Below are 72,089 nucleotides of genomic sequence, written 5' to 3'. Positions count from 1 at the left end.
AATAAAATTAGATTTTTGATTTGAGCCTATTAGACACAAAAACTATATTTCAATTGAGAATTAGGCGGGTCTGCTCCTGAAAAAGAAAGGACATTCTTGCCAGCTTAATAATTACATTTTTTTATATTTTAGCAAAAAAAAGTTGTGTGTTGTTCCATTAATTAGCTACACCGCTACATGGCAAAACAAAGTTAACTACTAAAACACTACCAAGACTTTAGTTCAACTACCACCAAGCTACTGTAAAATGTACTTCAATTACTAGTTCAACTACATGTAGTACATACCACAAGAATTCCCCTAACTTCCTGTTGTTCATGGAATCCAAACTATGATATCAATCTGCAACACAGACAGACTGTAGAGTACTCTGCATGTAACCCTATCACCAACCCCTTTCCTTTATCCACTCCCCCCCCCCCCCCCCCCCTGCCTAGCTGAGATTCTGGGAATATCCACTCTACTTCCTGGAGGTCACATCAAAGCCATCTAATCAGATCTATTATCCTCATGTTGATCTTCACCCCTGGACATGCAGAGGAATCACAGGAAAACACGTGGAATGGTTACCACACAGACCACACTGTAATGCATCTACCCAGAGTAAACACAACATGTCATCTGGATCTTTTTGCTTTGTGCCAGTTGCCTATCCCTACCTGGGTACTCAGCGTGAAAGCTTTTTGATGTGAGTTTTTGTCTTCCATCTCTCATAAATATCCTTATTATGACCAAGAGGCAGACTATTCAATCAATTTACATTCTCCCATCATCACCGCTCTGAAGTACAAAGAGAAGGATGTGGAGACACAAACAGGTTGTTTCCCTATATATGCTTGCCAGGCTAGTCTGTTCCCCTACAGAGAAGACGTTGGTTCAATATTGAGTAATGAATATCTCTGTCCTCCAAACAAGATGGCAGGTGTTTGGCAGGAAATCAGCTCCTACTGTGTCTCCATTGGAGCATTCGCTCACTCCTTTTACACATATTTACTAGTCTCTCTAAGAGACAGACAGGTTGCCTCCCTCAATATTCCATTGTTCTGACCATTGCCTAGCTCACAATGCTCCGAGGTCTGGGACATCCGAGACTACATATTTACCAGTCCCTTAAACCCTTCCTCATCCAGCTTGCTCTGTACATTCAGAATCTGTATAGCTCTTATCTATGGCAGAATACAGGTGACTATCAGAGCATACAGTAAGTTATTGTAAAGTAGAACTTACTTCTGCTTTGCTGTGCCCATCCACTGTAGGTTAACAAACCCATTGAGATAGTAATAAGGCCATAGTCCATTTTGTGAGGATCAACGCACCCAGAGGGTTCGTGACTGAGCTAACGTCTCAGGGCAGCCAAGTTTACTTTTTGGCTCCTACTGCAATTTGAATGCTTCCTGTTTATTCCAGATGCTCAGTCAGTCACACAACCTGACTCAGTTCATTCCTACTGAACCTCCTCTCCTCTTTCACAATCCCACCAGCTGTCACTTCCTGTCTTGTCACAGAGACAGGGACTAACTGCAATCTGTCCCTGCATATCTGTGCGTACTGCACTGTACAGCTTGTATGGTGGAATAAACATCACATTAAAACAGGAAGAAAAATCATCCGCAGCCAATTTTCTTTGTTGATCTCCAGTTTGTAAATCTATGCTGCAGAGGCGAAAGACAAAGGATTAGACTTTGCCGTCATCATGTGTGTGTTGGGAAGACGGGCTTACATGTTTGAGGGAAGGAGTCGTTCTGTTTGACATCCTCGTCTTCTGTTAGCAAAGAGGATTTAATCCATTTGAGTGTTGCCTAGTAAGTAAACCATGACTTGCTGTGATGTTTGTGTGTCAGCAGCAATGCAAGACAGACAGCACTGTGTATAGAGGGCAATGTGTGTGTGTGTGTGTGTGTGTATGAGTTGCATTTCTGAATGAAATAATTAATGGATCACAATGAATAAATGCATGAAGGAATGATAAATCGCCATTTGGCAACCCATCCCTTATGGGATTAATTGACATAAAAAAAAAAACATTACAATAATTCAATGTGATAATACAGTGATAGTTCTTCTGGTGTTCTCTGCAGTGAGTTTTTGCATTAAAAAAATATTTGTATGTAATGTATGTGCACACACTCGTGTACGCGTGACTGCATAATTGCTTCACCTAACAATGCAATTCCATTTCAGAAATGTACAGCGAGACTCCTTTCTACTCATGTATATCTGTGAGTTGCAGCACACAGGGGTGGCAGCAGAAGCCCCACCTCAGTCAGCAGACTGAGCATCGAATATATTTGACTGAATGAAATGCCCCATTAGAGTTGGTGGAGAGTGTGTGAGGGTGTGTGTTTGTGAGAGAGAAGACTTTTGTCTTACTACTTACTCTTACTTCAAATGTTTCCACCTGATGAAACACCACATTTTAGTCTTGGTTGTCAACATGATCTAATCATTGGACCGATTATTAGTCGCCATCCAGTCCTGCAGCTTTCTTTTATTTGACAGGTGAACAAACAAACAATAGTCTCCCTTTTATTCACAGGAGCTTTTTTTCCTGGAATTTGTGTGCTGACAGACAACAATATGTCACTTACAAAGGGCTCTCTGAGAGACAGCGGGAGATGAGAAGGCATTATCATAGTAGTAGGGTTTAAAATAAATCTGGAGAAGTAGTGCAAAAGTAGGCTCACACACACACACACACACACACACAGCTCCCACCCACTAAACTAATGGGCGCGGAGAGCTTTCAGACTGCGATGGAGAGAGAATCTTCTCTTCCGCAGCCCTTGTTGTGGGTGAGAGACAGCTGGAGAGTACTGGGCACCATGTACTAAGCTCAGTTCTGACCCATTTGGAGGAGGACGGCTGGGCGCCCTGGAGGGACGGATGAATACGGGTCACAGGTAATTGGCAGAGTAGACTGGAGAGCTGAAGGGTGTAATTTTCTGCCTCCCAAAGCAAAGAAGAGATGGAAGGATGGCTCAGATGATGTGAGATTTTGTGTTCTGTTCCTCACATTCCTGCCTGATGTGAGAGTGGGAGTGAGAGTGAGTGAGTGAGTGTGAGAGAGAGAGAAGCTTAAAGAAGATGAAAGAGGAGAGAGAACGCTGCAGAGAGCAGAGCTACATGAAAATATGAAAATTGTTGGAGGGGGTAGATGAGGGATGATGACAGCTTACTACATGACACATTGGCAAGGTACACCCTCCTGAGTGAGGAATGGGCTCTGGATTCGGCCCACCAGCCAAACAGGAGGCTTATACATCTGATGACCATCCTTCAGAATCATTATGAAGGGTGGAAAGATTTCTCATATCTGAATGATACACGATGGGACCACTTCCGTTTAGACTTTCAAGCGCAAAACACACAAAAATAAAAACCAGTGCTGTCAACAATTCAAAATGTAATCGAGTTAATTGCAGGATTTGCTGACATTAATCGCAAATTCAGAATTTGCTCAAATTGAATTGTAATTTAAAAAGGGACAATCCGCATTTTCTACATCCATTTTAAGAATGATAAATGAATGATATGTACCCATTGCCTCATGAGCTTAGTTCAACTGTTGTAGCCCATCAGAACCCAAATTATAAGCGTATTTTTACTCCAATGTTTCGAAACAAGTACATTTAAACAAACACTGTATAGCCTCAAAACATGCTTATGGATCGTCAGTACTTGACTCCATAGCTCTGTCTATAATTTGATAGTGGTTACATTTCTCCAGGCTTTGCAGGAATATTGAAGTCTTGATTCTGTCCAAAGTAACAGTAAGCAAAATCTGGTAAATTGATAAAGCATACTTTCTATCATCTCAATGGCAACTTGTTTTGACAGCGCATTGTTGTATTTATGTATTTGGACGTTGTCAGTGTATTTTGAGAGCTTTCAGACAAGGCAAAAAAGTATAAAAACTCTGGCAGCACTAATAAAAGCACAATCAAGAATCTTCATAAAAGGCATCCAGTAGAAATAAATTGATCTACCGATATGAATATCATTTTATATTAACAGTATCAGTCAAAGGTTTGGACGTACCTACTCATTCAAGATTTGTTCTTTATTTTTGACTATTTTCTACATTGTAGAATAATAGCAAAGACATGAAATAACACATATGGATTCATGTAGTAACCACAAAAGTGTTAAACAAATCAAAATATATTTGAGATTCTTCAATGTAGCCACCCTTTGCACAATCTTGGCATTCTCTGAATGAGTTTCACCTGGAATGCTGTTCCAAAAGTCTGGAAGGAGTTCCCACATATGCTGAGCACTTGTTGGCTGCTTTTCCTTCACTCTGTGGGGCAACTCATCCCAAACCATCTTAATTGGGTTGTGGTCGGGTGATTGTGGAGGCCAGGTCATCTGATGCAGCACCTCATCATTCCCTTTCTTGGTCAAATAGCCGTTACACAGCCTGGAGGTGTGTTTTGGGTCATTGTTCTGTTGAAATACAAATGATTGTCCCACTAAGTGCGAACCAGATGGGATGGCGTATCACTGCAGAATGCTGTGGTATCCATGCTGGTTAAGTGTGCCTTGAACTCTAAATAAATCACGGACAAGTGTCACCAGCAAAGCACCCCTACACCATCACACCTCCTCCATGCTTCACGGTGGGAACCATACATGCAGAGATCATCCGTTCACCTACTCTGCTTCTCCTCAGTCCAATGGCTAGTCGGAGCGAGCCAATCAAGGTCTAGAGACGACTCTTCGCTGCCTCTTCACCAACCCCACCACCTGGAGCCAGCAACTTGTGTGGGTTGGATACGCACGCAACAAGCTCCCCTGCTCTGCCACCGGGCTCTCGCCTTTCGAGTGTTCCCTGGGTTATCAGCCCGCGCTCTTCCCGGAGCATAAGGAAGAGGACGGCATATCCAAGGCCCAGGTGTTTGTCCGCCGCTGTCGCTGTAACTGGAAGAGAGCCCAGTTGGCTCTTCTCAAGACTACCTCCAGGTGTCGGCGACAAGTGGACCGCCACCGGACCCCGGCTACCCGGGATCATCTCGGGCATAGGGTATGGTTGTCCATCTGAGATCTGCCCCTCTGGCCCCATCCCACTTATCATGTGTCAAGGATTAAACCTGTGTCTCACAGCCCTTTGTCTCCTGCCCCTGGGGAGGGGGAGGGGGGGGAGGTACTGTCACCCCCTGATGTTTCACCTGTCTTTGTGCTTGTCTCCACCCCCCTACAGGTGTTGCCCATCTTCCCCATTATCCCCAGTGTATTTATACCTGTGTTGTCTGTTGCCAGTTTGGTTTGTTTCGTCAAGCCTACCAGCGTTTTTCCTGTGCTCCTTTCTTTCCGTGGTTCCTGTTTTCCCGGTTTTGACCATCCTGCCTGCCATTCTGTACCTTTCGGACTCTGCTCTGGATTACTGACCTCTGTCTGCCCTTGACCTGTCATTTGCCTGGCCTCCTGTCTTTGTAATAAACTTTTGTTAGTTCGAAACTGTCTGCAGCTGGGTCTTCTCCTGAGTCTTGACAGTGGGAACTCCTTCAAGACTTTTGGAAAAGCATTCCAGGTGAAGCTGGTTAAGAGAATGCCAAGACTGCAAAGCTTTCATAGAGGCAAAGGGTAGCTAAAATGAAAAATATATTTTGATTTGTTTAACACTTTTTTGGTTACTACATGATTCCATATGTGTTACTTCATAGTTTTGATGTCTTCACTATTATTCTACAAAGTAGAAAATGGTACAAATAAAGAAACCCTTGAATGAGTAGGTGTGTTCAAACTTTTGACTGGAACTGTATATGTAAACAGGGCTGAAAAGTGTCTGGTAGCAGTAATATACACTTATATCAAACATTAGGAACACACACGCAATCCATGTCTCAATTGTCTCAAGGCTTAAAAATATTTCTTCAACCTGTCTCTTTCCCTTCATCTACATTGATTTGAAGTGGATTTAACAAATCAAATTGTATGCACCGAATAAACAAAAGGTGTAGACCTTACCGCGAAATGTTTACATACAAGCCCTTAACCAACAATGCAGTTAAGAAAAATAATAATTTTTTAAAAGTATTTACTAAAAATATAAAATAAACAATAAAAAAGTTACACAATAACAAGGCTATAAGGAGGGGGTACAGGTTAGTCAAAATAATTGAGGTAATATGTACATGTACTGTATACCCAGATCCTCTCCACATAAAAACAATCCATCTAGATCCTGACGGTAATGTCAAGGTGTAGGCGAAAACAGAAACAGCATGGCTGAGATAGACATGGGAAGCCAAACAACAGCTGTGGATGTTTCCTCTGTGCCTCTGAGATGATTCATAAAACCACATCCGAGAGAGGGGAGATAGAAAGATGAAAAATACAGAGATAGGGCCTGGTTCCTGCCTTATATCCAATCATTCTTTCTACTATTATTCTGACATTTCACATTCTTAAAATAAAGTGGTGATCCTAACTGACCCTAAAACAGGGAATTTCTACTGGGATTAAATGTCAGGAATTGTGAAAAACTGAGTTTAAATGTATTTGGCTAAGGTGTATGTAAACTTCCGACTTCAACTGTATGTAGGGGTAAAGTGACTATGCATAGATAAACAGCAGCATACAAATAAACAAAAGTGACATCAATAAGGGATCATAGCTTTCACCTGGTCAGTCTATGTCAGGGAAAGAGCAGGGGTTCTTAATGTTTTGTACACTCGGTATACAATGCTAATTTATTTAACTAGGCAAGTCAGTTAAGAACAAATTCTTATTTTCAATGACGGCCTAGGAACAGTGGGTTAACTGCCTTGTTCAGGGACAGAACTACAGATTTTTATCTTGTCAGCTCAGGGATTTGATCTTGCAACCTTTCGGTTACGCTCTAACCACTAGGCTACCAGTCCAATGCTCTAACCACTAGGTAGCCTAGTGAATAGAATAGAGTAAAGAGAAATAATAGTGACCAATAGCAGGATCAATAGATAAATACTAATGGTAAATGCAATCAATAATCAATTGACAGCAGTGCAATGGAGTAATAAATAGAATAAATGGAGTAGTGATTTTAGCAGCAGCGTAGGTTGTGTCTGACTGAGTAGAGACCTGTGGATAGGCATAGAGTCAGTGTGGATAGTCCGTGGGAGAGAGAGCAGTAGTTGTTAGCTATTTAACAGTCTTGTGGCCAGAGGACAGAAGCGGTTTAGTTTGTCTGAGCCTTGGCGCATGGCAATAATAAAGGAGCTAAGTTGGGTCGGAGCTCTCAAGGCGGCAGCCATACAGTACAGCGCCATCTTGTATCTTGAACGCAGCGTGTCAAAGTGATCCTGACTGAACTGTCTGACTCTGAGCCAGTCATCTCATCTCATTTCCAAGTTCTATATTTTGTGAACTGGGCGGCTGCTCTCTCCTCGCCTGCAAGCTGCTTGGCAAACACAAGTGTGCAGACTGTGCTTAGTTCCAAAGTGAATAGCATCGTTTTCCTCTCTTACCTCAACAAAGCTCCCTAATCCTTTCAAATCGCACATTGAAATGCCGTGCTCTGAAATTTGGATAAGACATATTCTAATGAGGCATTTCTCATTCAACTGATCCACATGAGGATGCAAGAGGAATTATATCACCCCATAGTGTCTTTCTCCTTGCATCTGTATTTCCTAGGTAACGCAATCTCCATACCTGGCCTAGAGTGTGTTCTTGCCTGGAGCTGTGAAACTGGTCATGTGACCACTAAACCATCTTGAGAGTTTAAAAACACATCCTACGGTTTATGATCCTATAATACTAGCCTACTATACTAGCCCACTATATCCTACTATTATACTCTAGCCTACTATACTAGCCCACTATATCCTACTATAATAATTGTGTCTACTATACTAGCCCACTATATCCTACTATAATATATATCCTACTATAATACTCTAGCCTACTATACTAGCCCACTATATCCTACTATAATATATATTCTACTATAATACTCTAGCCTACTATACTAGCCCACTATATCCTACTATAATATATATCCTACTATAATACTCTAGTCTACTATACTAGCGCACTATATCCTACTATAATATATATCCTACTATAATACTCTGGTCTACTATACTAGCGCACTATATCCTACTATAATAATCTAGCCTACTATACTAGTGCACTATATCCTATTATAACACTCTAGCCTACTATACTAGCGCACAATATCCTATTATAATATATATCATACTAAAATAATCTAGCCTACCATACTAGCCCACTATATCCTACTATAATATATATCCTACTATAATACTCTAGTCTACTATACTAGCGCACTATATCCTACAATAATACTCTAGCCTACTATACTAGCCCACTATATCATACTATAATAATGTAGCCTACTATACTAGTGCACTATATCCTACTATAATAATCTTGTCTACTATACTAGCCCACTATATCCTACTATAATATATATCCTACTATAATACTCTAGCCTACTATACTAGCTCACTATATCCTACTATAATATATATCCTATTATAATACTCTAGCATACTATACTAGCGCACTATATCCTACAATAATACTCTAGCCTACTATACTAGCCCACTATATCATACTATAATAATCTAGCCTACTATACTAGCGCACTATATCCTACCATAATAATTGTGTCTACTATACAAGCCCACTATATCCTACTATAATATATATCCTATTATAATACTCTAGCATACTATACTAGCGCACTATATCCTACAATAATACTCTAGCCTACTATACTAGCCCACTATATCATACTATAATAATCTAGCCTACTATACTAGCGCACTATATCCTACTATAATACTCTAGCCTACTATACTAGCCCACTATATCCTACTATAATATATATTCTACTATAATACTCTAGCCTACTATACTAGCCCACTATATCCTACTATAATATATATCCTACTATAATACTCTAGTCTACTATACTAGCGCACTATATCCTACTATAATATATATCCTACTATAATACTCTGGTCTAATATACTAGCGCACTATATCCTACTATAATAATCTAGCCTACTATACTAGTGCACTATATCCTATTATAACACTCTAGCCTACTATACTAGCCCACTATATCCTATTATAATATGTATCATACTATAATAATCTAGTCTACTATACTAGCCGACTATATCCTACCATAATACTCTAGCCTACTATACTAGCACACTCTATCCTACTATTATAATCTATTTTACTACACTAGCCCATTATGTCCTACTACAATAATCTAGCCTACTACACTAGCCCACTATATCCTACCATAATACTCTAGCCTACAATACTAGCACACTATATCCTACTATAATAATCTAGCCTACTCTACTAGCCCACTATATCCTACCATAATACTCTAGCCTACTATACTAGCCCACTATATCCTACCATAATACTCTAGCCTACTATACTAGCCCACTATATCCTACCATAATACTCTAGCCTACTATACTAGCACACTATATCCTACTATTATAACTCCACACTTACAAACTCCAAAATAACTAATTTTAACTAACCCATAGCCTTTGACAACCCTATTACTACCATTACTACTACTACAGTTACTACTGCTGTCACTACCACTACCACTACTACTACTATTTAACAACCATACAGTGGTGGAAAAAGTACCCGATTTTTACACTTGAGTAAAAGTACAGATTCCTTAAAAGAAAATTACTTAATGAATTAAAAAATGAATTAAAACTGAAGGTCACCCAGTAAAATACTACTTGAGTAAAAGTCTAAAAGTATTTGGTTTTAAATGTACTTAAGTATCAAAAGTAAAAGTATGAATAATTTAAAATGTCTTATTTTAAGCAAACCAGACCAAACGATTTTCTTGTTTTTTAAATTTACGGATAGCCAGGGGCACAGTTCAACACTCAGACAAAATTCACAACCTAAAGATTTGTGTTTAGTGAGTCTGCCAGATCAGATGCAGTAGGGACGACTAGGGATTTTCTCTTGATAAGTGTGTGAATTCGACAGTTTTCCTGTCCTACATACACCTTAGCCAAATACATTTAAAAATACATTATTATCCATTTGGAAGACCCATTTGCGACCAAGCTTTAACTTCCTGACTGATGTCTTTGAGATGTTGCTTCAATATATCCACATAACTTTCCTTCCCTCATGATGCCATATATTTTGTGAAGTGCACCAGTCCCTCCTGCAGGAAACACCCCCCACAACATGATGCTGCCACCCCTGTGCTTCACGGTTGGAATGGTGTTCTTTGGCTTGCAAGCCTTCCCGTTTTTCCTCCAAACATAACGATGGTCATTATGGCCAAACAGTTCTATTTTTGTTTCGTCAGACCAGAGGACATTTCTCCAAAAAGTACAATCTTTGTCCCCATGTGCTGTTGCAAACCGTATTCTTGCTTTTTTTATGACAGTTTTGGAGCAGTGGCTTCTTCCTTGCTACGTGGCCTTTCAGGTTATGTCGATATAGGACTCGTTTTACTGTGGATTTAGATACTTTTGTACCTGTTTCCTCCAGCATCTTCACAAAGGACTTTGCTGTTGTTCTGGGACTGATTTGCACTTTTCGCACTAAAGTACGTTCATCTCTAGGAGACAGAACGCGTCTCCTTCCTGAGCGGTATGATGGCTGCGTGGACCCATGGTGTTTATACTTGCGTACTATTGTTTGTACAGATAAACGTGGTACCTTCAGGCCTTTGGAAATTGCTCCCAAGGATGAACCAGACTTGTGGAGGTCTACAAGTTTATTCTTTGCTGATTTCTTTTGATTTCTCCATAATGTCAAGCAAAGAGGCACTGAGTTTGAAGGTAGGCCTTGAGATACATCCACAGGTACACCTCCAATTGACTCAAATGATGTCAATTAGCCCATCAGAAGCTTCAACATAGTCCACATAGTGTATGTAAACTTCTGTAAACTTCTGACCCATTGGAATTGTGATACAGTGAAATAATTTGTCTGTAAACAATTGTGGGAAAAATGACTTGTGTCCTGCACAAAGTAGATGTCCTAACCGACTTGCCAAAACTATAGTTTGTTAACAAGAAATTTGTGGAGTGGTTGAAAAACGAGTTTTAATGACTCCAACCTAGGTGTATGTAAACTTCCGACTTCAACTGTAAGTACTTTACAAGACTTGCAAGCACACATATTTTCTTTCGGAAATGTCTTGTTTTAGTTTTGTAAATGTTATTCTAAGAACGTCAGTGTGTATTTATTCCCCACTTTACAAAAAAAAAAATGAAATCACCTTGGCAGAAAACGCCATATCCTTGTCTGCCTGCTGCAACGCCCACCATAATGGCCTCCCTCACGGAGATGTTGTGTCCATTCTGTTGATTTGAGCCTACGGATGCATTAGATGGCTGCTAGGTGATGCCTAGGCTAGAAAATTGTAATTCAACCAAGACACATTCATATCCCCATGATGCCAATATCTGAAGGCTTTCATTTATATCATTGTTGCACAACAGAATACCACCTCCATACCTATGTACTAATCACTGTGGAAGTGGGACTCCATATCAGGCCGTATCATCTGGAACTGTAGGCTTACATGTTATTCTCCTCCAGCTTCATTCAATATAAATGCATCCTTCTCCAACTCCTCTCATATTTATGAGACACTTTCTAAGTCTGCCAAAAACAATCCCGCCGTTACCACTTTCATGAGGCTTGTTCGGAAAGGGGAAGGAGGATATACTGTAGCAGGCATGCTATCTGGTCATTCCAAACAATGATGGGCTTCATGAACACACGTCTCTAAAACAGAATGCATGTTGACGTTCTCGCTGGAGCTAAACAGGTAGACTCAATGTTGTTTTGACCTTATTTCTTTCATGCACAGAAACTTTGAAAAAAAACCACGATGCCATTTATCTAATACAGGATATGTAATGGCCCATCATGCACACACACGCACTCAGAAATACAATCATGTGCCACCAACGAATGTTGTATCACTGTTTAACATTAAAAACATGATATCTAATTAAGATTCCATTCATATATACAGTATGACGTCTCATGTGGTTTTTCCATAAGGGTTAGTATCGGCTTCTTAGCGGACGAAACCAAATGTGATATTTCAGAGGAGAGGAGCAGTAGAGCGCCTAGCACCCAGCCTTGAGGGTAAGAGTATTGCTGGTTACTGTACAGCAATCTCATTCAAATTCCAGGCAAGGAAATCAGCACATTGGGCCAGTGGACACACACACCCACTCATTACCAAAGTTGTCGTGGAAACAACCTAGTTCTGGCTGGCACTGGGCCCGTGTGGAAGGCCCCCAAAAATTGTGAAAGACTCCAGTTACCCAAGTCATAGACTGTTTTCTCTGCTACCGCACAGCAAGCTGCGCCAAGTCTAGGACGAAAAGAATCCTTAACAGCTTCTACCCCCAGGCCATAAGACTGCTGAACAATTAATCAAATGGCCACCAGGACTATTTACAGTTCGGGTGAAGTCCCTTTGTTTTTACAATGCCGCTACTCATTGTTTATTATCTGTACATAGTCACTTTACCCCTACCTATATGTACAAATTACCTCGACTAACCTGTCCCACCCCCGCACATTGACTCGGTACCGGTTATTTTATTGTTACTTTTTATTATTTTTTATTTTATTTTATTTTTTACTTTATTTTGTAAGTATTTTCTTAACTCTATTTCTTGAACTGCATTGTTGGTTAAGGGCTTGTAAGTAAGCATTTCACGGTATCTGTTGTATTCGGCGCAAGTGACAAATACATTTTGATTTGATTTGGCACATAGGGGTTTGAACTAAAGAAAGCATTGGGGTTCTGTCTGGGGACTGTACTAGCACATGAATTGTCCCCTAGCTCCCCCGAGACAGCAACAGCTAGTTATGTCAACCCAAAACATTGTTAGGAAGTCTGGCATGTACAGATATTAGATCATATTCTTCTGGATCCAACCATACAGCATGCAGTGGAAAAAATAGTACATAACACCTGTTCACATGCTGATCCAGAACCATCAACCAAGGGAAATAGCAGGTTGTCAGTGCTGTTATTTTGACTGATGGGGAAGAAAGCATATTACACCATCCCTATCCCACAGAGTCTTCCCCTCGTCTCATTTTCATACAGGGCTCAGAAGCTTCTTATGAACCCATGACCCACAGGCCTGGGGAGAGAGGAATGGATTTGAGTTCGAGACTGACTGACAGTCTACCGGTTAAAACTGGTTTTCATCTGCCTGCCCCACTGCTAAACCCCACAGCTTTTGAATTCAGCTGCAGATTACCGGCAGCAGGTAAAGTGTTGGTCGCATGTTAATCCATCCACCTGACAGGTGTGGCATATCAAGAAACTGATTAAAAAGCATGATCATTACACAGGTGCACACAAATGGCGCCGGAGAAGAAGGCAGACGTTTTACGTGCCCCCAACCGATCATGTTTTTTTTGTTTGTTTATTTGCTTTGTTTGTAACTTATATTTTGTATATAATGTTGCCGCTACCGTCTCTTATGACCGAAAATAACTTCTGGACATCAGGACTGCGATTACTCATCACAGACTGGCAGAATCCTTTTTTTCCTATAGTCTGACGAGCCCGACGCGAACGATATACAGGTTTCTCGGGAACAGGCCCAGATCCCCGTGATTTGCGTGAAGAGAAGGCTGAGAAAAAGGGGCCGGGCCGGGAGGGGGGGGGGTTTCCTTCTGAGAATTCGTAGGCGATCGAATAAACCCCCAATTCCTTCCATTCTGCTAGCAAACATGCAATCTTTGGACAATAAAATAGATGACCTACGCGGAAGATTAAACTACCAACGGGACATTCAAAACTGTAATATCTTATGCTTCACGGAGTCGTGGCTGAACGACGACACTATCAACATACTGGTTATACGCTGCACCGGCAGGATAGAACAGCGGCGTCTGGTAAGACAAGGGGCGGCGGACTATGTATTTTTGTACATAACAGCTGGTGCATGATATCTAAGGAAGTCTCAAGCTATTGCTTGCCTGAGGTAGAGTATCTCATGATAAGCTGTAGACCACACTATATACCTAGAGAGTTTTCATCTGTATTTTTCATAGCTGTTTACATACCATCACAGTCAGAAGCTGGCACTAAGACAGCATTGAATGAGCTGTACTCCGCCATAAGCAAACAAGAAAACGCTCACCCAGAGGCGGCGCTCCTAGTAGCCAGGGACTTTAATGCAGGGAAACATAAAACTCTGGACCACCTTTACTCCACACACAGAGATGCATACAAAGCGCTCCCTTGCCCTCCATTTGGCAAATCTGACCATAATTCTATCCTCCTGATTTCTGCTTACAAGCAAAAATTAAAGCAAGAAGCACCCGTGACTAGATCAATAGAAAAGTGGTCAGATGAAGCAGATGCTAAGCTACAGGACTGTTTTGCTAGCACAGACCTCCGATGGCATTGAGGAGTACACCACATCAGTCATTGGCTTCATCAATAAGTGCATTGATGACATCGTCCCCACAGTGACCGTACGTGCATACCCCAACCAGAAGCCATGGATTACAGGCAACATCCACACTGAGCTAAAGGCAAGAGCTACAGCTTTCAAGGAGCGGGACTATAACCCGGAAGCTTCTAAGAAATCACGCTATGCCCTCCGATGGACCATCAAACGGGCAATACAAGACTAAGATCGAATCGTACTACACCGGCTCTGACTCCAACCACCCTAGTCATAGACTATTCTCTCTGCTACCACACTGCAAGCGGTACCGGAGCGCCAAGTCTAGGTCCAAGAGGCTACTAAACATCTTCTACCCACAAACCATAAGACTCCTGAACATCTAATCAAATGGCTACGCAGACTATTTGCATTGCCCCCCCCCCCTTTACACCGTTGTTTCTCTCTGTTGTTATCATCTATGCATAGTCACTTGAATAGTCACTACCTACATGTACATATTACCTCAACCAACCAGTGCCCCCGCACATTGACTCTGTACCGGTACCCCCCTGTATATAGTCTCGCTATTGTTATCTTACTGCTGCTCTTTAATTACTTGATACTTTTTTTCATATTCTTCGCTGTATTTTTTAAAACTGCATTGTTGGTTAGGGCTCGTAAGTAAACATTTCACTGTAAGGTCGTACACCTGTTGTATTTGGCGCATGTGACTAATAACGTTTGATTTGATTTGTGCTGGCGACAATAAAAGGCCACTCTAAAATGAGCAGTTTTGTCACACAACACAATGCCACAGATGTCTCAAGTTTGGAGGGAGTATGCAATTGGCTTGCTGACTGCAGGAATGTCCATCAGAGCTGTTGCCAGAGAATTTAATATTCATTTCTCTACCATAAGCCACCTCCCAAGTCCAACCTGCGTCACAACCGTAGACCACGTGTAACCATGCCAGCCTAGGACCTCCACATATGGCTTCTTTGCCTGTGGAATCGTCTGAGACAAGCCACCAGGACAGCTGATGAAATTGAGGTGTATTTATGTCTGTAATAAAGCCCCACCCAGTCATGTGAAATCCATAGATTAGGGCTTAATTTATTTATTTCAATGGACTAATTTCCTTATATGAACTTTAATTCAGTGAAATCATTGAAATTGTTGCATGTTGCGCTTATATATTTGAACGTTCTGTACCAGTGATTTCAATTTAGAATGTTTGAGTCTGCATTACACCATTTAAATAAATGGGGGTACAGAAAGCTTTATGGTTTTAAAAGTAAAAATAGGAGCAAACTACTGTTTTAAAGCAATCTAAGATGAGAAAGTCTGCACATTTCAAATTTGATTTGGTGTTTGTAGCTAAAATGGTTTAGTGCATTGGGAAATGCTAAAATCGACTATTATAGCCCATGGATCTTGTATGCAAATGTGGTATGCTTTTAGTTCAATAGTATAAATATGTTCAGCAATCTTTTGACAAGCAAAAGTCAGTCTGCGCATTTTAACATTGGTTCCGTATTTGTAGTTTAAACAATTCAAGAGCAGTGGTGAATCCAGGAATGACCCATTGTAGTTTATGGAGCCTTAATGCACATTTTAAATGGCTACAGTTGAAAAATAATAAACCGTATCAAATCTCTATTGACAAGCAATCTACGCTGAGTCAGTCTAAGTTTTAAAGTTGGTTTGGTGTTTGTATCTTAACAGTTGAATACCTGATTTTGTAAAAAAAAATCATTCAAGTCTACGGTCCTTGAAATGCATTGGGATGAATGCCTATATGGTTGTAGTATGAAAAGTATAACAGTATCAACATATTTTTTCAAGCAACCTGAAGACAGTCGGCGTGCACGTTTTAAAGTCGGTAGCTTTGACGGGTTTGGCACTACAAATTCCAGCATAAGGCAATTAATAAGAATACATTTTGTTTTCATTTTAGTATGCTAGTTGTTCTTGATTTCAGCAAGCACCGCTAATAAGAGGCAGTATAAACCTAGGGCGATTATGATTTTTTTTGTAGCCTACATTTATGCACTGCAGTATTGTAGAAATCCTGGGGTGTTTCTTTTTAGTATCTCATGTCGTACATCTACGACGCTACTCTGGGTTGCTTTTCCATGGAGAGCTGAGGCTGTGCAAGGCAATTGAACATGATTAGATTAGCTGACAGTTCGAGCAACAGACTCAGTATGTATGCTTTAAATGACTAGTGTCACTGTAGAGATTTTGCCTGCCAAGGGCATGATCTCGTGACAATTATGGTGTGCAATGCATCAAGAATCGCCCCTATCCCTATACAAATCTCTATACAAATGACATTATGTTATCTGACTCAGATAGGAAATAATAGCAAATATGTTAGTCTACTCTTCTGTGGTGGCAGGCTGTAATTGGGTAGGGCTACATTTGATGTGGAAGCTTTAGACTGTGATTCTGATCTGTCTGCAAGATTAGATAAACTAGGCGTGGTGTAAATATAGTCGACACAGAAGTAAAATAGCAACTTTGTTTCAATATTTTGTCTCCTTAACTAGCAGTTCTATTCCACATCATGACAAGTAAACTGCTCGGCCTGGCACACAGTACATTCACTTATGCCCCGCCCACCCTACTCTACTCTACTCTCTCACCCCCCCGCTCCCCAAAACAATTATCGAGGAAGGACGGCTCTCTTATACCTCAATTGAAAGAACCACAACGCCACATTACACATTCTATAGTGTGTTGTCGAGCAGCACTGAATAGCGTTCGATTGCAACTTACCTCTTTCTTTGAAGATGGCGCGAAAGCATGCATTCCGTTTAGTCTTTGCATTTCGGATCTAAACCTGAAGAAATGTCGATGTTCGCCGGAATTAAGAGCGTTTGACTAGCTCAGGTAAGGCATTTTTACCATCTTTGTACCAGACAGAGCAATCAACGATGCCATGGGTATTTCAAACAGAGGGTTGTGAGGAGAGGGACGATTATATAGAGATCACAATGGGTTTCAAACTGTGCCACGGAAAAGGGGACATGCAGAATGAATGGTTAAAACATTGTCATTGGCTTCTATCCGAAATATAGCGTGAATTACAAAGTTGCCTACATCCTAATAACATGTTCAAAACGTGCCTATTTCACCTACAACAAAAATATGGGTTCCCATCGAACTGAAAACGCCAGTGATATTATATTCTTAATGTCTAATTGGAATATTTCTCAATATTTTGTAACAGTCTTCATTCCTGCAGTGAACTGATCCCACAGCACACCCATTGATGAGTGTTGAGAGGATCAACACGAGCTGCCATGTGAATGCTTTGATTTGAATCGATATTGGTTCTCAAAGTCAACTTGGCTACCTCTTACAGCACAATGAATCATACACACATTGGACTACATTGACTAATCTTTTCATAACTTTACGATGTTATTTTACGTTTTGGACATGATAAACTACACTATGGACTCTGCACAGGTTAATTAATAACAGACAGGTGAGAGGCAGGGTGACCGAGTCTTGCAGCCCTGTCTGATATTTCTTCTCAAGGCTACCTCAATACCACCAGTTCCAGGACACCTGGCCTGACACTTCTGGGTCAGTAGCCCCAGATACCAGCTGACAATAGACTACAGACTAGGCCCAGTCTGTTCAGCCACCTTTCACAGTCCTGACATCTTAATTACTGGACACCTGTGAACACCTGGTGTTGGGAATGGGGTATCCCTCCCTTTGTGTGTGTGTGTGTGTGTCAATTGCAGCCCTTTGTTAAAACACCCAATCCTAAATCAACCCATAGCCCCTACCGCCTAACCCTGGATAGGTACAGCTGCCAGTAAGGTAATACCTCCTCTTTGCTCTCTAATAATGGGTGAAGTTGTCACCAAATTGCTTTTTATTTTCCTATTCTCAGATCTACACAAGTGCGTATCGCTGTAGCGGCAATTTGGGGATTTGGTGAGAAAATGACATGCAGGTAAAGAACACCTTGTCTCGCCATGTGGTGTGTTACCTAATAAGGCCAGAGGAGGTGTTGTGTATATAGCCAATGAATGCCAATATACAACGGCTAAGGGCTGTTCTTATGCAAGATGCAGCATTCAGCCAATCAGCATTCGGGGCTTGAACCATTCAGTTTAGAATGTTAAGTAAACACCTTAACAGAAATGTGTTGGAAGACGAGCTTCCTGCGTTGTGCTGCAAGATACAGCATGAATTCATTTCTGGGGCTTTTTGAAAGCTCCATGGTTTGTTCCAGACAGTATAGGGCATTTCCATGTAAAATGCCCCATGAGCACATCAAATTTGGTATCACATGAAACTCATAGTCTATATTTTTAGAAATTAAGGCGTATCTACTTTTTTAAACAAATCTCCTTCCAAAAAATGAGGATTAAGCAAAGGCTTTGATTTCTAGCCTAACGGATGGACAAAGGGTTTTAGAAAACATCTAGTACACAGTCTTTTATAAGCAATTAGAAATGCATCAAAACACAATAATGTTGAAATAAAGGCCCCTGCCAACTAATATCTACATTCATAATGTAGTTTTGCAAAAATTATTAGTCTTCTGTAAGTTTAAGAAATATTGCCTAGTGTCTTGTCATTCTGTTACCAAAAAACCCACATATCTTTAAGATATTTTATCATTTCTCTTCCTGATGAGGACAGAGGAGAATGAAAGCTCACAGAATTAACAAGTAAAGGTAGACCTATCAATTAGCTGTAGGTTTTTACGGATATCAATTTGGTTTATGATTTATTAAGTGATTCAAACACGTCATTCTGTTAATAAATCAGTAAAAGACAATTACAAAACAACTCAGAATGACTGAAACTGAATTGGCTGTAATGGGAATTCATAGTAGTCACAAACCACAGTTGGGTCACCTGCTACGGTCTTCTCTTCCACTGGCATACTGTTAAGTTCAGCTCATAACTGTTTTCTTTCTCTTTCTGTCGCGTGGTGGTCAAACCAAGAGTGTGAAAACAGTCTGGACAACCCCTCCCTCTTTGTCTCTCCAGTTAATGTCACCTCTCCCAGCTCTTACTGACACCTACCCATGAGCCCCCTCTCTTTCCATTTACTGTAACCAGCCCCTTCACCCACTGAACTCTGACCCACACCGGACTTCCATGGATGTTGAAGTTTGGTCAGTCCAAATCTAAACCAATCATGGACAGTAAAGAAAAGTAGAGTGTAGGACAGTATGGTAGCCCGGGTTGGGAAGTAACTGATCACACATCACACTCCAGACTGACAATTTCCCCTGGTGGCACTGGAGCCACTAGGATTTTCTGTTGGTTGCACCAGTCCATGATTTGGACTCACTCTCAAAACAATTACAGTGTCATACAAAATACATGTATGTATTTTTTCTTTCTATCATCTAATGTAATTCGGTGCTTTATCAAAAAGTGTAAGAGAATACTGAGATGGTATTTCATATTTTAATGTTGGGATTTGAGTGTGCAGCCTAATCCAGTGATTGTCGTGCATTTTGGGTTAACAATTAGGCTATTGTTATTTTTGACTGTTAAAATAGGGCCCCAGAAATGTGTTTTTTCTTTTTTCATTTTTTTTTTCAATACAGATGAATTTTCCGTCATCTTTATGTGCACTAATATCATAGGCACATTTTATGTGGGGCTAATTTACCACCTGAGTAAGTGCAAATTCCCAAAACTTCAGAACGCAATAAATATAATACTCACTGCAAGTAGCCATGTATCAATCTAACAGTTGAGTCAGGTGACCATGTAGAAGGTGCGGCTCGCATCAATGCGACCAATTGAAGGTAGTGCATTGAGTTGTATGGGTTGTTTAACTTGGCAATCAATGGTTCAGCATCATTCTGTTACTGTGGAATAGCCCCTATTTGATTTTGTTGCTGCTTTGAACCCCCTGGCCCCTGCTGTCAGTCACGTCTGGTGCCAGCCTGCGTAAGATATTTCATTCAGTCACAAACTCGGTCACGAGGCTTAGGCTACACAAAACAGGGGTTCTCTCCCTAAAGCCATTCGAGTAGAGAGTTCTGATGACTTGCTCCTCTCTTTTAATGCAAAACTGGAAACAACTGCTTGGTGAGTTTGTAGGCTAGATAAAACTGGTCCACACAAGAAGAGACATTATGCCTTTATCACACTTACTCTTTAGTGATAGGCTAACCAACTTGCCCCCAAAAAGGTAAGAAGAAAGACCTCTTCATTCACTCCTGTGTCATTTATATTACCACAGTGGATCCTGGACTTTTCATTTGAATCCGCAGGGAGACTTACGAGGTCCTCAGGATGTTTGGAAATGTTAATAAGTTGCCATTACCACCGAACACTGGAGCTGAGTCAGTCAGCCTCTCTGTCTCAGGATGAGGTGGTTTTTGCTCTGGCGGCACTGAGAGTCCTGAGACTGACATCCATTTTGGGATAAGATCGCAGGAAAACCGGGTCACAGGAGGTAGGACCTGATCACCACACATCCCCTAGGAGCCCATATATGTGTGACTCATTTGTCTTTCATATAGAGCTCCCATCAAACAAACACGGAACTTTGCTGTCTCCTTCCTGACCACAGATGTTATCGTGTACTTTTTCTATCCATGCATTGTGTGATATCTGCACAAATCAGGAAGTGGAGAGGATTTCTGTCAAATGAAAACTGCAATGTAATATTTCTGGGTAGCATACAGTACTGTTACAGTAGCCCCCCCCATAGTAACATGAACGTTTCTGGGTACTTTGTAACTAGGTACAATTTATTATCATGATACAGTGAAGAGCATGTGTTTGCTGTCTCGCCAGTCGTAATATTATCGAGGGAGAAACACTGACAGATAAGGGAATCGCAAGCCAACACAAAACACCACTCCATTTGCTTGAAAATAACCTCTTAACGTTTTTCTCCTGCAGCTATGTGGGCGTTGAGTGTCTATCTTCTACATGTGACGTGAGCTGAGAGGTAGTAGGGTAGATAAGCCTGGTGGTATAACGTGTACTGTAAATTCCCCTCCTGCCATGGTTATTAGAGAGCCTCCCTCAATGTTGCTTTAGCCAGGAGCCAAAGCTACATTTACCTTCCTCCCACATCAAGAGCTTTTGTCATGCACCACATCAAGAGGTAGATTTAAGCAATAAGGCCCGGGGGGTGGGGTATATGGCCAATATACCACGGTAAAGGGCTGTTCTTAGGCACAACGCAACACAGAGTGCCTTGATACAGCACTTAGCCGTGGTATATTGGCCATATATCACAAACCCTCAAGGTGCCTTATTGCTATTATAAAATGGTTACCAATGAAATTAGAGCAGTAAAAATAAATGTTTTGTCATACCTATGGTATACGGTTTGATATACCACGGCTGTCAGCCGATCACCATTCAGGGCTCGAACCAACCAGTTTATAATTATGCATATGCATTATGTGCCATGACAATGGCAATGTAGGAGCGTTTTCTAAATGGGCCAGCAGCACATGAGAGAAGAGAATAACAGAAAAGATGGAGCTTAGCGAGGCGTGTCATTGAAGATGGAGGAAGGCATTTTGTCAGCAGAAACAGGACAGGTGGGATATCATCTCTCCACGGAGAGACCTCCTGCTGCTGGCTCTCTGGAATGACTTCTACAGGCTGTGTATGTGTGTGTTTGAGAGAGAGAGTGTGTGTCACACTGTGTGCCAGTGTGAGTTTGCGTGTGTGTGTGTGGGTTTGCGCGTGTGTATGCGCGCTTGCCTGTGTGTTTGCATGACTGTGTGTGTGCGTGGGCACTGCTGGTTAGACCAGGGGCCATGTGCCAAACCCCGTGGCCCATTGTGAGACCAGCTGGTGTGTGAAGAGGGCCAGCGGTCAGTTGCGTTCCCAACCAGGCTGGAGCTGAAGATGTCTCTTTTCCACTTTAGAACATAATACCTGCTATGTCTATGATTGGCTATAAGGCAGGAACCAGACCCTATCTCTGTTTTTCATCTTTCTATCTCCCCCTCTGTCAGATGTGGTTTTATGAATCATCTCAGTCATCTCAGAGGCACAGAGGAAACATCCACAGCTGTTGTTTGGCTTCCCTTGTCCATCTCAGCCATGCTGTTTCTGTTTTCGCCTACACCTTGACATTACCGTCAGGATCTAGATGGATTGTTTTTATGTGAGAGGATCTGGGTGTATGTTTATCTGTGGGGAGAGGTTCTGGGTGTATGTGTATCTGTGGGGAGAGGATCTTGGTGTGTTCTTATGTGTTGACTTAGCTAATGTGTATTTGATGAAGCGTTGTGTTATTGCTGTTACAGCACTGTGTTCAGGATGTTGCTACAGCACTGCGTTCAGGCAGGGAATTGACGCTCGTGCTCGCCCAGTTCAATTTGTGAGTGTCTGGTTGGAGAGAAAGCAGAGGGCCAATTGTGTTCCTCCTGGGCCAAGATTGTCTCTATCTGATTGGAGACAGATGTGTGACCTCTGACCCCTGTGTCCTTATTAGGGGGGGGGGGGCTAGTGGTGCAAGGATCAGTTTAGGCCAGCCAGCTTTCCACAAGGCTTTTTAGTGAGGAATATATAGTCAGTGCCTGTGGATATGTCAGTGCAGAGTTCTTTCATGGTGTTTTTTGCTAAAAACAAGGTTTGGGAAGCCCTATTTTTCTTATTTTTTTTATTTTCTCCCATGCCATACTAATGCCACTCAAATCCTGCTTTTGAAATGGAGGGCATGCTTTAGTAGCCTAGTTTAAGCACAATTGAATGGAACAAAGAAGAGACTTCTCTCTTCAGAATACTGCCAGTGGATTACCCAATGGAATTTAAATTCATCACCTTAATTTCCCACCATTCAGTAGCGTTTCCCGATGCAGATAGAGGTTATTATTTCAGTTTAACCTTCCGTGTCATTCACGCTAGCCTCCACTGCACTGGCTCACTGGAGGAGATGGAAAGACCCTTTGAAGATGTAATTCGTGTGGGTGAAGTCCAGAGAGAGAGGCTGAGGCTTGGTGGTTCCTTGCCCGGCGCAAGCTCTTGCTGTGAGGGGGAATCAGCCCTCTGACTTTTCAAACTCTGTAAACTCATAATTAAGACACTAGGTTCTGGCAACACTTAACCTAGTCTGCATTAGAGGTCGACCGATTAATCGGAATGGCCGATTTCAAGTTTTCATAACAATCGGAAATCGGTATTTTTGGATGCCAATTTTGCCAACATTTATTTATTTATTTAATTATTTTTTAATATTTTTTTTTAACACCTTTTATTTATTTAACTAGGCAAGTCAGTTAAGAACACATTCTTATTTTCAATGACGGCCTAGGAACGGTGGGTTAACTTCCTTGTTCAGGGGCAGAACGACAGATTTTCACCTTGTCAGCTCGGGGGATCCAATCTTGCAACCTTAGTTAACTAGTCCAACGCTCTAACGACCTGCCTCTCATTGCACTCCACGAGGAGCCTGCCTGTTACGCGAATGCAGTAGAAGCCAATGTAAGTTGCTGGCTAGCATTAATCTTATCTTTGTTTTTTTATAATCACTCAATCATAATCACTAGTTATAACTACACATGGTTGATATTACTCGTTTATCTAGCGTGTCCTGCGTTGCATATAATCGATGCAACGCTGGGGGAGGATTTAACAAAAGCGCATTTGCGAAAAAAGCACAATCGCTGGACGACTGTACCTAACCATAAACACCAATGCCTTTCTTAAAATCAATACACAGAATTATATATTTTTAAACCTGCATATTTAGCTAAAATAAATCCAGGTTAGCAGGCAATATTAACCAGGTGAAATTGTGTCACTTCTCTTGCGTTCATTGCACGCAGAGTCAGGGTATATGCAACCGTTTGGGCAGCCCGGCTCATTGCGAACTAATTTGCCAGAATTTTACGTAATTATGACATAACATTGAAGGTTGTGCAATGTAACAAGAATATTTAGACTTAGGGATGCCACCCATTAGATAAAATACCGAAAGGTTCCGTATTTCACTGAAATAATAAAAGTTTTGTTTCCGAAATGATAGTTTCCGCATTCTACCATATTAATGACCAAAGGCTTGTATTTCTGTGTGTTATGTTATAATTAAGTCTATGATTGATAGAGCAGTCTGACTGAGCGATGGTAGGCAGCAGCAGGCTCGTAAGCATTCATTCAAACAGCACTTTCGTGCGTTTTGCCAGCAGCTCTTCGCAAGGACTGTGCTGTTTGACTTCAAGCCTATCAGCCTAATGGCTGGTGTAACCGATGTGTAATGGCTAGCTAGTTAGCTGGGTGTGCGCTAATAGCGTTTCAAATGTCACTCGCTCTGAGACTTGGCGTAGTTATTCCCCTTGCTCTGCAAGGGCCGCGGCTTTTGTGGAGCGATGGGTAACGCTGCTTCGAGTGTGGCTGTTGTCGATGTGTTCCTAGTTCGAGCTCCGGTAGGGGCGAGGAGAGAGACGGAAGCTGTACTGTTACACTGGCAATACTATAGTGCCTATAAGAACATCCAATAGTCAAAGGTATATGAAATACAAATGGTATAGTGAGAAATAGTCCTATAAATACTATATTAACTACAACCTAAATCCTCTTACCTTGGAATATTGAAGTCTCATGTTAAAAGGAACCACCAATTTTCATATGTTCTCATGTTCTGAGCAAGGAACTTAAACGTTAGCTTTTTTACATGGCACATATTGCACTTTTACTTCTCCAACACTTTGCATTATTTAAACCAAATTGAACAGGTTTCATTATTTATTTGAGGCTAAATAGATTTTTATTTATGTATTATATTTAGTTAAAATAAGTGTTCATTCAGTATTGTTGTAATTGTCATTTTGGTCCTCCAATTATCGGTATCGGCGTCTATCCTATCTCTATCGCTCGCTCTCTCAAGAATCAAAATTGTCAACGGGACGACAATTAAACAATAAGCATACAGTAGAGGACATGTGCAGGTTGATTGGTCTGTCAGACACTGTCCCTCATCTTATGGCAGGCAGCAATTTCTCTGCATCTTCCCCCAACAGGACGGGTAGCCTACTCTCACCAGAGAGGTCTTTGAAATTTTTGGTTTCAAATTTTGGGAAATGACACATTGTTTTATATTTTTGACATTTCGTCAGGAAATGCATCTCTGTCTCAGATTGTGCAATGGTTGCACAGCCTTTCCTCTACAGGGAGCCAGGTTTTCCTGTGTCTACCCTTGTCAATGGCAAGGCTGTGCTCACTGAGTCTGTACTTTGTCAAGGTTTTGATCAGTAACCATGGTCAAATATTTAGCCACGGTGTACTGTCGATTTAGGGCCTGATAGCACTGCATTTTGCTTTGTGCTTCTGCTTGTGTTTCTTAATAAGAAATGTAGTTTTGTTTTGACTGTGTTGTAATTTGGTTTATTCTGATTGATTGGATGTTCTGGTATTGAGGCTTCAGTGTGTTAGTAGAACAGGTTTGTCAACCCAGGACCAGCTGGATGAGTGGACTCTTTTCTTTGCTCCGCTCTTGGCATTGCAGGGCTTGGTAATGATATGTATTTTAGATGTTTCTAAAACTTAATTGCTCTTTTTTGAGTTTTTATAATTAGTGGATATTGGCCTAATTCTGCCCTGCATGCATTGTTTGTAGTTTTCCTCTGGACATGTAGGAGAATCTTACAGAATTCTGCATGCAGGGTTTCAATGGGGTGTTTGTCCCATTTGATGAAATCTTGTTTTGCAAGTTGACCCCACACCTCGCTGCCATAAAGTGCAATTGGTTCAATGACACATTCAATTAGTTTTAGCCAAATTTTAATAGGTATTTCAATTTGAATTTGTTTTTTTAATGGCATAGAAGGCCCTGCGTGCCTTTTCTCTCTGTTCATTCACTGCCTCATTAAGGTATCCAGTTGAGCTTATTTTTAAACCTAAGTAATTTTTAGCTTAATACTCAGCTACCACTGCTGTTTGAAAACATCAAGGCTCTCCATTTAGTCTAAAGAAGACTCCAGGGGACAATTCCACTACAAATTGGAGGAACGTCATTAATTAGCGAGTGCTGTTGTGAGAGCTACACTGCGTGCCACAGCCTGTGATTACATTTACCTGCTACTATAATGACTGCTACTATTCTTGTTCATTTGGTCATCCAATATGTCCCCCCCCACCCCCCCATTGGGCTAACTAATGGAAAGGTTGGTAAGAATTGGCTGCACCTGCAAAAGAACGTGGCACAGTGGTGAACGGAGAAGGACACATTCCAATATTTTCTCTGGACAACACGTTTGCCCTGAGTGAGCACACCAATTTACGTTTTGCTCAGAAATATCCTGAAACGATGCACATCACGTTACCTCAGGTTTCACTTCACAAACGGGTCCCACTGTGGATGATTAAGCTTTTTCTACGGTGTGGAAAAACATAGTCTGTCTGCTCTGTTTTCACTGTGGTACGTGGGAGAGGTACAGCACAGCTCCCCAACCCTCCTCTGCCCCTGCCCATAGAGAAAGTAAACAGACATGACCTAACCTAACCAACTCAGGGCCACAATGCTGTCAAAACTACAGTCAACCTCAACAGGATCAAAGAGTGAAGACGAGGATAGATGGAAGGAAGGATTGGATTATTATTCTACATTTCCCCATTGCTTGGTAAACTAGGAATCAGCACCTTCTATTTTAAGTAGAAAGTTCTGACACGGGCAGGATACGTCCGAGAGAGAGGAAGGCTTTCATGTCTCAAAAGTAAAAGACAGTCCAGTTCCGTTACAACTTCAAAGAGGAGAAAGAAAGGCAGGGAGGAAGCATTTTCAACAAGGGAGATGTGTCCATCCTGGTCTTTGTAGTGTTTCTTATGTCTCTCTGTCTGCGGAAAATCTAATTACCATAATACAAAAATCCCTATCAAAATTTCTGTTTAAGCTAGAGATATCGTTTTTATGTGTGTGTGTGTGTGTGTGTATATATGGGCTACTTACAGGGATTCTAAATCAGATAGCTCAATGTTTCTTAGTATTGCCTTCTTAAAACAATTCCATATGTTAGCTTAGTAGAAACCCAGCCGCGGGCCCTTAGACCTTAAGCTATTATACAGATGCGTTGTGTTGTATGACATGGGCCTGTACTACTGAAGTTGCTCATCCACTTTATTGTATGAAAATGTGCTATACTAATAAAGTTAATAAATCTCTTTTTAGGCCTCATTCTGAGCACTTCCAGGTCGGCCTCTAGGGGTCACTGACGGGACAGGACCCCAGCTGCACCCCACCCTGTCTCCCAGGTCCTCCACCATGACCCCAACCATGAAGCAGTGGAGGCAGCTGGTTCTGGTGGCGATGCTGGCCTGGCTCCTCATCTTCCTGGCCCTGCTCTCCCACTTCCTGGACCCCCGGGACGTGGAGCTCCGCTTGCCCTCCTCGCTCACCCACACCGAGACCCGCCGTCTGGCCTCCATCCAGGGCAGTCCATCGGGCATCAGGGCTTCTCCTCTCGAGGTGTCGTCCTCCTCTTCCCCCGCCAACCAGGACCCCAGCCACAGCCGACAGGGAAAACAGGAGGCCCTGGAGCTGAACCAGAATGGTGAGGTGGTCTGGAATGAGATGGGAGATCAGGAAAGGGAAGAGAAGATTAGGAGGGAGAGCCTGAGGAGGAGGAGGAGGAAGAAGAGAGTGGGCAGAGACGAATACTACTTATCCCAGTCCAAGGCAGTGGTCCAGTGGCTGCGGAGGGGCATTGCCTCAGCGGGGATGCTTGCTCCACACCTGCAGAAGTCCATGAGGGACTACCTGCATCTCAACAGGCACCATGTGGCCTACAGGGGGCTGCGCAGGGGTAGGCAGAGCAGGAGGGATGTACTCTGTGAACTGAAGGAGCAGGCCAGGTTGAGGACACTGGATGGGACAGAGCAACCCTCCTCTGGCCTGGGCTGGGACAGGCTAGTGCCCCCACGACCTCTGGAGCAGCTTTGGGGCCAGGGGTCAAGGTTCAAGTCGTGTGCGGTGGTCACCTCGGCCGGGGCTATCCTCAACTCTTCTTTAGGGAGAGAAATTGGTGAGTGCTGTGGGACAGGTGATACACTTTTCCAAAAATCGGCAGGATTTATAACGTAACTGTTAGCTCCAATGTAAATAAAGACACAGCTGCCAAGTTCTGGTATAAATCTAGATGGAAGTAAAGCTCGAACTAGATTTATTACACCCAGCAGGATGTTGCAGCTGCATAACACAACATACAAGTCACATAATCACAAATGTATACCTTCTAACTGGGCAGAGTCATCTCCTTGTATGTCTAAGATAAACAGTTTCTCTGTTGCTGGGCAGGAATTAAGTCTGTTCTTGGTAGTGTCTTGGCCCGGCCTGAACCCAGAACTTTCGTAGGCGGGGAGGTGTGTGTGGGTGAAGGCTTCAGTTGGAGTGTTATTGGGTTGGGCCCCTCTGGCCCCCGTCCCAGTGGTCTCTTCAACTGTTGTCCTCACCTCAACCTCTGACGACCACATTTCTCCTGACCCTAGTTCCACAGAGACTAGGCTAGCTTATCAGGAACTGAGGCTCGACTGTTGACCTTTATTCACATGAAATGAAGAGCATGTCTGGACAGACAGACAATGCAATATTACACTCAAGCTCCAACATCCTAACTAATAACAAGTTAGTACTACTAATCAGACTGATTGTACAAGTTATTACAGCTGATTGTCAGACTCGTCTTCATCACTGCATAAGTGTATTGCTTTGGTAGGTTTGATTCACCCTTGGAATTGAACTGGCCTCTACCCTTACAGTGCGTAAGAGCTCTGAAGCTGGGAAGTTCCTCACGCCTATAGAAATCGCTCCGCGTTCAGTGCGTGTGAATGGGAACCCTGGCTTACTCTACGGGGATCTTTAGACCACTGCTTTGTTTTCATTCAGTAGCCTTTCGTGTTGATCGCATCAGACTGGCTTGTCACTCCTCATGTATCTGTTCATTTGATGTGATGAATAGCCCGCGTGTCCTTGAAATGAGGAAGAGCCGTGACAGTAATGCAGGCAGCTTTTTACAAGTGACACTTCAGCCCATAAGATCAGACCTCCAAAGGAAAGGGTTTGCTGCTCTCTAGTGTTGGAGTTTGGTTAGTGAGTCATAAACGTCATGATGAGCATAATATTGTAGTTTACCAGAGCCTAGACTACATGTACACAGATTTTTTAAAACATTTTTAAAAACGCTACATGCAACAATTTCAAAGATTTTACTTGGTTACAGTTCACATAAGGAAATCGGTCAATTGAAATAAGTTCATTAGGCTCTACTCTATGGATTTCACATGACTGGGCGTACAGATATGCATCTGTTGGTCGCAGATGCCTTAAAAAAAAAAAAGTAGGGGCGTGGAACAGAAAACCAGTTCGTATCTGGTGTGACCACCATGTGCCTCTGGGATGTTTTCAGCTTCCAGGAATTGTGTACAGATCCTTGCAACATGGGACCATGCATTATCATGCTGAAACATGAGGTGATGGCGGCGGATAAATGGCACGACAATTTCTGTGCATTTAAATTGCCGTTGATAAAATGCAATTGTGTTCTTTGTCCAGACCATATCCCCACCTCCACCATGGGGCACTCTGTTCACAACGTTGACATCAGCAAACTGCTCGCCCACACGACGCCAAACACGCTGTCTGCCGGTACAGTTGCCAAGAGTGTGCATAGCTGTCATCAAGGCAAAGGGTGGCAGTTTTTGATTTGTTTAACACTATTTTGGTTACTACATGATTCCATATGTTATTTCATAGTTTTGATATCTCGACTATTATTATACAATGTAGAAAATAGTTAAAAAAAAAAAAAAAACTTGAACGAGTAGGTGTCCAAACTTTTGACTGGTACTGTTTATATATAATTTATAAATCGTCTCAGACTATTGCATGAGACGATATACAAATGTTTTTGAGAAGATAATTATAAAAATACAGTTATTTCTTTTCATTTTGTTAAGACATGAAAATGCAATGAAATTTAAGGTTATTTGTTTATGTAAAAAAAAAATGAAAAAAAAAAATGGTGTTATTAAATTGGGTTGTGATATTCTGGCTGAAGAAATGTTGGTCCACATTCACCAACCACATTACTTATGTAGATAAACCATGCCATATTAATGGTACTGTTGGGTTGATGCATGCAGCTAATGTCCATACCCTGTACTCAGATTCCCATGAGGCTGTGCTTCGCTTCAACGCTGCTCCTACAGAGGGCTATGAGAATGACGTGGGCAACAAGACCACCATCCGCATCATTAACTCTCAGGTGGGTCGCCCACTTCTCCTCCTGTGACCTTTTTCTTTGGTACTCAGGACCCCCCCTATTGATTGACAGTGGAATCACTGACACTCTGCCTTTTTTTGAATATGATTTGAGTTGATCTAGAGCTGAGTGAAACCGCTAGTCTGATCACTAAGACAGTCTATCCCAGCACTACCACACTTATCTAGTCAGTCATTCATGATACACCTATCACTGGGAGAGGACAAGTTGGCGTATGGGATCTGTACATGTGGACTGTAGGTGAGATGTACTCTTATTGCTTGCCTCATATTTGTGTGTCCAATACCCCAGTTCCAGCTAAGATTACATTTAGCCTGGGGGGCTGGAGAGCTGTCAGTACAGCGATCAGTAATTTGTCTCCCTGCAGATCCTGGCCCGGCCCAGACATCGCTTCAACACCAGCTCTTTGTATAAGGGTATGACACTGGTGGCCTGGGATCCTGCACCGTACTCTGTGGACCTGCTCAGGGTAGGTCTCTCTGCTCTCTCTCACACTGTCAGTCACGCGCTGTAAGTGTATGTGTCATTAATGACTTCCTAATCATCTTCTGGTTCATCTTAGGGAAAGTCTGGTGTAGAGTGAGCCAGCACGCATCGCCGTTGTGGCCTTAAGCAAAGCACTTAAAGCCCTACAATTGCTCCAGGAGCGCTGCTTCCAGCAATGGTGTGTCTTGTGAGAGAGCGTAAACACTAAATTTCCATTCTAAATGGACAATAAAGTGCCTCGTATTTTATACAAAACCATCTTAGGGTTTCCACTGAATAATTCAGAAAGTGTCCGTGTGTTTAGATTCAGGTATCTGGTGTGTGGCTTACACAGGCCCCTTCCTGAGATCCTGTTAGCGGTAGCGGTCATGCTGACATTCTAGCAGAGGCTTTTCTCCAGTGCAACTAACAGTCAGTTAACCAACTGTGTGAACACGCTCAATGGTGACAGTGCTGTCTTCAGCCTTTTGATTTAATGTGGTTCACGTGTGACCCTCCAGATGCCAGGAAACATGATGACCAACTGGGTGGTAATGAGGAAAAGCTGAACGATACGGACTTAGACTTAGACTTAACCATTTCCCCACCTCACCAGGACTGAGTGTCTCGTTAATTAGTGTTCATCAACAGGCTATAACCTCTGGAGATGCTCTGTTTTGTTTTAAAGTAGTTTGACAAATTGCTGTTACATTTCCAACAATGTAAGTGTGAAAGGGAATTCTTCCGAGTTCTTTGTTGAGACACTGGTAGGGTTCCAATCTTCCATTCTCAGAGTATGCGAGATGTGATTTGTTTCTCTTGTCAGTTGAAAGAGATGGTAACTAGCCTAATGGTCCTAAAATCAATCACATTAAAACAAACACTAATTAAATGTTTCTTATGGAAACACAAATTTAGGCCTTGTCAGTTTGTTAGAATTTCCTCCTCTGTCACACAGTTCAGTTGGCAAACTTTGTTGAACGTTGCAAGTAGAGCAGACGCAATTCCTTATTTTACATGTCAGAGAGGCATGTTTGTTCTACATAGAAATATTTCTATCTGAATGTTCCATTGCTGAACGTACCCTTGTATACATTGCCTTCGGAAAGTATTCAGACCCCTTGACTTTTTCCACATTTTGTTACATTACAGCCTTATTCTAAAATTGATTAAATATTTTTTCCCCTCATCAATCTACACACAATACCCCATCATGAAAAAGCAAAAAGAGGTTTTTAGACATTTTTGCAAATGTATTACTAATAAAAAACATATCACAGTTACATAAGTATTCAGACCCTTTACTCTGTACTTTGCTGAAGATCCTTTGGCAGCGATTACATCATTGAGTCTTCTTTGGTATGACGCTACAAGCTTGGCACACCTGTATTTGGGGAGTTTCTCATATTCTTTTCTGCAGATCCTCTCAAGCTCTGTCAGGTTGGATGGGGAGCATTGCTGCACAGCTATTTTCAGGTCTCTTCAGAGATAATTGATCTGGTTCAAGTCCGGGCTCTGGCTGGGCCACTCAAGGACATTGAGACCTGTCCCAAAGCCACTCCTGTGTTGTCTTGGCTGTTTGCTTAGGGCCATTGTCCTGTTGGAAGGTGAACCTTTGTCCCAGTTTGAGGTCCTGAGCACTCTGGAGCAGGTTTTCATTAAGGATCTCTCTCTGTACTTTGCTCTGTTCATCTTTCCCTCGATCCTGACTAGTCTCCTAGTCCCTAACCCTGAAAAACATCTCCACAGCATGATGCTGCCATCACCATGCTTCACTGTAGTGATGGTGCCAGGTTTTCTCCAGACATGAGGCTTGGCATTCAGGCCAAAGAGTTCAACCTTGGTTTCATCAGACCAGACAAACTTGTTTCTCATGGTCTGAGAGTCTGTAGAGACCTTTTGGCCAGCTCTAGGAAGCTTTGGTGGTTCCAAACTTCTTCCATTTAAGAGTGATAGAGGACACTGTGTTCTTGGGGACCTTCAATGCTGCAGAAATGTTTTGGTACCCTTCCCCAGATCTGTGCCTCGACACAATCCTGTCTTGAAGCTCTAAGGACCATTACTTCAACCTCATGGCTTGGTTTTTGCTCTGATATGCACTGTCGAATAGTTGACACACACACACACACACACACACACACTCGTGTGTGTATATATATATATATATGACAGGTGTGTGTGCCTTTCCAAATCATGTCCAATCAATGGAATTTACCGTAGGTGGACTCAAATCAAATGGTAGAAACATCTCAAGGATGATCAATGGAAACAGGATGCTCTTGAGCTGACCTGAGCTCAATGTCTAGTCTCATAGCAAGAGTCTGAATACTTATGTAAATAAGGTATTTCTGTTAAGCTTTAATACATTTGCTAAAATTAAAATAAAACAGTTTTCACCTTGTCATTATGGGGTATTGTGTGTAGATTGCTGAGGAAAATGTATTATTTCATACATTTTAGAATAAGGCTGTAATGTAACAAAATGTGGAAAAAGCCTAGGTCTTTCCGAAGCCACTGTATATGGAGAACAATGTAATAAAGTGTTTTACATTACCTCTGCTGTCTGCCACACACAATTTTATGGCATTAGTTAGAATACATATAGGACACACACACACGCATAAGGCCAATGATCAAGGACTGTTATTCTAATGGCCTCCACTTTGAAAGTGAAAGCCATTGTTTGTGTGTGTGTGTGTTTGTATCTCCTACTGTTCTACATGCACCCAATTTGTATGGATGGTTGAACACTTTCATTGAGACTTTACCAAGAAATTTGCTCCAGACCCAGAATCCAATTTTAAAACGAATCACTGTTCTGTATCTAATGCTTAAAAGGCATCATTTACTCAATTTTGCCCCATGTTATCCTGACCGTTTGAAAGAACCAAAGAGTTACCAACACGGTATCTGTCACCTAACAGCTTAACGTCACTGGGTGTCAGATCAAAGGCTGATTTTTATGTTCACTCTGCGGTTAAAGCAGTGCCCTTGTACTGTAGGGATTAGGGTGCCATGTGGGATACAAAATAAGATTAACTTCCAGAATAGAGAGCTAATTAAAGCACATCTGCTGTAGTCATTCATCAATACCTGCTATGGGTATTGGTGTAACAAACCTTGACTTTAAAATGTTGCGCTGTGACGGTCTCTTGTCATCAATTTCAAGGGGATATTCATGCCTGACTTTGTTCACTGAATCATGGATTTAGTGGACTCTTGTGTAAGCCCTGGTGTATGAAAGGAACGTGGATTTATACAACATTTTAGCTTGGGGCGTAGGGATTCCTGTGGTGGTGTTGTGAGTCAGTCAGTATGGTGGTGATGGATTCAAGAAAATCTGCATCGCAATATCTGTAACATTTTAACATACGTTCTTTCCCGTAGTCAAATAAAGTACTAATACTAATTTTAGGTGCTCTAGAAATACAGTAGCAGGTAGACTGCTCTGTAGCAGGCTGACCCTGCTGAGCTTCAGGAGTTGTTTAATTTAACAAAGGCACTGTGTCAACACTGCAGTGTTAGCAGTGAGTCTGACCCTCGGGAGATGCTGTCATGATTGTGCTGACCCGGAGTAGCAGCGTTCTATTTCAGATAGCGTAAAGAGAGATGCTTGGTGCTGACTGCAGTCTCCTCTCCTCTTCAGTGGTACGGGAACCCAGACTATGACCTGTTCACCCCGTACGAGGAACGCCGGCGGCTCCACCCCACACAACCGTTCTACGTCCTCCACCCTAAGTTCATCTGGCAGCTGTGGGACGTGATCCAGGGGAACACCCAGGAGAACATCCAGCCTAACCCCCCATCCTCTGGTTTCATAGGTGGGCATGCACCTCTGATCATACACCATACACCCGGGCACCCACCCACCCATCAATTAATTTGTTTGACCGCTGTGTCTGAAATGGTACCCTGTTCCCCATGACGGGAACACTCTCTTCAGCCAACGTGCATCGAATTCACACAACTTTATTAACCATTGAGATGCAGCACATACTGCAGGCCTAGTTCAGAACACATGGTGGTATCCTTGGTTCAAGGAGACAAGCAGGCTTTAAGGAAATGGCAGCCAGAAGGATGGATGGTTTTTTTTCTCTTTCTTTAGTGAGTGAGATCTGCGACTGCTCAAAGGTAAAAAATATAATAGAGCTTAATTGTTATTCCCTGTGTGCTCAACATCTATTTACAAGGTTACACAGTCAAGAGGGCACAGGTGCTCATTAAACGATTGGCGTTCCATCAAGTTGATTTTCGATTTTCTAACGTCATTAAGCAAATACTCATTTTCAAGTTAGCCCGGTGGGTAGGAGCGTTGGGCCATTAACCGAAAGGTTGCTGGATCAAATTCCCGAGCTGACGAGGTAAGAATCTGTCATTCTGCCCCTGAGCAAGGCCGTTACCCCACTGTTCTCCGGGGCGCCGACGACCTGGATGCCGATTTTTAAAAAAAAAAAATTTTTTTTTTTTAAGGCAGCCTCCCGCACCTCTCTGATTCAGAGGTTGGGTTAAGTGCGGAAGACACGTTTCAGTTGAATGCATTCAGTTGTACAACTGACTAGGTGTCCCACTTTCCCATATTGTGTCCCGTGTTGCTGTTCTGGGACTCTGGGAAGAGCAGGGTGGTGAGACATGAGAAATGATGTGAATATTAGGGGTAAGAAAAAAATGGTCTGTTGTCAAAGCGAAGCGACCTGTTTCACTTTGAATCGTTTTCTCAAAGCGATTTCACAGTTACATCATATGTTTCTACTTGGGTATCTATATCATTCGAAACCTGCATCAAATATTTCCACCCGGACCGAAAGTACAGAGGAGAGTCCAGAAAGAACAGCAGAATGGTGATTCATTCCTGTGTGGGTTTTTTTTTCCCTCTCTTGTTTTGTTCTCAATTTACATGAGGCTGGGGATGGGGGGGGGGGTTACAACATGGCAATTCCTGGAATCCCAGCAGGAGGGCTTGAGGTGGTTGTCGCCCAGAGCACGTTACTGTGCTACCGCCACACACACACCACACACACACAGAGAAAGAGAACACACACTCACTGCCAGCAGCAGTGCTCAGTGAGGCAGACCATAACTCACAGAATGAGGATTGCAGTCCATTTATTTAACTGTTTTGGGGTTACAGTTTATTAGGCAGTGAGAGGCGGTGCTGTTCAGTTTGTCATGTGGATAAAGACAAGCAAGTGCCGTATGATGGCTACAGCCAGCCACTATGTGGCAGCCCAGTGGGGTGCAAGGCTGTTGACTGCCTGCTGGGATCTGGTAGGTACCTATGTACATCATTTAGACTTGTAGACCTAGGCACATGTCAACATGCAAAGTCAGATACTGCATGACTCAACACTACAGGCACAGAAAGATGGTAACTTTAACAGGTTGCGGCTTTCATACAACGCCTGGCTGTCATCCCGACATGCAAATATTGGTTGGGTCAGCATTGTTTCCACATTGTCATAATTGTAAACAACATTTCAAACTGACAATTGAACATTGATGTGATGTCTTTTGCCCAATGGGATGATGGCTTCAAGTGTTGCAAACATGCACACTTTCTGTTACACTTCTCCAACTGTTTCTGGTTTATTACCCTACCCACCCTGCAGTGAAATGGAAAATCCCTTCACATTGCCAAAAATTTAATTCCGGTTTAGAGTGTAATTACTAGCCAGTTTTACACAGTTCACCCAGATGCATCATCTATAAAATGTTCTTGCGCACAGATATGATCTTAAATAGTTAATCCACAGCTATATAGTGATTTAATAACCACAAAGTAGGCGTGAACATTTTGATTTAGCAACTTAGTGCGATCGAGAAATGAACATGGTTATGTGTGATTTACACCCTTAGTTATCTGTATAAACATTGTGATTATCCTTCATATTATTTCAAGAACTGATATGAAGTGTAATATAAAATATAAAAACTGAGCAAATAAAGAGGCCCAATTTGATCTCACAGATGCGGCACAAAGCATTCAGCTTCACCAACATCATTCACATAGGCTTCATAGAAGCTTTAGAACCAATTAAGATGAACTGTCTATTTCACTTCATTTGAAATGAACACAGTTATGACCGTATACTGTAACATGCTGACCAGACCGGACACGTCGCGTGCGCCGCAAAATAAATGTAGAAATCCATGTTATTCAATTATTGCGCACGCCAACGAGCGTCTGCGACGCCAAGGGCTAAAATAGAACTCATTCCTATTTCTGACGCAGGTCGCACTGCAAGTCCGGCCTCTCCCATTGGTGATACCCACGTGGGTGACTGAAAGACTGACTGTTTTGCCGGTAGTCGTGGTAATACAATGAACGTTTAGATGCGATCACCATTTAAGTTAAACGATGAAAAAGCCTGGAAGGAGGATACATTACTAGAAACTATTCGGTTGACCGTTTTATGTATGGATTAATTGTCGGAGTAGAGGTCCTTGTGCATTTCAGGTAAAATAACAACTCAATGTTTATGTCCCAGGACAAATTAACTAGCAACAGCAAGCTAGCTAAATCGGACAAATTAACGTTAGCTAGCAAGTGCAAGATAACTAGCTAAATTGCCATACATGTTTAATGATTTTTTTTTTACCTGTCCCCAAATTAATGTCATTTATTCAGTTTGTTTGGATATTTTAACCTGCGTGTCGTGATCGCATTTGGTGTGGGGGACAAAATACAAAGCGCACGATGCACGCGCGCAGCCGGGTTGGGTTCCGTGTATAACAGTTATGACAAAAGCCTTTTAGGTACTGTAACAGTAATGACAACACTAAAGCCGCTGCAGTCTTAATACAACTCTGGGGTCTATCGACGTAACAATAGGAAAACAGAAGTTGAGGAAAAATACAAGTTTTTATGTTTAAGTAACCACCACACTATTGCGTTCTCATGGCAAGACTTGACAGGAAGATATCTACACCTTTTACTGAGTGACAAAGTAACAGTTGACCATCTAGCTGGGTTGGGGCGGTTGACACACCTTCGATAACATGGATCATCAACTAGATTCAGCCGCGGGCCGACGTATTTATTTTTTTCTTGAGCGGATGGGCGGGGGGACAGAACAGTTGCTGTAGAAGTCAAAACAGATAACATTTACTAAAGCATAATCATTTCAAAACTTAAAATCAATTGGAGCTGCTTTCATGGTGTTTTTAGTCTTGCGTCCAACAATGTAAATTCCAATATATAATATGTATTTTGCTATGAACTTGCGGGGCCAAATAAATCCACCTGCAGGCCGCCAGTTGGGATACCCTGTTTTTATAAGATAATAGATCACAGGTTAGTTTATGGGGTGATGACTTGGAATAGATCACTTTGTTAGTAGAAGATATTGATAGTTCTGTCTGGGTAACGTTGTGGATTAGGTCACTGACTGTATAGAAGAGTTCTCTGGTGACCCAATGACTCATGATGGATCATTTTATGGGTAGTCTGAGGCGTTCTCATGATGACAAATCACTATGGAGAGTTGTTGGGTGACGCCACATGAGAGATCACTGTGTAGACAGTTTTTTTTGGGGGGGGCGCGACACCAAATGACAAATGCCAGGGATAACACCATACCCTCTAGAGTTCTCGGTGGTGACGCTATCATATAACACAGTGGATCACTGGATAGCGTTTGTCACGTGGGGGAAAGGGGGGGTGGGTTGAGAGGGGCTTCGGGGGGTAGAGAGGGGGGTAGGCGGCTGTCCACAGGAGGTGATCTCTTGTTTGGGGTCTGGGCTGGTCTGTTCGGAGACTGGGGTGGTGACTTCACGGTTGTTAGTGCTGCACTCCACTGTGTGGGGATGGTGGTTGGTGCCGGTGGAGAGCTGGGGCGTGACTGCTACGTTGTTACTGTGACCCCGGCGGTTGAGCTGGATGACGGTGGTCTTGGAAGGCATGGAGGAGACGCCGTTCTCAGAACTGGGCCGCTTGCAGTGGAACAGGATCAGGAAACACCTGTAGAACTGCAAGAGGGGGACAAAGAGAGCGTATGTGAGGAGTGTTTGTGAAAGGGGGGAGTGTGTACGTGAGAAGGTGTGTCAGACACAGAGCGAGTCACTCCCTGTTTGTCAACACAGTGTAAACTCATTTCTTCACATAAAAAATAAAAAAGATGCAAACTAAAGGTCGGATTCCAGAGAATTTCCGTGGTAAATTATTTTGAGTCTGTCTGGGAAACTGGCCCTAAAATGCTTTGACCCATAGATTGCAGTATAAGCTGTAATGAATTAATATTTGCCCTGTTTTTAATTCCAGGCATCGTCCTGATGATGTCGCTGTGCGAGGAGGTCCATGTCTATGAGTACATCCCCTCTCTGCGTCAGACAGACCTTTGCCACTACCACGAGCACCACTACGACGCCGCCTGCACCCTTGGGGCGTACCATCCCCTGCTCTTTGAGAAGCTACTGGTCCAGAGGATGAACAGCGCCTCGCAACACGACCTCAAAACCAAGGGCAAGGTCACGCTCTCGGGGTTCAACGCGGTCAACTGTGGGCCCTGACGTTTGACCTCCTATGGCCATCAAGAGACTGCACGTGCCGATACTAATCAAGCGACTGAAGAGACTAAGTTGAGTCAGCACTGTCGTCTGTGGGCCATGCTCTGGCGTTTGACCTTTGAACTGGACGAAAGTGAAGAGGAGGAGAGTGGTGCCAATACTAATCAATCTTAGGCTGTAGAGGTTAAGCTAGCGTGCTCCAGAACTGCTTTTGCAGCAATGGATAGTGTCAAACTGAAGCTGCTCTGGCCATCCGGTTCGGAGACCAGAGACTGTCAGGGTGTTGAAATGATAAGTTGTTTCACAAGCCGTTTAAACATTAAAAGAAGTGAAATAGTTTAAAGGCCGAACTCTGAAGTCACGCCTGCAGAGGAACTTCTTCGTTTTCGCTGAGCCTGGAAAAAGACAAAAACAGCCTGTTGCTGCTGGTTAGGATAGCAATAGTCATCAATGTTGTAATGGGGGGGGGGGGGGGGTTTAGGGCATGTGGATGTCATGTCGTATTGTGTAATGAAGTAGTCCTTCAGGAATGTATTCCTACTGGAGAGATGGGTCTTATTTTTAAGGTATTGTTCTTGTGACACAATGTTGTACATGGGTGAGGTCTGAGTATGAACGTGGAAAAGTGATCTATAGATTGAAATATTGAACATCGGTCAAAGGGCATTTTTTGCCGATTCAACTAATGAGGTTCATTTCCATATACAGGTCATGTTTAGAGCATGGAAATAGAGAATTGAAAACATGCAGTGTAAAGGGTTTACTTGAGAGGGTAGGTTTGAATTTAAGCAGTTCAAAAAGCACGTTGTGTTCCTTTTTGGTTTAAAAATATTGCAGACCTTATTTGAGAAATTCAGGGATAGTAGTGTATGTAGGTCTATGAGGAAAAACAACCACTTTTTTTTGTGTATGGACCAGTCTTAACCTAACCACTGATCTGTGTGTGTGTGTGTAAGGAACTCAAACTTTATCAGTGTCCTTGATGTACGTACGCTATTTAAAGTTACTGTACCGCAAGACCAGATGGTAACTGACAGCAGTTACTTTTCCTGGCCTTGACATGATTCTACAGCCACACTGTGTAAATAGAATGTAAATGTGGTTTGTTTACCTATTTAAGTCAAGTGTATCTGGTCAAGTGTAATGCAATGAATGCAGCTATGAATAGTTAGAGGCACATTTATAAAAAAAAAATTAAAAAAGAAGTTTAACCTTTAACTAGGCAGGTCGATTAAGAACACATTCTTATTTACAATGACGGCCTACCCCGGCCAAACCTGGTGTGTGCCGCCCTATGGGACTCCCAATCACAGCCGGATGTGATACAGCCTGGATTTGAGCCCGGGACTGTACCCTCTTGCACTGAGATGCAGGGCCTTAGACCAGGAGCGCAGTGGTCTAAGGCTTTTGGTAATGGTGATAGACTTGATACTGTGCCAAATGTTCCCTGTGTGAAGTTAACTGTTTAGTTAACACTACGTCTTCTAGGAGTTAACCACTACAAAAGCAAAGCAGAGGCCTCAGCTTAGAAATATAAATGGACAAAATGTCCTTACGATGATTCACTTGTTTGTGTACATTGTGAATGGAATGCACAAAAACACAACAATAGAAATGTCAAGTGTTGGCTGATCTACTGTTGAGGGTAAACACTAATATTGACAACTTTTGGGATCTTTAAACAAAAATCCTGTTTTTACAGAATTTTCTATAGCCAGAATCAGTTTGTACTGAACATAATTTGTTAGTTTGTCTAAAATTTGTATTTCTTTTCCATTCTTTTATACTTAAACTGTTGGGAATAAAGATATCTTACTTGCCTTGTGAGTTGACCCTTGTCTAACTAGCTGTTTAACTACATATCCCACAATTCAAGAGGAAAGGGCTGTAATCTCAATTGCTTAAAAATGTATTATCTGCTCATCTCCTCCCTTTGATTGAAACATACTTGACCAGTGGAAGAAATAATGGTGGAAGCTCCTCATTGGAATGGCTTTCATCTGGTCACGTCTTTCACACCAACGTAACAAAGGAGAGGAGGTGAGTAGAGGACACATTTTTGGTTTAGGTTCTGCTCACCTGTTTGTTCATGAGTATATAGATGAGGGGGTTGATGACTGTGCTACTCTTAGCCATGATGGAGGGCACCACGGTCAAGATGGGGGTGATGAGGCCCGGGTGTCCAAAGGTGGCCATCATGGCGATCACGCCGTAGGGCATCCAGCACAGCAGGTAACAAACCACCGTGGTGATCACCATGAACAGGATGTGGAACTCTCTCCGCCGCGCTGCCGACTTACGGATCCGCCCCACCTGAGAGGAAATGATCATGCATAAATGTATGTCCTGAGAGGCCAATCACATAGGAGGATGTAGAAGGACATACAAGGTCTTGTTATAATACTTAAGAGAAATGTAATTTCCTTCCTTCACTGCTTAGGCTAATCAATGTTTTATATAAAAGCCTCCTTTCCCTCGACATAGGTTGATCGGTGTCATACTTCACCTACACTTAAAAAAAAAAATCCTTCCTTGTAATAGGATAATCACTGTTTCAATTATTTTAATAAAGACTTCCTTCCCTAATTGACTTTAAAAAAGGCTAAGTGACCTGACAGGACTGGATGAGTGAAGCAGGGTTTTCAGTTCACTACCTTTTACTTATCCTGTCATGTCACATCAGTTATTGCTTGAACTTCCAGGAAGGCGGAGCGCTTTTTAAAAACTATTCTAACAGGGCTACACTTTAGTCACGCAAGTCGAAACACTTAGTCTCATTACCAGGCCAGACCTGTCTGATCTGAGTATTCTGAAACACCTGTAGCCATAAAATCCATCCCAGCTGAGAAAAAAAGTCACACTAAGCAACTGCCTAATTATCTAGTCACAAGATGCTTTCTTAATAGGATATCAGTCTTAATTGCAGTGTAAGAAAGGGAACCAAGTGTTCTTTTTTTTTTTTTTAAAGGATACTCCATCTGTCCAATGAACACTGTCATGTAAAATATATACATAAAGTGGGGCAAAAAAGTATTTAGTCAGCCACCAATTGTGCAAGTTCTCCCACTTAAAAAGATGAGAGGCCTGTAATTTTCATCATAGGTACACTTCAACGATGATAGACAAAATGCAGGAAAAAAATCCAGAAAATCACATTGTAGGATTTTTTATTAAATTATTTGCAAATTATGGTGGAAAATAAGTATTTGGTCACCTACAAACAAGCAAGATTTCTGGCTCTCACAGACCTGGAACTTCTTTGAGTCTCCTCTGTCCTCCACTCGTTACCTGTATTAATGGCACCTGTTTGAACTTGTTATCAGTATAAAAGACACCTGTCCACAACCTCAAACAGTCACATTCCAAACTCCACTATGGCCAAGACCAAAGAGCTGTCAAAGGACACCAGAAACAAAATTGTAGACCTGCACCAGGCTGGGAAGACTGCATCTGCAATAGGTAAGCAGCTTGGTTTGAAGAAATCAACTGTGGGAGCAATTATTAGGAAATGGAAGACATACAAGACCACTGATAATCTCCCTCGATCTGGGGCTCCACGCAAGATCTCACCCTGTGGGATCAAAATGATTACAAGAACGGTGAGCAAAAATCCCAGAACCACACGGGGGGACCTAGTGAATGACCTGCAGAGAGCTGGGACCAAAGTAACTAAGCCTACCATCAGTAACACACTACGCCGCCAGGGACTCAAATCCTGCAGTGCCAGACGTGTCCAGGCCCGTCTGAAGTTTGCTAGAGAGCATTTGGATGATCCAGAAGAAGATTGGGAGAATGTCATATGGTTAGATGAAACCAAAATATAACTTTTTGGTAAAAACTCAACTCGTCGTGTTTGGAGGACAAAGAATGCTGAGTTGCATCCAAAGAACACCATACCTACTGTGAAGCATGGGGGTGGAAACATCATGCTTTGGGGCTGTTTTTCTGCAAAGGGACCAGGGCGACTGATCCGTGTAAAGGAAAGAATGAATGGGGCCATGTATCGAGAGATTTTGAGTGAAAAACCTCCTTCCATCAGCAAGGGCATTGAAGATGAAACGTGGCTGGGTCTTTCAGCATGACAATGATCCCAAACACACCGCCCGGGCAACGAAGGAGTGGCTTCGTAAGAAGCATTTCAAGGTCCTGGAGTGGCCTAGCCAGTCTCCAGATCTCAACCCCATAAAAAATCTTTGGAGGGAGTTGAAAGTCTGTGTTGCCCAGCAACAGCCCCAAAACATCACTGCTCTAGAGGAGATCTGCATGGAGGAATGGGCCAAAATACCAGCAACAGTGTGAAAACCTTGTGAAGACTTACAGAAAACGTTTGACCTCTGTCATTGCCAACAAAGGGTATATAACAAAGTATTGAGATAAACTTTTGTTATTGACCAAATACTTATTTTACACCATCATTTGCAAATAAATTCATTTAAAATCCTACAATGTGATTTTCTGGATTTTTTTTCTTCTCATTTTGTCTGTCATAGTGTACCTATGATGAAAATGACAAGCCTCTCTCATCTTTTTAAGTGGGAGAACTTGCACAATTGGTGACTGACTAAATACTTTTTTGCCCCACTGTATATGCAGCATTATGTTATTCATATTGTGGGCAGATAGCCCATTAGCTGTTCTATAAATACATTACTGTGAACATGCAAGTGTGATTTGGCAGTTAAACTGCAGGATTACCACTGTGGTAGTATGTGCAATTAGACACTTGAATGGTAGCCTAACAATGGATGGTAGCTGCTACCAACTCAGTGTTCTTGTGGTTAGTGTCTGCCCTGAGATTGGGAGGTTGAGAGTTTGATCCCCGGCTGAGTCGTTCCAAAGACAGTAAAAATGGGACCCGGTGTGTCTCTGCTTGGCACTCAGCATGAAGGAGATCGATTGGAGGCAAGGCGCTGCAATAGACTAGCATCCTGTCAGGGAGATGTACATCAAGCTGCCTCGTGCTACAGAAGAAGGAGAGCTGTTTTGGCTCGCTTGTGCAAAGCTACTTACTCGCGGTGCTTAGTCCTCTATAATTCAGTGGTGACCGTGCTAGTAATCAGTAATACATTGACTTTGCGGGGCTAGCTGGGTTCACTATCTTAATGTATGTCAAACAAATTATTACTTAAACACGGAAAGGTGGAGACACCAGATAACGCTGACTGGGAGAGCGAGATATCACTAGGCAGTGCTTCAGCATTCTACCCAATAACTGACAGTTTTAACACTGCAAGTCTTTCTGATTATCAGTGGTTTATCAGCAGGTTCAGACCCTGACACAACATGCTGATCTGGGGCTTTGCATGAGTAAACTTGACTCTCCTCTGCTCAAGCCTCACTTCGATTGATGTTTTATTGACGAAAACACACACACGTGCAAATGCACCCACCCATGTTGGTTTTAGGTACTGTAAACACCTACCACTTCTTCACAGGTAGATGATTACAGTTATTCAGAATAAGAAGGTTGCGTGAAGAATAGCGAATAAACAGAATATGTGTAGGCAAACATTGCATGGTGTGTTTTGATTGATTTCAAGCCATTTTTTCATTTGAACCCATGTGGACAGGTGGGACAGCCCACCTGTTTGACAGCGTAGAGCAGCCTCCCGTAGCAGTAGACCATGACCAGCACAGGCAGCCCCAGACAGAAGATGAACAGGCAGATGATGTAGGAGTGAGATTGGGGAGTCTGGGATGTCCAGGTGACCGAGCAGCTGGTCCCGGCCCCCTCCAGGCCGTAACTACTCCAGCCCAGCAGGGGGGGCACTGTCCAGAACAGGGAGTAGAGCCAGGAGCCCGCCACAGCCAGCAGAGGCTTGCGGTAGTCGGGGGCCCGCTTGTTGTACACGGTTAAGGTGCTGTAGCGGTCATAGGAGAGGAAGGCCAGCGAGATTAGCGACACAATTCCTGAGAGATGGATAGAGAAAGAGAGGGAGGTAGGGAGAGAAAGAGAGAGAGAGAGAGAGAGAGAGAACAAGAGGGATGGTGGTATACCGTGATTACCCATTACATGGATTATTGTGAGACAGTCACTGAGACAGATTGTGGTGCACTGGCAGGCTACCCTTGAAAACAGACTAACTTCATGCGTTCTGTTTGGCTTTTCTAAACTGAGCCTTAATACCCAAGTAAACAATCACTTTTGAAGGGGGAACATGTGAAATTCCCTATTTTATGCGTCTATTTTAAGCAGCCCCATGAACACATCAGAGTGTGCATTACAGCAATGAAGAGGAATATTGCAGCCCCTGCAATTATGAAAACAATACTGTAGGTTTCAGTTACATTTTGAAAGCAAACTGCCTTCAGTAGTCTAAGTTCAGTGGGATCTGTGAGAAGTTGTGCACTGTGTTATGTTATCAGATAGGAGTGACATGTCCAGTAATCATATGCATATGGTTCTCTATACTGGATTTCTACACTCTTAGAAAAAAGGATTCCAACAAAAACCCTTTTTGGTTCCAGGTTTAACTATTTTGGGTTCTGTGTAGAACTCTTTGTGGAAAGGGTTTTTACATGGAACCCAAAAGGGTTCTACCTGGAATCAAAAAGGGTTATCCTATGGGGACAGCCGAAGAACCATTTTGGGTTCTAGATAGCAGGTTTTACCGGATAATACTTTAATTTAGCCACTTAAAAACCTCCAGTATTTATGGTGCAATAGTTTGTGTCAGGGGGCTAGGGTCATGCTGTTATATGTGGAGTATTTCTCCTGTCTTATCCGGTGTCCTGTGTGAATTTAAGTATTCTCCCTCTCTCTCTCACCCCCCCCCCCCCCCCCCTCTCTCTCTCTCTCTCTCGTATGCCTCAGGACTACATGGCCTGATAACTCCTTGCTCTCCCCAGTCCACCTGATCATGCTGCTGCGCCAGTTTCAACTGGGCTAATGGAACCCTGACCTGTTCACTGGACGTGCTACCTTGTCCCATACCTGCTGTTTTGGACTCTCTACCGCACCTGCTGTCTCTAACTCTGAATGATCGGCTATGAAAAGCCAACTGACATTTACTCCTGAGGTGCTGATCTGTTGCACCCTCTACAACCACTGTGATTATTATTATCTGACCCTGCTGGTCATCTATGAACAGAGTTCCTCTGTGGAGATGGGAGAATCTTCCAGAAGGACAACCATCTCTGCAGCACTCCAACAATTAGGGCTTTATGGTAGAGTGGCCAGACGGAAGCCACTCCTCAGTAAAAGGCACATGACAGCCCGCTTAGAGTTTGCCAAAAGGCACCAAAAGGACTCTCAGTCCATGAGAAACAAGATTCTCTGGTCTGTTGAAACCAAGATTGAACTCTTTGGCCTGAATGCTAAGCGTCACGTCTGGAGGAAACCTGGCACCATCCCTACGTTGAAGCAGGGTGGTGGCAGCATCATGCTGTGGGGGATGTTTTTCAGCGGCAGGGACTGGGAGACTAGTCAGGATCGAGGGAAAGATGAACAGAGCAAAGTACAGAGAGACCCTCGACGAAAACCTGCTCCAGAGCGCTCAGGACCTCGAACCCAATGAAACATCTCTGGAGAGACCTGAAAATAGCTATGTAGCGACACTCCCCATCCAACCTGACAGAGCTTGAGAGGATCTGCAGAGGAGAATGGGAGAAACTCCCTAAATACAAGTGTGCCAAGCTTGTAGTTTCATAAACAAGAAGATTCAAGGCTGTGATCGCTGCCAAAGGTGCTTCAACAAAGTACTGAGTAAAGGGTCTGAATACTTGTTTTATTGATTAGCAACAAAAACATTGTTTTTGCTTTGTCGTTATGGGGTATTGTGTGTAGATTGATGAGAGAAAAAAGAAATTCAATCAATTTTAAAATAAGGCTGTAATGTAACAAAATGTGGAAAAATTTCAGAATACACTGTATGTAGCCTATCTGCACTGTGCTTTGGGAATCCCTCTCCACTGACTGAATTATACCACAGAAACAAGCTTAGTGAAGTGCGAGCGATTTTTCTTTGAAGCTAAAGTACAAGTACATGCTTCACAGATCACATGACTATGCAAATAGCATTTCCCAACAGCTGAAATGGTATAGACTTAATCTAGAGTAAAGGCCCCTGACGGGGCTTGTTATTTATTTATTTTTTAAATTCACCGTTATTTAACCAGGTAGGCAAGTTGAGAACAAGTTCTCATTTACAATTGCGACTTGGCCAAGATAAAGCAAAGCAGTTCGACACGAACAACAACACAGAGTTACACATGGAGTAAAACAAACATACAGTCAATAATACAGTAGAAAATTGAGTCTATATACAATGTGTGCAAATGAGGTAAGATAAGGGAGCTAAAGGCAAAAAAGGCCATGGTGGCAAAGTAAATACAATATAGTAAGTAAAAAATATAAATAAATAAAATAAACACTGGAATGGTAGATTTGCAGTGGAAGAATGTGCAAAGTAGAGATAGAAATAATGGGGGTGCAAAGGAGCTAAATAAATAAATAAATACAGTAGGGGGAGAGGTAGTTGTTTGGGCTAAATTATAGATGGGCTATGCACAGGTGCAGTAATCTGTGAGCTGCTCTGACAGCTGGTGCTTAAAGCTAGTGAGGGAGATAAGTGTTTCCAGTTTCAGAGATTTTTGCAGTTCGTTCCAGTCATTGGCAGCAGTAAACTGGAAGGTGAGGCGGCCAAAGTATGAATTGGTTTTTGGGGTGACCAGAGAGATATACCTGCTGGAGCGCGTACTACAGGTGGGTGCTGCTATGGTGACCAGCGAGGTGAGACAAGGGTGGACTTTACCTAGCAGGGTCTTGTAGATGACCTGGAGCCAGTGGGTTTGGCGACGAGTATGAAGCGAGGGCCAGCCAATGAGAGCGTACAGGTCGCAGTGGCGGGTAGTATATGGGGCATTGGTGACAAAATGGATGGCACTGTGATAGACTGCATCCAATTTATTAAGTAGGGTATTGGAGGCTATTTTGTAAATGACGTCACCGAAGTCGAGGATCGGTAGGATGGTCAGTTTTACAAGGGTATGTTTGGCAGCATGAGTGAAGGAGGCTTTGTTGCCAAATAGGAAGCCAATTCTAGATTTAACTTTGGATTGGAGATGTTTGATGTGAGTCTGGAAGGAGAGTTTACAGTCTAACCAGACACCTAGGTATTTGTAGTTGTCCACATATTCTAAGACAGAACCGTCCAGAGTAGTGATGTTGGACGGGCGGACAGGTGCAGGCAGCGATCGGTTGAAGAGCATGCATTTAGTTTTACTTGCATTTAAGAGCAATTGGAGGCCACGGAAGGAGAGTTGTATGGCATTGAAGCTCGTCTGGAGGGGTCCAAAGAAGGGCCAGAAGTATACAGAATGGTGTCGTCTGCGTAGAGGTGGATCAGAGACTCACCAGCAGCAAGAGCGACATCATTGATGTATACAGAGAAGAGAGTCTGTCCAAGAATTGAACCCTGTGGCACCCCCATAGAGACTGCCAGAGGCCCGGACAACAGGCCCTCCGATTTGACACACGGAACTCTATCAGAGAAATAGTTGGTGAACCAGGCGAGGCAATCATTTGAGAAACCAAGGCTATCGAGTCTGCCGATGAGGATGTGGTGATTGACAGAGTCGAAAGCCTTGGCCAGTTCAATGAATACGGCTGCACAGTATTGTTTCTTATCGATGGCGGTTAAGATATCGTTTAGGATCTTGAGCGTGGCTGATGTGCACCCATGACCAGCTCTGAAACCAGATTGCATAGAGGAGAAGGTATGGTGGGATTCGAAATGGTCAGTAATCTGTTTGTTGACTTGGCTTTCGAAGACCTTAGAAAGTCAGGGTAGGATAGATATAGGTCTGTAGCAGTTTGGGTCAAGAGTGTCCCCCCCCTTTGAAGAGGGGGATGACCGCAGCTGCTTTTCAATCTTTGGGAATCTCAGACGACACGAAAGAGAGGTTGAACAGGCTAGTAATAGGGGTTGCAACAATTTCGGCAGATCATTTTAGAAAGAAAGGGTCCAGATTGTCTAGCCCGGCTGATTTGTAGGGGTCCAGATTTTGCAGCTCATTCAGAACATCAGCTGCCTGGATTTGGGAGAAGGAGAAATGGGGAAGGCTTGGGCGAGTTGGGGTGCAGTGCTGTTGACCGGGGTATGGGTAGCCAAGTGGAAAGCATGGCCAGCTGTAGAAAAATGCTTATTGAAATTCTCAATTATAGTGGATTTATTGTTAGTGACAGTGTTTCCTATCCTCAGTGCAGTGGGCAGCTGGGAGGAGGTGTTCTTATTCTCCAAGGACTTTACAGTGTCCCAGAACTTTTTTGAGTAAGTGTTGCAGGAAGCAAATTTCTGCTTAAAAAAGCTAGCCTTGGCTTTTCTAACTGCCTGTGTGTATTGGTTTCTAGCTTCCCTGAAAAGTTGCATATCACGGGGGCTGTTTGATGCTTATGCAGAACGCCATAGGATGTTTTTGTGTTGGTTAAGGGCAGTCAGGTCTGGAGAGAGCCAGGGGCTATACCTGTTCCTGGTTCTAAATTGATTGAATGGGGCATGCTTATTTAAGATGGTGAGGAAGGCATCCTCTACTGATGGGATGAGGTCAATGTCCTTCCAGGATACCCCGGCCAGGTCGATTAGAAAGGCCTGCTCGCTGAAGTGTTTAAGGAAGCATTTGAAAGTGATGAGTGGAGGTCGTTTGACCGCTGACCCATTACGGATGCAGGCAATGAGGCAGTGATCGCTGAGATCTTGGTTGAAAACAGCAGAGGTGTATTTAGAGGGCAAGTTGGTTAGGATGATATCTATGAGGGTGCCCGTGTTTACGGATTTGGGGTGGTACCTGGTAGGTTCATTGATAATTTGTGTGAGATTGAGGGCATCAAGCTTAGATTGTAGGATGGCTGGGGTGTTAAGCAAGTTCCAGTTCAGGTCGCCTAGCAGCACGAGCTCTGAAGATAGATGGGGGGCAATCAGTTCACATATGGTGTCCAGAGCACAGCTGGGGGCAGAGGGTGGTCTATAGCAGGTGGCAACAGTGAGAGACTTCTTTTTAGAGAGGTGGACTTTTAAAAGTAGAAGTTCAAATTGTTTGGGTACAGACCTGGATAGTAGATCAGAACTCTGCAGGCTATCTCTGCAGTAGATTGTAACACCGCCCCCTTTGACCGTTCTATCTTGTCTGAAAATGTTGTAGTTCGGAATGGAGATTTTGGTGGTCTTCCTAAGCCAGGATTCAGACACGGCTAGAACATCCGGTTTGGCAGAGTGTGCTAAAGCAGTGAATAAAACAAGCTTAAGGAGGAGGCTTCTAATGTTAACATGCATGAAACCAAGGCTATTACGGTTACAGAAGTCATCAAAAGAGAGCGCCTCAGGAATAGGAGTGGAGCTAGACACTGCAGGGCCTGGATTCACCTCTATATCACCAGAGGAACAGAGGAGGAGTAGGATAAGGGTACGGCTAAAAGCTATGAGAATTGGTCATTTAGAACGTCCAGAACAGAGAGTAAAAGGAGCTTTCTGGGGGTGATAAAATAGCTTCAAGGTATAATGTACAGACAAAGGTATGGTAGGATGTGAATACAGTGGAGGTAAACCTAGGTATTGAGTGATGATGAGAGAGATATGGTCTCTAGAAACATCATTGAAACCTGGTGATGTCATCGCATGTGTGGGTGGTGGAACTGAAAGGTTGGATAAGGTATAATGAGCAGGGCTAGAGGCTCTACAGTGAAATAAGCCAATAAACACTAACCAGAACAGCAATGGACAAGGCATATTGACATTAAGGAGAGAAATGCTTAGTCGAGTGATCACAAGGGTCCAGTTAGTAGTGAGGTTGGTTGGGGTAACGGCGATTCAGACAGCTAGCCGGGCCATCGTTAGCAAGCTAGCGTAGGACGGTGATCTGTTTTTAGCCACTTCGTGCGTTTCCGTTAGTAGATTAGTGGGGTTCCGTGTGTTAGATGGGATCAATCCAATTGGCAAAATGGATATAGTAATAGTGACTCAAGAAAAATTGTCTGAGAGACCTATTCAGAAAGCAGCCGATAAGACAGCTAACGATTAGCGGGCCTCAGATGGCCATTCAGGTAACGTCGCGACGGAGGAGCCAGTTGGATAACTCCCTCGTGCAGATAACGTCGGTAGTACCGTCGTGAAGGCCCGGTGGGGCTCCGCATCGGCAGTAAAACGGGTCCGGATAGGTGATTGTAGCCCAGGAGTGGTTGATGGAACTCTTCAGCTGGCTTGCTCCGGAATAATTGAAGTTTGCTCCGGGACCGACGTAAGCCAATAGTCACACGGATAGCAGCTAGCTAGCTGCGAGATCCAGGTGTAAATGTTCAGAGCTTTCGGTTGAAATCCGTGGATATGGAGAGAAAAATAGGTCTGGTATATTCTGGTCTGAGTCGCGTTGTACAAAACTGGCGCTAGCTTTTCGAGCTAAAGGATAGAGGATGACCATCAACCGTAGTTAGCTAAATACTAACGTTATCCAGTAAACTGGCTAGCTTCTGGCTAGCTCCTGGTTAGCTCCTGGCTATCTTTTGGCTAGCTTCTGGTTAGCACCTGGTTAGCTTCTGGTTAGCTTCAGGCTAGCTTCTATTGTGGATTTCAGATTTGAGGTAAATAATACTTATTTTTTTAAATTGGTGAGGCGGGTTGCAGGAGAGTGTTTTGAAGTTGAGTTTTTGGAAAAGAAAATATATAAAAGATATGCGAAGAAAGATTTTAATATATATATACACGGGACACGACAAGACGAGGACAAAGGACTTCTGACTGCTATGCCATCTTGGACACACTATGTTTACACATCACATATCAACCAAATGAGAAATTAAAGGAGAAAATACCTTTTCCGTTCATACGGCAAGTTATGAGTTGTGAGTGTGACTGCGGTATGTGTGTATAGGGGTGTTAGGGGTGGGCTGAAATGACGCATTTGCTGCAAATGAGTCATTCCATCACTCCACATATTCCACTGTAATTACTGCACTATCAGATATGATTTCATTGACATCTGATCAAGTGGTTCATATTATGCATTTGGAATAAGACACTGGGAAATGCCTGCAGGGTATTAGCAACATGTACATATGGCTTAATCAAATCCCAAAGTTGAGCAACTGAAGTGTCAAAATCCCTCTAATTCACTACTGATACTCCTATCACTGCCACCAATAACGTAGGTCCATTATCTGTCACAACCTACCCAGAACCGATTCCAGTGAATCACACAATGGATAAACTGAAGTGGTACTGGTTATAACAGTGTGTGGATCCTTCTTTTCTTCTGAGATATAATCAAATTATTTCCACACACCTGTAAAAAGGCAACTCAGATATGCCAGTGCTTTTCCTACAGTGAATCACACAATGGAAAATGTCACACGATGCTCTCCCGGCTGTGAACGCTTGCTTTATCCATCAGTTACATAACCTGTCTATGCTAATGACAACTATTTACAGAGCCCAATCAGGAACCCCCTATGATCCTCCAGCCCCATGTATAATGAACACACACACACACACACACACACACACACACACACACACAGATGAGTAACAAACCCCCTGTCACGGTTACCCTGTCCAGCCAAGAGGACAGTAATCAGCCCAAACTGACTCATCTCTACATGCAGTGGCATGCACACCCATCTTAATCAACTCTCTCTGTCTTCAGGCTCTTCACACACACAACCTCCAGGCACCAACAATTCATATTCATGTAAAATATTGTATGTTAATAGAAAAACATGTCAATCATAATTCTAGGTAACAGAAAAAAATATTTAATTATAATTCTAGGTAATAGAAAAAATATTTAATTATAATTATAGGTAATAGAAAAAATATTTAATTATAATTCTATGGTGTGGAATATGGCCAATAATTTTGAGAAATTGATAATTGTGTTGAACAATTGGACATTATAATGGTAATGTTATGTCAATGTATAGGTCTTAAAGTTGAAGTCATTGAATAGAAATATACATTTTGCTTGTATATTGTAGAAGATTAACCATACAGTTCATCTAGGTTCTATCATTTGTTTTTGGAGCGGTAACTGGAAAGCCAGGTGTCGATATCGACAGTATTCATTATCTACATATACCCCTTGGCCAAATCATCCCCCAACATGCTCTCCAATTCCACTGCTAAACTGATGACACACAAATCTATCTCTGACCCCCCCCCCCCCACCCCCACCATCACGCATCAGCTGTTTAAAATAAATAAAATCGTGGATAAGCTCAAACTTTCTGAAACTCAAAATCTGCACTTTACAAATCCTCGCATGGCTTGGCCCCCTCCTGTCTCTCTGACATGCTACACATCTACACCCCCATCCGCAGCCTTCCATCCATCCTACGCTTCATTGGGGATCGCGCCTTCACTCTCTGGAACTCTCTCACCCCTGAACTTCCTGAGTTCGGACTCCATCCGAATCTCCAAAAACAACCTTTTCAGAATAGCATTCAGCCTATAGCGTTTTAAACCGTCTAGCTCTTTAAAAAAAAAAAAAACCTACCTATCGGGTTACAGAGGTCTTTCAAGTAGCCTCTCGATTTGAACTGCCTTCGTGAGCTTGACATTGTTATTGCTGTTGTTGCTGTTTTCCCCCATGTATTAATTATCTTGCTATTTTTGGGGTGCCGCGCGCCTTTGTGGTAATGCACTTTGCTTTTAGTATTGTCGTGTTTATTTAGTCTATTTTATGTTTTACTCTGTATGTGTCCCTAGGTATCTTCAAAGGCACAAATACAAGGTATTATTCTTATTATATAAGATGCTGTTGCAAATGAAAACGTTGCTGTAGGAAGCTGCCGAGGCTGTTGCTTTAATAAGGACCTCTGAGCCCCGACGGGTCATCTTTCAACATAAGTTTACTAATTTATCGAGGGGTGAGAAAGCGATGTGAAATTCAGAAACAGCCTTGGCTTAGCTCTGTAGCTCAAAACAGTGGGCACATGCTGCATGCCTGGTCATTACAGATTGGATATTCAATCTACTCCACTCCACTCCCCAGTTACATTTCTTTGACTCAATCAGTGTTAGGCACACAATCACACTCCCTCCTTCGAGGACCAGAGGGCGGAAAAGACGCTACAGCAGCAAGGCCAGTGATTGGCTCTTCCCTCTGGTTGACCCCTAGGGGAGCCGACCTGTCAGTGCAGATGAGGAAGCGGTCGAGTTCATCCATGTCCTTTAACCCTCTTCCCTCCACCAAGAGACTAGAGAGACAGTCAGACTCAGACCATGGTCCGTTTATCATGCCCAGGTTTCTCATATGCCAATATTAACCTTACATTCCATCTAGAAATAACCATATATATTATTCCATCTAGAAATCTCATAGGAGTCCCTGATTGTATATATTTTCCCTCTGGAGAAACCCCCCTGCCCAATTATACATTATGCATTTCCCGAGGTTTTCATCGATTTATTTGCCCTTTCATTTTTTTAAATTTGGTATCTCATCAACCTCTGGGTCGCCCTTAAAGAGTAATTACATTTTCTCACATGTATCAGAATGTAACTATCTCAACATCATTATTTTCTATAAATAGATCAACAAGAAACAGTGAACCAATACCAATAACTTACCAAACTATAGTATGCATGAGAGCATCCAGTAACTCACACAGACTGAATATATGTGATACATATATCAGTGGGCATTACATACATTCTTAATATATAATTCAATTAGATGTATGGAGTCACAAAGGACTTACAGTGCCTTCGGAAAGTATTCAGACCCCTTGACTTTTTCTAATTTTGTTACGTTACAGCCCTTTTCTAAATTGATAAATGTTCCATCAATCTACACACAATACTCCATAATGACAAAGCAAAAACAGGTACTTTTTTTGTTGCTAATTTATACTGAAATATCACATATACATAGGTATTCAGACCCTTTACTTAGTACTTTGTTGAAGCACCTTTGGCAGTGATTACAGCCTCAATTCTACTTCGGTATGACGCTACAAGCTTGGCACACCTGTATTTGGGGAGTTTCTCCCATTCTTCTCTGCAGATCCTCTCAAGGTCTGTCAGGTTGGATGGGGAGCGTTGCTGCATGGCTATTTTCAGGTCTCTCCAAAGATCGGGTTCAAGTCCGGGCTCTTGCTGGGCCACTCAAGGACATTCGGAGACTTGTCCCGAAGCCACTCCTGCATTGTCTTGGCTGTGTGCTTAGGGTCATTGTCCTGTTGGAAGGTGAATCTTCACCCCAGTCTGAGGTCCGGAGCGCTATGGAGCAGGTTTTCATCAAGGAGCTCTCTGTACTTTGCTCCGTTCATCTTTACCTCGATCCTGACTAGTCTCCTAGTCTCTGCCGCTGAAAAACATCACCACAGCACGATGTGTCACAGTAGGGATGGTGTCAGGTTTCCAGACTTGACACTTGACATTCAGGCCAAAGAGTTCAATGTTGCTTTCATCAGCTCAGAGAATATTGTTTCTTATGGTCTGAGAGTCTTTAGGTGCCTTTTGGAAAAATCCAAACGGGCTGTTGTGCCTTTTACTGAGGAGTGTCTTCTGGCTGGTCACTCTACCATAAAGGCCTGATTGGTGGAGTGTTGCAGAGATGGTTGTCCTTCAGGTTCTCCCATCTCCACAGAGGAATTCTAGAGCTCTGTCAGAGTGACCATCGGGTTCCCGGTCACCTACCTGACCAAAGCCCTTCTCCCCCGATTGCTCAGTTTGGCCAGACGGCCAGCTCTAGACAAATTTGACAGTTTATGTTATTTCTTATTGAAGGAAAGCTTATAAATTGCTTTCAGTACTTCATGGACATTTGCATTGCGGCGGGTGCAATGTAGCGGCGGCAGCCTATCAGAAGAGTTGGGTGTGTGGCCTGTTGTGGGGCGTGGCTTTCAATTGGTTATTTTTGGCCACCCTTGCGAGTGAATTCCATTCCAGGTAGTGTGTTCTGTATTATTTTTTAATGATTATATATTTACTGCCAGCACTAAATCTTAAATGATATCTGTGTACGAACTGTGATACTAAAGAAATTGTCACAATTTGCTTAAAAAAAGTATTATTTAAAGAAAGTGTTTTGAGTTATGGAACACACTTAATACAGTATCTTGACTACCGGGAAATGTATTTAATCGTTTGGAACCCAATTGCAGAAAATCTGATAGTTAATTCTGAAGTGAAAAATCGACTTGGTAAAATGTTGTGGTATATTAGTAGTTATGTTATTTATTAGGTTTAACCAAAGGGGAAAAGTAAGTTGAGTGTTGAAAGAAATAGGTTGCAACTTGAAATCTAGGTTTTTTTATTAATCATATACTGTATAACGGTTGGCATTGAATCATATATTTGGTTTCAACAAATGTACTTTTTTTCAATTGAGAAAACCTAACTCATTTACTTGTAAAAAATGTTAGGGTTGATCCAAAGGGTCATTTTTTACAGTGTACATACTTCCTTCTACACACGTACATCGTTCTACATTTGTATGTCATTCTACGTTCATACAGTCTCTTTGGTTTTAAATCTAAAGCAGTCTTTACACCATGCTTTGAACCATGATGACTTGTGTAATCTCATCTCCCAATCTCCCACCATCTCCATCCCATGTTAGTTCATTTCTGTGAGAGTTCTTCCTACACTCCAAAAGATCCTCCTCTCCTCACAGCATGTTCTAATCTTCAAAGATCTTTTTAATCATGTCTATCAGCGCCCCTCCAGATTACTCTCGAAACAGAGATTTGGGCCCTGCCACGCTTGAGCACAGGGAAAAAAGAAGCCACATTCCACATAAAAGGGAAATGTCTATGGTTGTGCAGATGTTTGTGGATCCCTTCTTCTGTTTGGAGGCTGTTTTTTTTGGGAGAATAGACATAAAAGTTTGCGGTTGTAGTCAATTTTTAGGAGAAGAGTAGATGTTCGGGAGCTGTTTTTGCTTCAGACCTCCATTTTAGGTACTGCTGGGTAGCGGATGGTCGGGAGGCCAGGTTTGGAATGAGGACCCCAAGCAACAGCTGTAACCCATTACGTAGCTATCTGCCAAGGGCACAATGACTCTGCATGGAAACCTCTCTTAATTTAACTACCCAAGATGCTTCAGAGGCCCAGGACATCTGTTAATTATTCAACAGTAGTAGCCACAAAAAGTCTAAATTATTGAACATTATATTATGTGAAAATGCAAGGTGCGTCCACTTTTCTCTAAGTAAAGTTCCTACATCTGTATTGACTGACCACTGCAGTTTGTGTGCACGTCTTCTGCAGAGGGTTTCAACTGCGCACAGTATGGCACATAGAAATAGAATATAATTACTCTTCCTGCTTTACTTTGTGGCCGCTGGTCCACCCATCACGGCACATTGACTTCAATGGAGATGCCGGTTCTAGTACGTTTATTTCTATGGTATCCCACCACCCACAACCTGTGGATGAGTTAAGCTCTGAGCACTATTGAGAAACAGGGAATGGATAGAGAGAGTGGGTGGGGCTGACTTTGTGCTCGGTGTGGTGTGACTAACAGAGGGAGAAATGTATTGGTATTTCAAAGCCATTCACAGTTCACACGCCATCCTGCAGATTCCATCTCAGAGGTCGAGGTCACCTTGGTGGTCCAATAGTGACAGCCAGCGGAGAGGGGGCTGGATGGCAGTTTTTTTTTGCCAGGGGAGTAGTATATGGATATGTCCCTTTCACTGTGTCATTGTGGAATGGGCCGCTGTTCTGTAGAACTCACACCTATAGTGGGAAATGTTGTCCACTAAAAGGACAGGGTGTGAAATGAAAGTGGTTTGGAGTTCCTGGATTCTGGAACACCATGTACTGCACCCTATTAAATTAACATAACACTTTGACATCAACACTACTATGCTCCAATAGAGGGAAGAATTGGTATAATCCAAATTGCAGTAGTGTAACCCCTCTCAAATACTCATATTCAAATCAAAATCACATTTGATTTGTCACATGTTGCCCAATAAAACAGCTGCTCTTACAACAAAAAAATAAGTGCTAGAACCGAAAAGGATTATTCACCTGTCCCCATAGGAGGGCCCTTTGAAGAACCCTATTTGGTGCCAGGTAGAACCCTTTTGAATTCCATGTAGAACTAGGGCTGGGAGATATATATATTTTTTGTCATTCGATAACGATAATAATAACGATCACGATAATAATCAAATCATGTTTAAAAAGGGTCATTTCTGCTTCAGACTCAAGAATCCCTGAACAAACCCAAGGCTTTAATGTTTCTTATTTATTGTCAGAAGTAGAACTCACAAATAACATTTGAACTTGTAAACCCTTACAAGTCATGAGCAAGAAATTTAAAAATATATATAAAACAAATAGTGCAAGTCGATATGCATTTTAACTGTTAGCCTAACGGCACATCACAGTTGAAGTTGGGGTAGGTGTTGTCTGACAAGTTACAAGCAAGAAAGACAAGTCTGTCTACAAGTTGACATCAACACTACTATGCTCCAATAGAGGGAAGCATTGGTACACTCCAAATTGCAATAGGTTAACCCTTCTCAAATACTCATATTCAAATCAAAATGACATTTGATTTGGCTTTAAAGCTGCCCTATGCCAGGTCACTATGAGGGGGAGCTGGTCGCATAAATGCACAGGTAGCGCTTTGCCAGGTGGAGGACTTTGGGAAAGTGTTTTGGGGTGGACCTTCCACCAGTCCAGTATATTGGTTTCACTGTCGGCATCAGGAGACTGAAGGTAGCGGCTGAGTTCCTTTTCTACCAGCTGGTTTTCAGTGAGACCTGTGGTAGTGGAGAGGCTTCTTGAAAAAACTGCCCAGTGACTTTCTCTTTTTAGCTGGCAGTTGTGGTGAAGCAGCAGCATCGACTCCCTGTGCTGGGCTTGGGTTTTCATGTCCCTCATTGACCATGTCTGAGACAGCTCTTGCTTTATTGTGGCCCACCTTCTCCTCTTTGATGTAATGTGTTTTAAACCGAGGGTCGACCAACGAGGATAAGTCCAGGAGGTCATCATATTTCTCCTTCAGATAGTCCATGACTATCGTTTTGATGGTTTGGGTGAGCTCTGTTTCTATACCAGGCTGTGTCAAAGACTACAGCCACCCATGTCATAGACTGGTTTCTCTGCTACCGCAAGGCAAGCGGTGCCGGAGCGCCAAGTCTGGGACCAAAAGGCTCCTGAACAGCTTCTACTCCCAAGCCGTAAGACTGCTGAACAGTTAATCAAATGGCTACGCAGACTATCTGCATTGATCCCCTTTTTCTTGCACTAGCTCTATGCACACATGCTACACTAACATTCCAACGCAGCCATGGGTGAACAGGGAGCACAGGAGGGGACTAAGCATGCACCCCCGAGGGGCCCCCAGGTTGAGGGTCAGGGTGGCGGATGTGTTGTTGCCTACCCTCCCCAGGGGTTATTTATAAGGGTTTATAAGTATTTTATAAACTGTTCATTTCTAGTTTGTGGATCTGTAATAAACAGTTAACACATTGTTTGAAATTGTGAGCTCATTAGCTGCTTGTTAAATAATCAGCTCAGAAAATAAGAGCTTGCCTGTGACACAATTACTCCAATAGTTGATATTACTGAGAAAAAAAATCCATGACCTGATATGTAAACACACAAAGGCCCAGAAGACTCTTCTTCTATCTAACAACTGCAGAGGGTAGCCTAGCAAGCCAACAGCCAGGCAGAGCTATGGCATAATAGGTGCTGGGCTCAGTGCTCTGCTATCCCATGAACAGACTGACCTTCTTATCAACCATAAACACCCCTCAGCCCGTTTTCAAAACACTTGACTCATGTGATGTCACAAACACTGAGAATTGCCCTAGTTTTGCCACCTCAAACCAGAGACAAATGGGCTGGGCCGAGAGGAATTCTAGAAGGCAGAGACACTCCGAGTAGATATTGAAGGAATTCCCCTTGACCACACCCACAGATTGAGGAAAACAAACAGTATTTTATATTGTTGCTGTGAAGTTGCTGTATTGTTCAATGTACAAGTAAGCAGGTCAAAAATCACAACCTACAGTTCGCTATGCTCCGACATAGGGATATACGGCCTGCAAGAAGAGCCGCTGATTTTGGGTTTGTATATCGATTACCTCTCTTTAAATGATGATTTATTCGTTTTAGTCTCTGAATCGTTTCATCAAACTTTCCGCCACCAGTTCCTGATATAAGAGGGGATTAAAAACTACAAACGGTCCCCTGAATTAGCCTAGTGTGCATGGGCACACGTGTCGCCTCAGTGTCGTACTCTTGACTACAGCTGCAAAGAGGCGTTGGCAGACTTATTGCTGAGACAATTTGTTCAACGTTTTTTTGTGGTAAAGGGCAATATAGCAGGTTGTGGAACATTGGTGGAATAATATAATTTTACGGTCGTTAGAAGATGTAACAGATTGGCATTTTAAGGATCAGGACATGGTTCTGCATTCTCCTTTATTGATATTCAATGATAATGAAATGATAATGATATTAAAATCCTGGCCTGCACTCACTTCTCAATTCCCCTCATGAGTGCACCTTTTGTGGAAAGCTTTGGTGGAGAAAACCTCTTGGGGCAAATTAGGAGAAGTAACAGAATGGCATTTGAAGCAACAGGGCAACCTTACGCATTTGTCCTTTTTTACATTCAATTATATTGAATGATAATAATGATATTCAAAGCCCACCCTCCCTCCTCAATTCCCCTCCTGAGTGCACCTTTTGAAAGTGTGTGAATCCCCACTCCTCCTGCTGATCTTATATCTCCATTTGATTTACAGTGAGTGAGCCCAACTTCATGTGTATATACTCTATTCTAGTCGAGGCTCATCACAGCTTTTCTACTCATATACCGTCCATACACACCATTATATACATATATATTTATGTTCCGGACATGGACATTGCTCATTCTGATATTTCTTTATTTTGATTTTTGGGGGATTATGTACAGTTGAAGTTGGAAGTTTACATACACTTAGGTTGAAGTCATTGAAACACATTTTTCAACCACTCCACAAATTTCTTGTTAACAAACTATAGTTTTGGCAAGTCAGTTAGGACATCTACTTTGTGCATGGCAAGTAATTTTTCCCACAATTGTTTACAGACAGATTATTTCACTTATAATTCACTAAATCACAATTCCAGTGGGTCAGAAGTTTACATACACTAAGTTGACTGTGCCTTTAACAGCTTGGAAAATTCCAGAAAATTATGTCATGGCTTTCGAAGCTTCTGATAGGCCAATTGACATCATTTGAGTCAATTGGAGGTGTACCTGTGGATGTATTTCCAGACCTACCTTCAAACTCAGTGCCTCTTTGCTTGACATCATGGGAAAATCAAAAGAAATCAGCCAAGACCTCAGAAGAAAATTGTAGATCTGCACAAGTCTGGTTCATCCTTTGGAGCAATTTCCAAATGCCTGAAGGTACCACATTCATCTGTACAAACAATAGTACACAAGTATAAACACTATGGGATCACGCTGCAGTCATACCGCTCAGGAAGGAGACACATTCTGTCTTCTAGAGATGAACATACTTTGGTGTGAAAAGTGCAATTCAATCCCAGAACAACAGCAAAGGACCTTGTGAAGATACTGGAGGAAACATGCACAAAAGTATCTATATCAACAGTAAAACAAGTCCTATATCAACATAACCTCAAAGGCTGCTCAGCAAGGAAGAAGCCACTGCTCCAAAACCGACATAAATAAGCCAGACTACGGTTTGCAACTGCACATGGGGACAAAGATCGTAATTTTTGGAGAAATGTCCTCTGGTCTGATGAAACAAAAATAGAACTGTTTGGCCATAATGACCATTGTTATGTTTGGAGGGAAAAGGGGGAGGCTTGCAAGCTGAAGAACACCATCCCAACCGTGAAGCACGGGGGTGGCAGCATCATGTTGTGGGGGTGCTTTGCTGCAGGAGGGACTGGTGCACTTCACAAAATAGATGGCATCATGAGGCAGGAAAATTATGTGGATATATTGAAGCAACATCTCAAGACATCGGTCAGGAAGTTAAAGCTTGGTCGCAAATGGGTCTTCCAAATGGACGATGACCCCAAGCATACTTCCAAGTTGTGGCAAAATGGCTTAAGGACAACAAAGTCAAGGTATTGGAGTGGCCATCACAAAGCCCTGACCTCAATCCTATAGAACATTTGTGAGCAGAACTGAAAAAGCGTGCGCGAGCAAGGAGGCCTACAAACCTGACTCAGTTACACCATTTCTGTCAGGAGGAATGGGCCAAAATTCACCCAACTTATTGTGGGAAGGTTGTGGAAGGCTACCCGAAACGTTTGACCCAAGTTAAACAATTTAAAGGCAATGCTACCAAATACTAATTGAGTGTATGTAAACTTCTGACCCACTGGGAATGTGATGAAAGAAATAAAAGCTGAAATAAATCATTCTCTCTACTATTATTCTGACATTTCACATTCTTAAAATAAATTGGTGATCCTAACTGACATAAGACAGGGATTCTTTACTAGAATTAAATGTCAGGTATTGTGAAAAACTGAGTTTAAATGTATTTGGCTGTATGTAAACTTCCAACTTCAACTGTATGTATTGTTAGGTATTACTGCACTGTCAGAGCTAGAAACAAATATTTCGCTGCACCTTAACGTCTGCAAAATATGTGTTCACAACCTATACAATGCATTTGATTTGATTTGGATTATAAATAATATACTTTTTTGTAAGGGCAAATCAAGTCTCAAAATGTAAAGTGCCAATGTCAAACTTTAGAAGCATTTTTAAAACGTGAACACATTACAAGTTTGCATTATCTGCTGTGCAGGAAATTCCCTGCTACAAAAGGGTGATCAAATTAAGATCCTACATCTGTAGCCCTGAATCCACTTCCATTCCACTAAACAATTTCACACACACTGCATAGCGTCACAGACAAAAAGCTTCCTATATCTGGGTCTAGACAGATTCATTGAAGGTATCTCTAAAGTACAGTGAGATAACTAACATCATCACGCTGACAGAATGGGTCTCTATTTTTCTCTCCCTCTCTTTCTATTCCACTTGGCCGTGAGAGTACAGAAGCAATGATTTCACACGTCAGAGGAGTCACAATTAAACTGTCTATGGGGCACAGATGCAACTGCTGACAACACACTATCCATAAGACAATTCTGCTGTATGTGTGACATCAGGAATTATAGTGGGCTAACCCAGTCATGTGGCACGTGGGAAATCTGGAAGTGGAAGTCCATCACTTCGCTCCAATAATGCAATCACTGTACCCCACACTACACCTTTCATCGGCAACATTATCTGATACAAATTACCTATAGACAGACAGTCCCTAGTTCAGGACTCTCCAACCCGGTTCCTGGAGAGTTAAACGTCCTAGCGCAGCTGATTCGGATTATTAGCAGGTTGATAAAGTTAATCAATTATTTGGCACAATTATTTGGCACAATGATTTCTTTAAACGCATTGATGAGGCATCGAGGCTTTGATTGTGTTATTGTGAGAAAAAAATATATAGTTACTTTGGTGACTATTTTGTTACGTAACAGTTGACTAAACTCACCGAAACAAGAGTTGGCGAAGCCGTACCACATGCACCCGTGCTTCCCGTACAACCAGCGTGCTTGTAGACTGGAGGCGAAGCTGAGCGTGGTGCCACAGAGGCACACCAGCATGTCACTCACGCTGATGTTCAGCAAAAGCATGTTCACAGGAGTCCGCAGAGTTTTGAACTTAATAAACAGGATCAATACCACCAGGTTATTGATGAAACCAAAAACCATAATAGATCCAAGGAAGAAGGACATAACATGGTGTCCCGTCCGAGACAGTCTTTTCGCCGGGGGCTCGTTCCATTCTTGATCCAGAGAGCTCAGTGGATCGTCGATGCTTCCATTCGAGCTGAAATTTAAATTAGCCGCCTCGGTATACATCGTTTTCAGTGATCCACATTCGAGAATGTCTCACATGGAGAAACAATTATAACATTTCTACCGTCAATGAACTACAATAGGCTACAGCATCACGTTTTCAATTGACAATATCAACTGCCGACGGAGTTGTAGGCTAGCGGTGGTCGTATAGAGCCCACCGGAAAAAAACTTTAACTTCATTTTGAATCCAGACTCAAGCCTTGTATCCTCAGGAGGTGCAAAACAGGCTCATTCCGATTGGAAACTGTAGTAGACAATTATGACGTTGCAATTTGGAGTTGAAAATAATGTATAATGCAAATAGAAATAATAATAAAAGGATAATAATCAACAATAATAGTCACTAATATCCGATCAATCCAGATTAATCCACATTTGCGTAAAATAAAAATAGTCGAAGCCTTATAATAAGATTATTATTATAAGGTGAATTTAGTTGGCTTGTCTCTCTACAAAAGCTATGGCACAGACGAATGCAATCCAATGGCACTGCTCTTCTCATAGCTCCACCACATTCAGATTAGAATGCATAGACTGAGCGCGCTTACTTGGCTGGCCTCCCTTTAGTAGCGCCGATGGGTTGCGTTTATCTGTCGTGAAGGCAACTAGAGTGTAACATAATGACGCAATAAAATTGCTATCGCCTACCAATCAATGAGCAAAAGCACTGTAGTCTCCCCCTTGTGTGTTGGTATAACTCACCCATTCCCTGATGGGTGAGTCATTTCTGAGATCTATCACGCAAACAAGTCGAAGGGGGACAAGCCCCTGGTAGCTTATTTTATGGTGGGTAAAACAGGGACTTCAGCTACCAGTGGTCATTATGAATAGTAACACTAAACTTACTACATTCATATTGAATTTATTAAAGAAGTTATTTAAACAAATGACACAAACTCAAAAGTGGGAGTTTGTTTGCAAAATTACATAGAATGGTGTTTCATGTGATTGTTTTCATTTTGGAGCTGAAAAATAGGAAATTCCCAAGGAAAGTGTAAAACGAAAGACTGCCCTTTCATAGGTGATCGCCGGGGGATTGAGTTCAACCACAATTCTCTCTCTGAGATTCGGCTTTACTTGAACATGAAGGACATGGATTCTCACACTGATGTTCCCTCTCTATTTCACATAATATTAAGTTGACTGTTTACTGTTCCCTGCTTCCCTATAATCTTTGTAGAATGATGAGCAATGCAGCATAGAATATATTGCAACCTATGACACTTCCAAGACAGTTCAAGTCTTTCAGCAGATATACATTTACATTTAAGTCATTTAGCAGACGCTCTTATCCAGAGCGACTTACAAATTGGTGCATTCACCTTATGATATCCAGTGGAACAGTAGTGCATCTAAATCTTTTAAGGGAGGGGGGGGGGTGAGAGGGATTACTTTATCCTATCCTAGGTATTCCTTAAAGAGGTGGGGTTTCAGGTGTCTCCGGAAGGTGGTGATTGACTCCGCTGTCCTGGCGTCGTGAGGGAGTTTGTTCCACCATTGGGGGCCAGAGCAGCGAACAGTTTTGACTGGGCTGAGCGGGAACTGTACTTCCTCAGTGGTAGGGAGGCGAGCAGGCCAGAGGTGGATGAACGCAGTGCCCTTGTTTGGGTGTAGGGCCTGATCAGAGCATGGAGGTACTGAGGTGCCGTTCCCCTCACAGCTCCGTAGGCAAGCACCATGGTCTTGTAGCGGATGCGAGCTTCAACTGGAAGCCAGTGGAGAGAGCGGAGGAGCGGGGTGACGTGAGAGAACTTGGGAAGGTTGAACACCAGACGGGCTGCGGCATTCTGGATGAGTTGTAGGGGTTTAATGGCACAGGCAGGGAGCCCAGCCAACAGCGAGTTGCAGTAATCCAGACGGGAGATGACAAGTGCCTGGATTAGGACCTGCGCCGCTTCCTGTGTGAGGCAGGGTCGTACTCTGCGGATGTTGTAGAGCATGAACCTACAGGAACGGGCCACCGCCTTGATGTTAGTTGAGAACGACAGGGTGTTGTCCAGGATCACGCCAAGGTTCTTAGCGCTCTGGGGGAGGACACAATGGAGTTGTCAACCGTGATGGCGAGATCATGGAACGGGCAGTCCTTCCCCGGGAGGAAGAGCAGCTCCGTCTTGCCGAGGTTCAGCTTGAGGTGGTGATCCGTCATCCACACTGATATGTCTGCCAGACATGCAGAGATGCGATTCGCCACCTGGTCATCAGAAGGGGGAAAGGAGAAGATTAATTGTGTGTCGTCTGCATAGCAATGATAGGAGAGACCATGTGAGGTTATGACAGAGCCAAGTGACTTGGTGTATAGCGAGAATAGGAGAGGGCCTAGAACAGAGCCCTGGGGGACACCAGTGGTGAGAGCACGTGGTGTGGAGACGGATTCTCGCCACGCCACCTGGTAGGAGCGACCTGTCAGGTAGGACGCAATCCAAGCGTGGGCCGCGCCGGAGATGCCCAACTCGGAGAGGGTGGAGAGGAGGATCTGATGGTTCACAGTATCGAAGGCAGCCGATAGGTCTAGAAGGATGAGAGCAGAGGAGAGAGTTAGCTTTAGCAGTGCGGAGCGCCTCCGTGATACAGAGAAGAGCAGTCTCAGTTGAATGACTAGTCTTGAAACCTGACTGATTTGGATCAAGAAGGTCATTCTGAGAGAGATAGTGGGAGAGCTGGCCAAGGACGGCACGTTCAAGAGTTTTGGAGAGAAAAGAAAGAAGGGATACTGGTCTGTAGTTGTTGACATCGGAGGGATCGAGTGTAGGTTTTTTCAGAAGGGGTGCAACTCTCGCTCTCTTGAAGACGGAAGGGACGTAGCCAGCGGTCAGGGATGAGTTGATGAGCGAGGTGAGGTAAGGGAGAAGGTCTTGACTTAGCAAACGAGGATCGGATGTCGTCGACCTTCTTTTCAAAATGGTTGACGAAGTCATCTGCAGAGAGGGAGGAGGGGGGAGGAGGATTCAGGAGGGAGGAGAAGGTGGCAAAGAGCTTCCTAGGGTTAGAGGCAGATGCTTGGAATTTAGAGTGGTAGAAAGTGGCTTTAGCAGCAGAGAGAGAAGAGGAAAATGTAGAGAGGAGGGAGTGAAAGGATGCCAGGTCCGCAGGTGAAGACATGTTGAACAACAATTACTGTATAAAAAATATAGCACAATCACAGAACATTATAAATATTTTAGGGAAATAATTTAAGGAAAGATTTTAAAAGTTCACAATAAGTATTGTTGACTCAAAAACCCTTTTGGAAAAACCACATGATTTCACAAGTGGTAAATCACATAATGTTTTGCAAATGTTAAATTGATTCCACATGTGAAATTAATTTTCACATAACCTTTTCCACATGTGAAATCGGAAACACTTCATATGTGATAATAGTTCACACGGTGCCCTGTCGTTAAGATGTCCTCAGAACGTCACGCAGTGTTTTCAACTTACATATTTGACCCACATGATTACATTGTGTATGTTTTTTTTATACAGTAATTGTTGTTCAACATGTCTTCACCTGGGATTTGAACTCACAACCTCTTGGTTCATGGCATTCCGATTTAATTGCACATGTATTCCTACACTTTGAACTTCAAAGTAAATCTCAGCTTTGTTAAAAATACACTCAAGAAAAACGATTATATTTATCAAAGTGATTCAGGAATAACATTAAAACAGAATAATATTCCCCACCAACATTAGACAACTACACAGAAAACCATCGAAGTTGCTGAAATAAGTCAATTAAATCAATGAGGGGAGAATAGTCCAATTAATAACTGATAACTAAGATAGCAGTGCAGATGGCACTCTTTTGCTAAGTGCAAAGATGTATTATAGGTCAAGAATCTTTAGAGGACTTCTATGAATGCTACAGACTTTGTGGCACAGCAGAAATATCAGCATATCCCAAATCCAGAGTTTGTGAGTTCAAATCCCAGTTGGGGTCATATTGAAAAAGTCAGTACTAAGTGATCATGTCAAATGTCATCATCTTGATTAAAGATGTTTACGCTATTTTATCTGAACAGCACACTACATACTTTAATAAACCCCCCATACCATTTCACTACTTCCCTTACAAAAAACACATGTGTAATGTGCAGTTTTCATGTTGAGCTGAAATTCTCACATGAAAACAAGAGACACACGAGGTCAGTTGTTCAAACCACATGTTCACCTGTATTACATTCAGAGTTCACATATTAACACCACTTTTCACATGAAGGATAATAACACGTTTTCACCTCACACATTAATTTTTGATTCACATTTGAAATTTGCAGTTTTACATGTGAAAAACATTCACGTGACAATCGAATTTGCGGTTTTACATGTGAAAAACGTTCAACAGTTGTCAGGTGTAGTTTCATGATATCACATTCAAATGTTGCATCCCCATGTTGTCACATTTATTTCACATGTGTAGATTCATGCTATCACATGTTGCTTTTACATGTTGTCACATGTTATCACACTAACTAGTTATATGACCGAGTTCAAACGTATAGCGAACACCTTATCACAGGCTGCAAAATGTACGATAGTTTTCATTAGACACACATCCATGCTGGTCCGTGGTACTCAATACTTTTTGTACAGCACAGCGCTGCCAAGTTACAGACGCTCCCCCTCTCATGTCTTATCGCTTTAATAATATTTTCTTGTTCTTCATCACCACCATCATCACCACCACATCAATATCCTTCACCAAACGATCTTCCCTGGCGTACACAGATTTGAAGGTGTTACAGCAGGTGCAGCGAAATGCTTATGTTACTAGCTCCCAACAGCGTTATATAATGTCTAACAAATAGAATGCAAATACACAAATAATAAAAAGATGAACTCAAGAAATGACAGAATGGGTCTAATCAACAACCCTGGGTATATATATTAGAGTGATCATGTGTCAGAATCCAGAATATAAATATGTGGTGTGTATAAACAGCATATAAGTAAGGCAGCTCCTAGCATCTTCCCATTTACCAAAATGGCAGTCAAGGAGAGGTTGTGCGGTGCTTCATCACCGTCATTACCACCATCACCACCACCATCATATTCATCACCACATCATCATCCTTCTACACTAAGTCGACAGTCTCTTTCCTGACAATGTGAAACAGCTGTGAGCGTTTTCCCATTTGCCAACTTGGCAGTGAAGGAGAAGTGGGACGGTCGGGGTGCGTCTTCCTGTGTCCTTGCCACCGCCAGATCCTGTTAGTGAAGGATTTATGCTCACGCTGGCCGTGTCGTTTATGTCTGGTCACGCTCCTGTAATCACGCTGATATTTATGGATAAATTCCTCTGTTGAAGGCCTGTAACTCATGATGCATTGATTAACCTTGTACGAATCAACTCAAAGTGTATTTGCCGCGTACAGAGATTAGCAGATGTTAAAGCAGGTGCAGCGAAAGGCATTTGTTTCTAGCTCCAGCAGTGCAGTATAAAGTCTAAAAGTACTAATACACAAATCATCCCAAGAAAAAAAGATTTTAAAAGAAGAAGAAGAAACAAGAGATTAAGAAATATCAGAAGGAGCAATATCGGAGTCTGGGATATACATATGTGATGTGTATAGACAGTACGGACAATATATAAGTAGGAATAAGGCACACCACATGGCCAAAAGTATGTGGACACCCCTTCAAATCAGTGTAACTGTACTGTACTCCATATTTTGGAATGAGATGTTCGACAAGCCATGTAGTGTACAACAGTTGTTATGTAGGATGAGTTATGTCGAGACTACAATATGCATGCACACATCAAGTGAGTAATCAATTAGCTTCCATTTTCAGAGATCAAATTACAGTTCAACAGAATAATGTTTGCAGGAATGCTAATCTTAACTGTTTCTTATTTACATTTGAGTCATTTAGCAGACACTCTCATCTGTTGTTCTGTTGCTTGGTGTATGATTCTGATAATAATCTGTCAGAAAGACAAAGCATGTGGAGCACTGGAAGAGCTTCCAGACATGGGGTTCAGCATCTGGCTGTCGCATGCTGGTCAGGCCACAGGCACAGGTCCTTCTTGACCTTGAAACAAATACAGTAGAGTAAAAAATAATATGGGTGTTGAGGGACTGAATATAGTAGATTAAAAGACGAACGGATGGAGAGACAGAAAACAGATACATAAGGCACAGTAGATTGCTCCTGAGTGGCGCAGCAGTCTCAGGCACTGCAGTGCTGGAGGCGTCACTACAGACCCTAGTTTGACCCCGGGTTGTATCACAACCGGCTGCAATCGGGAGTCCCATAGGGCGGCGCAAAATTGGCCCAGCGTCGTCTGGGTTAGGGGAGGGTTCGGCTGGGGTAGGCCGTCATTGGAAATAAGAATTAGTTCTAACTGACTTGCCTGGTTAAATACAATTGTAAAAATTATATTCAGATGCCCTGGCGATCTCCTCAGCCAGATCCTCAGACGTCAATGCACACAGAACTGAAAACCGTGTGCGAGCAAGGAGGCCAACCAACCTGACTCAGTTACACCAGCTCTGTCAGGAGGAATGGGCCAAAATTCACCCAACCTATTGTGGGAAGCTTGTGAAGGCTACCCGAAACGTTTGACCCAAGTTAAACAATTTAAAAGCAATGCTACCAAATACCAATTGAGTGTATGTAAACTTCTGACCACTGGGAATGTGATGGAATAAATAAAAGCTGAAATAAATCATTCTCTCTACTATTATTCTGAAATTTCACATTCTTAAAATAAAGTGGTGATCCTAACTGACCTAAGACAGGGAATATTTACTAGGATTAAATGTCAGGAATTGTGAAAAACTGAGTTTAAATGTATTTGGCTAAGGTGCATGTAAACTTCCGACTTCAACTATATATACAAAAGTATGTGGCCATATTTCTGCCCTGCTAGAGCTAGCCCCATCAATTGTAAGTGCTGTTATTGTGAAATGGAACTAGGAACAATGGCTCAGCCACAAGCTCACAGAACGGGACCACCAAGTGCTGAAATGTTCAGCCTCTGTCCTCAGTTGCAATACTCACTACCGAGTTCCAAACTGCCCCTGGAAGCAAAGTCAGCATAAAAACTTAGCCGCACACAAGCCTAACATCACCATTCGCAATGCCAAGCATTGGTTGGAGTGGTGTAAAGCTCGCCGCCATTGGACTCTGGAGCAGTGGAAATGCGTTCTCTGGCGTGATGAATCACACTTCACCATCTGACAGTCCGACAGATGAATCTGGGTTTGGCAGCTACCAGGAGAACACTACCTGCCCGAATGCATAGTGCCAACTGTAAAGTTTGGAGGAGGAGGAATAATGGTCTGGGGCTGTTTTTCATGATTCGGGCTAGACCCCTTAGTTCCATTGAAGGGAAGTCAACGCTACAGCAGACAATGACATTCTAGACAATTCTGTGCTTCCAACTTTGTGGCAACAGTTTGGGGAAGTCCCTTTCCCTTTTCAGCATGACAATTCCCCTGTGAACAAAGAGAGGTCCGTACAGAAATGGTTTGTCGAGATCGGTGTTGAAGAATTTGACCAGCAGGCACAGAGCCCTGACCTCCACCCCACCGAACACCTTTTGGGATGAACTGGAACACCGACTGCTAGCCAGGCCTAATCGCCCAACATCCGTGCCCGACCTCACAAATGCTTGTGGCTGAATG

At 42.6% G+C, this 72,089-nt stretch overlaps 2 protein-coding genes across 2 annotated transcripts; one reads left to right on the top strand and one right to left on the bottom strand.

Moving 5' to 3' along the window:
- Nucleotides 1-17,045: 17,045 nt before the first annotated feature.
- LOC115129715 (beta-galactoside alpha-2,6-sialyltransferase 2-like) lies at nucleotides 17,046-41,440 on the top strand. The gene is made up of 6 exons (XM_029660374.2): nucleotides 17,046-17,300; nucleotides 27,538-28,390; nucleotides 30,531-30,628; nucleotides 31,014-31,115; nucleotides 34,758-34,932; nucleotides 39,369-41,440. Exons 2-6 carry the CDS (start codon nucleotides 27,631-27,633, stop codon nucleotides 39,614-39,616), a joined length of 1,383 nt encoding a protein of 460 aa, XP_029516234.2. The 5' UTR covers nucleotides 17,046-17,300; nucleotides 27,538-27,630; the 3' UTR covers nucleotides 39,617-41,440.
- LOC115129716 (opsin-3-like) lies at nucleotides 36,198-64,991 on the bottom strand. Its single transcript, XM_029660377.2, has 4 exons — nucleotides 64,107-64,991; nucleotides 45,198-45,523; nucleotides 41,693-41,926; nucleotides 36,198-39,076 (listed from the first exon to the last, which is right to left on the bottom strand). Exons 1-4 carry the CDS (start codon nucleotides 64,474-64,476, stop codon nucleotides 38,732-38,734), a joined length of 1,275 nt encoding a protein of 424 aa, XP_029516237.1. The 5' UTR covers nucleotides 64,477-64,991; the 3' UTR covers nucleotides 36,198-38,731.
- Between the last annotated feature and the right edge of the window lie 7,098 nt (nucleotides 64,992-72,089).

The sequence above is a fragment of the Oncorhynchus nerka genome, linkage group LG5 (genome assembly GCF_034236695.1).
Source record: "Oncorhynchus nerka isolate Pitt River linkage group LG5, Oner_Uvic_2.0, whole genome shotgun sequence".
NCBI lineage: Eukaryota > Metazoa > Chordata > Actinopteri > Salmoniformes > Salmonidae > Oncorhynchus > Oncorhynchus nerka.
The sequence above is the reverse complement of the archived record's forward strand: the minus strand, read 5'-3'. Positions and strand labels throughout refer to the sequence as shown.

Coding starts and splice junctions, on each gene's coding strand:
- LOC115129715 (XM_029660374.2), top strand. CDS start 27,631: ATGACCCCAACCATGAAGCAGTGGAGGCAGCTGGTTCTGGTGGCGATG. Junction 28,391..30,530: donor TTCTTTAGGGAGAGAAATTG/GTGAGTGCTGTG, acceptor CCCTGTACTCAG/ATTCCCATGAGGCTGTGCTT. Junction 34,933..39,368: donor CCCATCCTCTGGTTTCATAG/GTGGGCATGCAC, acceptor TTTTAATTCCAG/GCATCGTCCTGATGATGTCG.
- LOC115129716 (XM_029660377.2), bottom strand. CDS start 64,476: ATGTATACCGAGGCGGCTAATTTAAATTTCAGCTCGAATGGAAGCATC. Junction 45,524..64,106: donor CTTCGCCAACTCTTGTTTCG/GTGAGTTTAGTC, acceptor TCCATCTCTCAG/GAATTGTGTCGCTAATCTCG. Junction 39,077..41,692: donor ATATACTCATGAACAAACAG/GTGAGCAGAACC, acceptor CCCCTCTTGCAG/TTCTACAGGTGTTTCCTGAT.